Here is a 72,089-nt window from a genome sequence, read left to right on the forward strand (position 1 = left end):
CAGTGTAGGGTCTGTGAGACCGCGTCTACAGCGCCATCTGCTTCCTGTATCGGCTGACGACTCTCGAGTCCGTCGGCCGTCGTAATACACTCCTGGAAATTGAAATAAGAACACCGTGAATTCATTGTCCCAGGAAGGGGAAACTTTATTGACACATTCCTGGGGTCAGATACATCACATGATCACACTGACAGAACCACAGGCACATAGACACAGGCAACAGAGCATGCACAATGTCGGCACTAGTACAGTGTATATCCACCTTTCGCAGCAATGCAGGCTGCTATTCTCCCATGGAGACGATCGTAGAGATGCTGGATGTAGTCCTGTGGAACGGCTTGCCATGCCATTTCCACCTGGCGCCTCAGTTGGACCAGCGTTCGTGCTGGACGTGCAGACTGCGTGAGACGACGCTCCATCCAGTCCCAAACATGCTCAATGGGGGACAGATCCGGAGATCTTGCTGGCCAGGGTAGTTGACTTACACCTTCTAGAGCACGTTGGGTGGCACGGGGTATATGCGGACGTGCATTGTCCTGTTGCAACAGCAAGTTCCCTTGCCGGCCTAGGAATGGTAGAACGATGGGTTCGATGGCGGTTTGGATGTACCGTGCACTATTCAGTGTCCCCTCGACGATCACCAGTGGTGTACGGCCAGTGTAAGAGATCGCTCCCCACACCATGATGCCGGGTGTTGGCCCTGTGTGCCTCGGTCGTATGCAGTCCTGATTGTGGCGCTCACCTGTACGGCGCCAAACACGCATACGACCATCATTGGCACCAAGGCAGAAGCGACTCTCATCGCTGAAGACGTCACGTCTCCATTCGTCCCTCCATTCACGCCTGTCGCGACACCACTGGAGGCGGGCTGCACGATGTTGGGGCGTGAGCGGAAGACGGCCTAACGGTGTGCGGGACCGTAGCCCAGCTTCATGGAGACGGTTGCGAATGGTCCTCGCCGATACCCCAGGAGCAACAGTGTCCCTAATTTGCTGGGAAGTGGCGGTGAGGTCCCCTACGGCACTGCGTAGGATCCTACGGTCTTGGCGTGCATCCGTGCGTCGCTGCGGTCCGGTCCCAGGTCGACGGGCACGTGCACCTTCCGCCGACCACTGGCGACAACATCGATGTACTGTGGAGACCTCACGCCCCACGTGTTGAGCAATTCGGCGGTACGTCCACCCGGCCTCCCGCATGCCCACTATACGCCCTCGCTCAAAGTCCGTCAACTGCACATACGGTTCACGTCCACGCTGTCGCGGCATGCTACCAGTGTTAAAGACTGCGATGGAGCTCCGTATGCCACGGCAAACTGGCTGACACTGACGGCGGCGGTGCACAAATGCTGCGCAGCTAGCGCCATTCGACGGCCAACACCGCGGTTCCTGGTTTGTCCGCTGTGCCGTGCGTGTGATCATTGCTTGTACAGCCCTCTCGCAGTGTCCGGAGCAAGTATGGTGGGTCTGACACACCGGTGTCAATGTGTTCTTTTTTCCATTTCCAGGAGTGTATTAATATATTATTATTATTATTTTGATTGTTGCCGACTTACGTGGTGGGCCTTTATAAAAAGGGTTCTCGTTTTTAACAATATTAATCTTAAATTATTTGTTACGTTAATGAATGTTAGATTCGCTGAATCTTAAGACATGGGCATATAAGTTGAACAATGGAATAAACTTTTCATATTAATTTCCTCGGCTAGTCAGTTCACTTTAAAGCAAAGAATCTTTAGTTATTAATTACAATTGCGGCCCACACACGCGTGAGAGTATTTTTCTTACCTCCGTTAACCATTGCCTCGTAGTCGGAGTCCTGGCTCTGGCTCTCGGCTATGGTACTGAAAATAAGAATCTTAAAGCTACGTATTTTCTGCAACGTCGGGCAGCTGTGGGGAAAAATGTATATTATGTTAATACCGGGCGAGTTTTTCGCTTCCGCTAAATTTTATACGTTAATATCGTCACGTAATGGCGTCGTTGGCTGCATCGGCCGCTGCGATTGTTGAACTGCAAATTACTCGAATGCAGGTTAATTCAAAGGAAGGCGGACATGAAATCGGGATCACCTCTTACAAATTAAAAGTCAACAATAATATTAAATCAATATATTATCTGCTTAATTAGTAAAAATATGCTTACATTTGCCAGCACTCGCAAGACGTCTGTGTACACACATCCAAGACAAGAGAAGAAGTGAAGACGACTAAAAAATTAACAAAACAGCGTATCTTGTCGTCTCTTTAGATCATTTTGTTATATTTCTTTGCACTCGAAACTTACACAGAGAAATTATTACAATACGGAGAAAAATTTATGTTCGCCTGAGCGGCTAGTGTCCACTTATTCAAATTTTAAATGTCTCTTCTTTAAAAATACTGTTTTTTATGTCTTTTATTATTATTATTTCGCCGGGGCGCTATCGACGAATGTCAACACACAGAAACCCAAGTTCCAGACATCGGTATCTGTTTCAAACCCGTAAATATGTCGAGTTTTGTACCTACGAACTACGATTTTCGGACGGCGTTAGTTTCCTGTTATCACTTGAAGAAAACTGCTGCGGAACCGCATCGAATGCTTGTCGAAGCTTTCGAGGAACGCCGGCCGATGTGGCCGAGCGGTTCTAGGCGCTTCAGTCTGGAACCGCGCGACAGCTACGGTCGCAGGTTCGAATCGTGCCTCGGGCATGGATGTGTGTGATGTCCTTAGGTTAGTTAGGTTTAAGTAGTTCTAAGTTCTAGTGGAGTTATGACCTCAGATGTTAAGTCCCATAGTGCTCAGAGCGATTTCGAGGAACAAGCAATGAGGCGTTCAGTTGGGAAATACTAGGGCATGCAGCTTATTCTCCAGACTTGGTTCCTTCCGATTATCAACTATTTGCCTCACTGGGACTCGCTCTCGGTGAACAACGCTTCAATTCGTATGACAATGTACGAAAATGGCTCGCAGACTGCTCCGCTTCAAAAGAAGAACTGTTTTTTTGGCTGTGACATTTGTAGCCTGCCGGAGAGGTGTGAGAAATGTATAAATAGCAATGGAGATTACTTTGAATAAAATATTGTTTATCAGTTTCCAACAACAGACGTGTAATTATTGCAACCAAATTCCGGTTACATACTTCTACACGTGGTAGCTATAAGCATATAAGATACGCCACCCTTCTCGCTTGAACAAATTATTTTTTGAGGTTATAATCTATGGCTAAAATTTGCAATAAAATTTTAGACTGTTTTTTTTTTCGAATAAACCGTCGATTCCATAGATTCCGAGCTATACCTGATTATGATATTTTCATCCTCAGGATGCCACAAACTTACTCTTTCTTGGAGTAAACTTACCAGTTTCTCACGCTCCATATGTCGTGTGCGAGAACGTCGGTCGATTTGACAGATGAAAACAAACTGATGCGAATCTTGCCGATTGTCGTCCGAAGTCTGTACGTTCGGGTGATAAGATCGGCTGTAGTGTGACCGCGCACCTACTGGCGTACTGCTTTCAAAAGATCGGCCGTCTCCGGCCGATGTCGGTCGTTGGCGGAATCCACCGATATCGGAGCCACTGTGACTGCAGCCGTAGGTGGAGCGGCCGATTTGACCTACGCAGAGACTGTGGTCGACTTAGGCGACAAGGAAGACTTCCAGGGGCGGCTGAGTATGATGGAAACACACGCACCACAGCGTTGGCCACAGGTTTAGGCCGATTTATGCACGGGTGGAGATTTCAGTATTTCTCATTTCTTGACCGCTATGACTGTAGAGGTATTCGTTTGCGGTGTTTGCTTATCGACTGACTGGCCTATTTTGGTTCATCAACATCTCTCGTAGCAATTTACGGCTGAAGCAGGAGCTCAGCAGTTACATTCAAGTCCACGAATGAACACTGCTAAGGCAAATTTAAATGCTAAATGTGCAGTTAGTGTTACCGAAGCGTAGTGGATGTTTTCTGTTTCAGTCAGTGCTCTCCAACTCCAGATACCTATCGCTCACCGCAAAAAATTCAGATTTCGAGCCTAAGTGGCTACGAAACTTTTCGCATTAGTTATGTGTCTTCTCCGAGAGCTCTTAAGGGAGCAGATACCTGCACAAATTACATACACGCAAGTTCCTGTCCTACCGTTATAGGAAGCGAAAACTTATTTAGAATTTCATCCTTGGGAAAGTAAGCACTCCGTCTTCATGCCACGAGTGGCCTACCGGGACCATCCGACCGCCGTGTCATCCTCAGAGGAGGATGCGGATAGGAGGGGCGTGGGGTCAGCACACCGCTCTCCCGGTCGTTATGATGGTATTCTTGACCGAAGCCGCTACTATTCGGTCGAGTAGCTACACAATTGGCGTCACGAGGCTGAGTGCACCCCGAAAAATGGCAACAGCGCATTGCGGCTTGGATGGTCACCCATCCAAGTGCCGACCACGCCCGACAGCGCTGAACTTCGGTGATCCCACGGGAACCGGTGTATCCACTGCGGCAAGGCCACACAATTTTATGCCAATGACAACTTTATTATTTATTTCTTTCAGCTTTGCACAGAAGGAAAACTGTAGTTTTGAAGTGTCACTAGGCTGGCGACTAAAACTGAATGTGACATGATCCGCAAAAAGCTCTGCTGGTCGAGACTGATGTAAGTGTACGACTTTTGCGATTAACAGTTATACAATGACAAATTCCCAGTCTGATTCCTTAACCGTTAATATACTGTTGTTCCATGTCCTATATCTCCATACAATAAAAGATACGAAAACGTCGCATATTTTCACAATATGCTATATAAAAAAAGTGAAGAGTGACAAATATTACTTGTAAACTGCATAATGATTGTATGTTACCTGATGTTTGTTTCAGTCAATCAGAGCGGAAAGCAGCATGACAGCACATGAAATGTCACTGTGTAGCCACACATGATTTATTAATGAAGAAAAGATACTCCCTGCGCGTGTCCACCGTCATGACGGGCATAAAATGTAGTTTCTGTCGCATCCGCCTGGTAGTCGTTCTCCCGCACATCTCACGCGCTGTGCGGGCAGCTGCCACACCAGGCGTATGAGCGCAAACGGCCTTCGTTAGCGCCGAGGTGCTGCGCTTCCTGGTATGGCCTGGGCCGTTTACCAGGGAGCTACACGTCTCCTCCGCACAGTCTCCGGGCGACAAACTCGCCGTCAGACAGCGTGCCCGTCGCAGCGGAGCACCTTTTTGCTACTGCAGGTCACGTGTCCTCGCAGCGCCACCCGGATACCCATCCACTGCCGACTATCAGGCCACCGCCGGGCCGTGCGAGGTCAGTTACGCCCTACGCCTCAAGTCGGCAGCACCGACAGTTCCACCTGGTTGCATCAGAAGTACAGACTCAGTCGGCAGTACCAGGATTTTCGTCTCCTCTCCGGGAGACCCGGCTCAGTCCGTCCTGGCCTCCACCAGCGGTTAGTCAGGAGTCATACGCCGGCAGCGCCGAGCCCAGTAACGTCCCAGGTCTTGACGCCGTCATGTACTTCGCGCAGGTACATGACAGACATCACAAGAGAGATATTTCTGTTGTACGTAGTTGTGTGGATATTCATCCAAGGGCATAATAACTAAATATTATTTTAAAAGGGTCTTCAATCACTCCTCAGTAAGAGGACTCTTCACTTTCAATCCGGATTGCAAAATAAACCTCCTCTTGGCAACTCAGTTTGCCTGCATTCCTTCGACGATTAATGACTGAACACTGTGTCTGGTTTGACTCTGAGCTCCACATGACAGTTTAAACATTTGTGTCAGGAGACGACACGAGCAGAAACACGTAAAAATGAATAGCAATGAATCCTTTTGTGACCTAGACGGAAAGTACAGTTAACCACAAACGGCAATATATTTGTGCTGTACGAATCCTGTGAAAGAAAATCGGAACCAGTTCTCTTTCAGATGTGGTCACTTCGACTCGAAAATGTGCTCGTGAATACAGATACCCCCCATCTTCTTTAAAACCATGATATCATCAAAATACAATACGTGTAAAACACATGCAGTAAAAGAAATTACAGTTATTCCCAGGACGTCTTGGTTATAAGCTTCTACAACTCTCAACTGATCAGCAGATTTTGTAAGCTAGACCTGGGGCTATACTAATGATCTGTGTAACCACAACCAAGCTTTCATGTACAGGAGTGGGGACAGTGGCTGTAACACAGTACTCCTTCGTTCTACAGCATGTGTAGAATGTGGTGTCACCGCCAGACACCACACTTGCTAGGTGGTAGCCTTCAAATTGGCTGCGGTCCGTTAGAATACGTCGGACCCGCGTGTCGCCACTATCAGTGATTGCAGACCGAGCGCCGCCACACGGCAGGTCTAGTCTAGAGAGACTCCCTAGCACTCGCCCCAGTTGTACAGCCGACTCTGCTAGCGTTGGTTCACTGTCTACATACGCTCTGATTTGCAGAGACGACAGTTTAGCATAGCCTTCAGCTACGTCATTTGCTACGACCTAGCAAGGCTCGATATTCAATTACTATAAAAACTATCTTCAAGAATGTATTCTGAACAGATAATATTGTGAATCATGTACCGTCAAGAGCGACGTTCATCATTAATGGATTAAAGTTAAGTATCAAACTAATTATGTCCGCTTTCTGAATTCTCATTCCTTGTCATGTTCCAGACCTCACGTCAGTATAGTTCTTCGCTCCTCACGCCAGCCTGCGTGAGCTAAAACGAGTGCATTTCGGCCTCCACTCGTAACACGGTGTTGGCTCGTCTGCTAACACAAAATAGAACAATTTATTTTCCTCTTGTTTCTTACAGTTAAAAAATGGACGTAACTGAAATTACTCTTACCGTATTAAGATCAAACCTTTCACTTTACTTGGCGGGAAATGTTGTGTCGCTAAATGTTTCGAATTACGAACTGAAATACACACCCCAAACAAATAATTGTTTTTTTAATGTTGCTATGTCTGTTCCTATGGACGCTTTTGGTTAGAAGTTCCTTAGTTCTACATTATGTTATAGCTACTTTTCATTCGTTCTCTGTAAAAATGAGCTTCCTGTTTCAAACAATAGCCACCTTTTCAATATAATTAGAACAACAATACATACGAAATTTAGCGTCCTGTTTATCTTACTAGAGAATGTATCGTGAGTACAGCTGGATATCTGACTATGAAGCAGTGTATAGAACCGTGCAGTCAACAAATGGCAGGAATATGTGCATGTATATCTATGAGGTGACCGCTTAGGTATTCAGAAAATAATTTTTGTCGTGAAAATACATTTTCTCCAAATTCATGTAACTTTGATACGGCGTAAGGATTACATGTGAGCGTTCTGCATATCGCCAGTACAGACAACTCCCGATCCAAAGTGCCGTGGTTGTACAGGCGTTTCACAGAACCTTAATAATTTGCGTTCGATATCTGGAATCTGCATGTCTTAGAACTTCAAATGTTAAATGGAAGGAAATTTCGCTCGATAGCAATAAATGTCACAGCTCAGATGTAACTTTTTTGTTATTGGCAAAGAAGGTACAGCCAGCGTTATTTTTTTGTATTTGTATTGCACTTTATTGAATTGCCGAGTCTGTACTTTAATAAATTATGTTGCGTTAACACACCAATTTGCTTTGTACTGCACCAAAGTGAAACTGCCCCCAAAAAAACCTCGAATTATCGTATATATGAAATATTTTTAGGGACGAAATTCTTGTGCATGTTTAATCGCCGTTCCTTCGTAGAGATACTGAAATATTAATTACATATTTCCTTTCTCCGCTTCATGGCTGCTAATACTAAAGTGTCCTATTGTGACTACTTTAAAACAGAATCAAAGGTTTGAAGACTTGTATAATCCGGAGGTAATGGCTAGACTGTCGTACATAAATCTTTATGCAAGTGAAAACTTTCCTCATTTTTCACCATCTTATGTGAGTACTGCTAGTATGATACTATATTTAGATCTTTCTGACATTCATCAACACCAACTTTCCTTCCTTTGCCGAATTTAGATTTCCATTCATAACAGCAACTATTATTCACCACTACTGTTACCAACAACTACATGTGCAGAAAATAGGTGATATAAAAGAAGTATTACAGTTTCAGTGTTAGCACAAAATGTAAACAAACGGATGTATACTGGAGTCATGACAGTTGATGATATACCTAGTCTTTTAAAAATCCATTTAGCTTTCGGCATTACCATATATCTATTTCCTATTCTATGCATGTGCTGTGTATAAAGCAGAAGAAGTACTTTAACAGCGCATCTCCTGTTCAACAATGCTTGTAGCTGTAACTGAACTGTGACATAAGACATTATGCAGGAATTACAGATATTCGGAAAGGGTCGCGTGTTGTAGCACTAAGACCTGTAAGGTCACGCCTACATCTACAAACATGCTCCAGAAAACACCGCACGGTGGCTGGCAATGGGTACCTTGTACCACTGCCAGTCAACCCTTCTCCTGTTCCACCTGGAAATCGAGCAAGGTATAAAGAAATATCTATACACTGAGGTGATATCCTAATATTTTAGTCGTGGGATATCCTAATATTTTAGTCGGACCTCTTTTCGCCCGGCGTAGTGCAGCAATTCGACGTATCATGGTCTCAACAAGTCGTCGGAAGTCCCCAGCAGAAATATTTAGCCATGCTGCCTCTATAGGCGTCCATAATTGTGGAAGTGTTGCCGATGCGGGATTTGGTGCACGAACTGACCTCTCGACTGTGTTCCATTCGCTCGCACTGTCCAGCAGGTTCTTTAAACCTTTGTTGCCTGACGGTACTTAAAAGTACCAGTAAGTTTTGACTCTCATTATTTTTTCATGGTGCAGTTTCGTGATCTGAGAGCCTGTCGGTACGTAACAGTAACTCTGATCTACTGTTTCATAGATGTTATTGTGCAATACATAGACCTCTCTGGCGGTCAGAGCTTGAAATTGTTTTTCGGACGCTGCTGTGAAAACAAAAGATTGTACGTACTTGTTTCCATGGTGTTGCCTGAATTTGTGCGCAATTTATTGAAACTTCCGTTGAGTTTTCCATTGTACGTACTTACCTTCTTTGTTTTTTTTTATAATAGTTTGAAGCATTACGTTACAAGTGAATGAGATAAAGTGGAAAATATAAAGCGGACTTATTAGTACCGTCAGGTTGTGCGAACACTTTATTGTAGCAACAATGCGTTACCTCTCACTAGTTGTTCTGTCCACTTTTTCTCACACAGAAATCGGTAAATACATTTGCCTGTGGAACAATTAGAACAAACAGGAAAGGTTTGCCAGGGAATTTACCTAAACAAAAATGTCTAAATCAAATCACAGAGAGTCCTCTTTAGACCTAACAGTATTTCAATGGAAGGAAAATAAAGTAGTGTATTTTGCGTCAAACTTCCATGGCACTGAATAGAGCACAGTGACAAGAAAACAGAAAGATGGAACTAGTATGACTATACCACGCCCAGTTATTGTATGTGATTACAATAAATGGGTGGTGTGGATCATGCAGACAGATTACGTTCAACTTATGGTCTTGACAAGCGATCAAAGAAATGGTGACACCGTCTCTTCTGGGCAGCAATACAAATTGTTTTTGTCAATGTTTACGTCATTTTCAGTGATCTATATGGGGCACTGCCACTGCTGGAATTCAGGCGTGCTGTGGCACTAGGGCTAATGAATGAACAGCAAGTGCCAAATCTCAAAAAGAGAAACTCTGGTAAAGATGAAATAACTCTCCCAAAGAGAAGGAAGGATAACTTTTCTGTTCCGAAGGATGTACGTCTTGGCAACCGAGGAAACCATTTTGTAGTGTTCAGTTGTAAAAGAGGACGATGCGAAATGTGTGTGAAAAATAAAATTCAGTCGAGACCACATTCACAATGTAGTACATGTAAAGTGTATTTGTGCTGCAATGAGAAAAAGAACTGTTTCCTACAATTTCATGAGGTATCACTAAATATGTGATATGTATATACTGTCAAAAATGTATAGCTAAGTTACTATGTATTGTGAAGTTGCTCTAGAATAAATTTATGCGAAATTTAAAAAAAATTCAGAAATATCATATTTATGTTAATTAATTTTCTAATGTAAAAATATTTAATATTTATGTGGAATAAAGTACAAGTTATAAAAATTGGAGCATTTTTCTGCGCATGTTGTGATTCTGTCCATGGAGTCTGACGGTACTTCTGAGTACCAGGAGAGAAAAACGTTGTGAAAAATAAAATAAAATTTTACAAAAAATCCTACCGTCATTTCAGGCCACAATAGCATAAATTCTGCAAAGAAAATGTTAAAAAGTAAATTTTTTCTTATGTCAGGAAACAAAGGGTTAAGCCAATCGCTAACAACTGTGGCCAGATGACATCGCACATTGTCATCCATAAAAATTCTCTCGTTGTTTGGGAACATGAACTCCACGAATGGCTGCAAATGGCCTCTAAGTAGTCCATTCCAAGTTAACACAGCCGACGCCGTTGTGGAGCGACCACCAGCTTGCACAGTGCCTTGTCGACACACGACGGTCTTTCGGTCGTCTAGGGTCCAACCGGTGTGGTCACGAGTCCAGGTGACGCGCTGCAGGCGACGTCGTGCTGCTGGCAAAGGTGCTCAAGTCGGTGCTCTGCTGCCGTAGCCCATCAACGTCAGATTTCGCCGCGCTGTCCTAACGGAGACGTTCGCCGTACGACCCACATTGATTTCTGCGGTTATTTCAGGTAGTGTTGCTTGTCTACTAGCACTGACAACTCTACACAAACATCGCTGCCCTCGGTCGTTAAATGAAGGCCTTCGGCCACTGTGTAGTCCGTGGTGAGAGTTAATGCCTGAAATTTGGTATTATCGGCACCACCTCGATTCCGTGAATCTCGGAATACTGAATTCTCTAACGATTTCCGATATGGAATGTCCCTTGCATCGCGCTCCAGCTACTATTCCGCGTTCAAAGTCCTTTCATCCGCGTCGTGCGACTATAGTCACGTTGGAAACATTTTCACATGAATCACGTGAGTACAAATGACAGCTCCACCAATACACTGCCCTTTTATACCTCGCGCATTACCGCCATCTGTATGTGTCCATATCACTATCCCATGACTTTCGTTACCTCAGTGTATGCTTACATACGAGCCTTGATTTCTCTGTCTCTGTGGTCCTTACGTTGGTGGCAGCAGAATCGGTCAGAAGTCAGTCACAAATATCGCGTATGTAAATTTTCTCATTAGTGTTTTGCGAAAAGAGTGTCGTCTTCTCTTCAGGGATTCGTCTTTGAGTTCACGGAGCATTTCCATACTATTCAGGTGTTGATTGAACCCATTGATAACTAATGTAGCAGCTTAGGCTTTGAATTGCTTCGATAGCTTTCTGTAATCTGACCTGTTGGGATTCCCAAACACTCGAGCAGAACCCAAGTATAGGTCACATATGTGGTACATGCAGCAGCATTTGTAGATGAGCAACAATTTCCTAAAATTCTCTGAACACAAGAAAATCAACCATTCGCCTGCTGTGCAATCGACCTTATGCGCACATTCCGTTTCATATCGCTCTTGAACGTGCCGCTGTATGTGGCTCTTAGAATGGCACTTCTGTGTGTGGCTTTACGTGACTGAGGGCCCAGCAGCGAACTGTGCGACCATGGAAGGGGCTCTCACTGGTGTGATGTTTGTTAAATAATAAAGGCATAACTGTTCCCATCCTTTTCCAAGATTTAAGATTAGGATAAGGCAGCTTCAGATTTGGGGTGACAACTGTTTAAACTGAAGTTTCAAAGGGGGGGGGGGTGATTGTTTACCACAAGTAGACTGAAATTTAGGGGAAGTGAACTGTAAAGTCATAGAGAAACCAATGATCTTTGAATTTCTGGCCATTTTATACTTAAAACAATATTCTAAACTTAGAACATATGAAGTCTGACAACCATGCAGAGTGCGTCAACATGCCAGGGTCAGCCATCTCGGATCGTCATCTTGATAGGATGGCACCAGTCAGACATCTTGGATCAGTATCTCAAATTCTGATGTCAAAGTACTGCACCGGTATCCCTGGTCTACCAGCTACATGATAGAGCAGCGCCAAAACCCTAGGTCTGCCAACTTGCATCGCCATCTTGAATTCAGATGTCATAGGACTGCACCTGTATACCAGGTCAATCATTTTGGATCGTCATATTTAATTAAGACGTCAAACGTTTCACTACTATCAACAAGGACAACTGTCTTCACTGTTTTCAATTTCATGCCAACAGACCAATGCTCCGTCTTGGATCTTTCAGTTTCCCTCTATTTTATTCTTATGATAACTGCTCTGCTACCTCAGTGATGTCATAGATGACGGGATAACACTGGCTGTTTTGAATTTCCCACCATTTTACACACAGGGCAACTGGCCTGCAACAGAGGGCTGATGGAATTCTGCTATTGATGTATGACATCATCGATGACGTCATAGGAATGACAATGGGGAAAATCTGGCAGCAATTCAGGCTGCACTAGAACGCCCCCCATAGCTATACTACAGATGAAAACCATGTTGCACACATGCACGAGACTTAAATTGACTCACTGCCTGCTGAGACACCTAGACATGTGAATGGTCTCTGCCTCAAGTTGAAGCAGGTGAAGGTGGAAGTCTTAGCATTGCTCACAGGAATTCTGTAATGGACGCGTCTGATGCCATAATGTATATCACGTTTGTTCCTGATAGTTCCTTCAGTGCTAATCCAGAAACAAATCTTTCTGAAAAGTAAATTACCAAGAATTTTATACACGATTATTTCAGGCAAATTTATCGGCATTTACTGGGTTCGCACCACAACAGAGGACGTGCCGAACGGCTGGTTACTATATTTATATAATTATCTGTGTGGTGATGTTTATTTATAAAAAAATTTGCTATTCCGTAATTCTTAATTCATCTAAATTATATTTTTCGTACCGTTTGTGTAATCCTTTGCAGACCAAACTGTATGCAACTGCCGAGCTCGAAATTAGCATTTTCACCACTCATTCCACGTTCTTACTTTTACAACTACCAAGCAGTACTTCAGAATGCATATTTGTCCACCTAGTAATAACTTCTGTATAAGTTATCGAATTACCACATTAAGTTCGTCCTTTCTCACACTGTCGAAAACGACGTCCAAGCAATATGAAACTCCAACCAGTGGCTACACAGTCCTCACTTGTGTCTCGGGTATAAGGGAACACCTCACGCACGAAGCTCATATTGCCGGCAATTTCAACGGCAATTTATGACTCGCAATTGGTCGCTCTCTTCAGCGTTGCCACACACGATGCTGTATAGAGAAATTTCTGCTAGTATTTCGAACGACACCCTTTTTTAAAGTTCTGCTATGTAAAATGAACAACAGTGCTTAGCAGCGATCGCATGTGATCTGCGTGTGTGGACGATTACCCATAAAAACTGGGAGTTGTAGTTTATCAAACATGTTTTGGATTATGCTTGTTGGGAACTATTGTCTATCCACCAACGAAGTGTTCAGACCTAAATTACCCGTATTTGTTGAAAAATAAACTGAAAGTAACTGTATTTTGGAGCTGTCTCTGATCAGTTCATTACTTATATTTCAGAAAATTTCATTATTCTACTTCCTTTTTCCTCTCTCACTGTTTGCAATGTTACTGATAGTTTTTATGCGGTTGGCGGTGAAAATTTTGTTGCTGAAAACATGTATTGTTTGCTCAGAGGATTTGTTAGGACTTTACAACACAATTTGCAGTGTGATTTAGGATTATCATCATCCAAGTTCCTTTATGGGTTGCAAAATCTTATTTACTTGGAATGATAATTTGTTTCTATTTATAATCCATGGTTGAGGAGCATTTAATACACTTGCACTGTTATTCTTTTCGAAATAACAGTATTCATAGGTGTCGGTGACTATGATACGAAACAAATTGTATTTTTCATGTACACCTGATGCGATTCCACTCTGTATTTCGCACTTACATCTTTAAGTTAAAAAATGGCTCTGAGCACTATGCGACTTAACATCTGAGGTCATCAGTCGCCTAGAACTTAGAACTAATTAAACCTAACTAACCTAAGGACATCACACACATCCATGCCCGAGGCAGGACTCGAACCTGCGACTGCAGCGGTCGCTCGGTTCCAGACCATCTTTAAGTTCTCGATTAATTTTTCATTTATTAGTCATGTATTTTAACTGCAAGTATTTAAGCAAGGGCTTTGAAATCTCGATATGAGTATACAAATGTTACTAATAGCATTGCTCATGGTCCTTGTAAGTCTTGTACACACATTACATGTGGAAGAATTACAACATGTGAAATGGCAAGGATCTTAACTATGGGGCTAGAATAGATATACCTATGAGGGTTAAATTATAATCTAATCTTAATTTTTTTAAAGAAATAAATAAATTTGCCACCTGGAGAGCAGTATATTGTGACTGTTACTGTGAAGTATCCCAGAATTACTCGTCCTACAGCATAGGCTATCTAAATGGTGACCACTGTCTGAGAGTACCTTTTTTACACATGGAGTATCCATGTTTCAAACTAGGAATGTCCATGTTTTTATACAGGGTTAAAAAAATGGCTCTGAGCACTATGGGACCCAACATCTATGGTCATCAGTCCCCTAGAACTTAGAACTACTTAAACCTAACTAACCTAAGGACAGCACACAACACCCAGTCATCACGAGGCAGAGAAAATCCCTGACCCCGCCGGGAATCGAACCCGGGAACCCGGGCGTGGGAAGCGAGAACGCTACCGCACGACCACGAGCTGCGGACTTTTATACAGGGAGTATCCACGTTTTTATACAGGGATTCCCCACATTTTTATACAGGCAGTACTCACGTGCGACGCAAACCCTGCCCGTAGGTGTGCAGGAACCAACTCAAGGGAGGCAGGGCAAGCTGAGGGCCGCAGCTCGGAGTTTTTGGCAGGGCGTGTGTCGGTCTCGGTGGAACTTGACGAGACAGGAGCAAGCTCGGAACGAAGTCAGACATGTTACGGTGTAAAGCCAGGCGCCGGGAATCCAGTCGGACACGTTAGAGCAGAGAGGGCTGTGAAGAAGACGTCAGCCAATTGCACGCTGCCCTACCCCTCTCCAGGACGACAACGCAACAGCAGCGGCCTCTTTGCGAAGAGGACGTAAGCGCCGCGGCGAATGGTCGCGGCCCAATTCTGCAGCAGCATCAAGAATAGGCATTTCGCCAGCCGCGGTGGCCGAGCGGTTCTAGGCGCTTCAGTCCGAAACCACGTGACTGCTACGGTCGCAGGTTCAAATCCTTCCTCGGGCATGGATGTGTGTGATGTCCTTAGGTTGGCTAGGTTAAAGTAGTTCTAAGTTGTAGGGGACTGATGACCTCCGATGTTAAGTCCCATAGGCTCAGAGCCTTTTTTCTTTAATAGGCGCTTCAAGACCAGGGGCTTAGGAATTGTATATGCTGAAGAGATTTCTTATTTGCATATCTCCCTTTCGTTGCGACACTTCTGTGTTATTGCCAGAATTAAGTATTGTCATTGTTCATTTTGTAATAAACCTCATTAATACGCCAGAATGAGATTTTCACTCTGCAGCGGAGTGTGCGCTGATATGAAACTACCTGGCAGATTAAAACTGTGTGCCGACTCGAACTCGGGACCTTTGCCTTTCGTGGGCAAGTGCTCTACGAACTGAGCTACCCAAGCACGACTCACGACCCGTCCTCACAGGTACTGGCAGAAGTAAAGCTGTGAGGACGGGTCGTGAATCGTGCTTGGGTAGCTCAGTTGGTAGAGCACTTGCCCGCGAAAGGCACAGGTCCCGAGTTCGAGTCTCGGTCCGGCACACAGTTTTGGTTGGTTGGTTGGTTTGGGGAAGGAGACCAGACAGCGAGGTCATCGGGCTCATCGGATTAGGGAAGGACGAGGAAGGAAGTCGGCCGTGCCCTTTTAAAGGAACCATCCCGGCATTTGCCTGGAGCGATTTAGGGAAATCACGGAAAACCTAAATCAGGATGGCCGGACGCGGGATTGAACCGTCGTCCTCCCGAATGCGAGTCCAGTGTCCAACCACTGCGCCACCTCTCTCGGTCACACAGTTTTAATCTGCCAGGAAGTCTCATTAATACGATTTGCTTGAATTGTTTGTCTAGTGATCCGAGAAAGCAGGTTTGCTAGACACTCTATATTCGACGACTAGGCAGGATCCAACAATAACGGTTTGGGAATTTAGCGCGTGAGGCTGTTGTGCTACTAGTGGCTACGCACAGAGCTCAGGACAAAGTCAAACTGAAGCCTTGTCGGGTACAGCAGTAGTGCACCGGCTCTACAAGTGTACTACTGCTAGATATCGGCCTGGTCACGATGGAGAAGTTGACCCGAAAATGCTTTATCTTTGAACAGTGGGAAAAGTCAACAGCTTTTTGCTCTCCAGAACTAGATGATTTGTTGAAAGCACATTTGGGTAAATGAATAAATGTAGATTACAGACGATCCTGGCACTGCACCTTAAATAGTCAACATGCAGAAAGATGTAGAGGTGTTCACGACCATCGACAAACTGATTACATAAGCCTATTCACGTGGCGTCCTCGTGATTTGAGCCTCTCTCACCTTAAGGTAAACGCTCAGATAAGCGACGAGCTGATATGCGCCACCTGGTTAGATCACACTTGGAGCAAGTGCCGGACGCAGTGCATATAAGCAGCAGAGCAGGTGGTGTGTCTGCCGACACTGCGACTCCAGCAGCTGAGGGAACGGGGCCCACTGCCTGACGTCACTCCTGCCTCACTCTCGGGGTAAGTGCCGGCTCTGTGGCAGTTCAGTCTCTCGGTTTCTTGCTGTGGTGAGGAGGCGTCTGTCGATATGTCCTCCTTCTGCTTTAGATTCGACTAATTATGTATGGGGCAGCTGAGCAATTTTCGAAGTAACACAGTGCGAGGGCGCAAAACGAACAATAGTTTCCACCTGACTGGTGCCTGATTCATTTCTCTTTCCAAAACTGAAAAGTACTTCTCCAGAAAATATCTGCACAATTTCCTGTGCAGAAGCAACACTGGTTGTAGTAGTCAGTGTTTTATTGAGTGTAGGTCAATGATGATGAGACTGAATATTTTTGGTGTAAAGAACATGGTTGCTGTGAAGAGGTATCATTTGTTGGTGACTTCTATACTATCGTAAATAATGTGTTGACCTTCAATAAAAAGACTACACATTGATCTTGCCGAGCCGGCCGTGGTGGCCGAGCGGTTCTAGGCGCTACAGTCTGGAGCCGCGCGACCGCTACGGTCGCAAGTTCGAATCCTGCCTCGGGAATGGATGTGTGTGATGCCCTTAGGTTAGTTAGCTGTAAGTAGTTCTAAGTTCTAGGTGACTGATGACCTCAGATGTTAAGTCCCATAGTGCTCAGAGCCATTTGAACCATTTTTTTTTATTTTCATAAGAGAAAATTATCCTGCCACAGTCTTCTGTCATCCAATCTTTACGCGTGTTTACAAACTAAATTCTGTCTGCGACGTGTTTCCTGACAGTCATTTGTCGAAGTCGAGAACGAAATAATTTTCTTAATGTCTTCTTCAATGATGGATGAACTGTTACGAACTAATTTTGCTTTTTACCTTCGCTGGCATTTTTATTGACCTGCACATTTGGGGGGCTTGCATTTCTCTTACAACTACATTCTGTGTCACAAGCTTAATAATATTCCAGTATCTCTCTGCTATTTTAAAAGGCTTCCTACTCTTTTCTTGTAAATAAAACGTTTGTTTGCAGTTACCGTACTTGAAACTTGTGGATTTTTTTGCGAGTAACATCATTTCTTGCTTCCTCAGGAAAATGTACTTCTTCCTTCCCGTTGCCTAAAACGAAAGTTTTAAGATTACATATTCTGCAGGAATCTTTTATGGATATCTAAAATCATAGTAACGCCGTAAAAATGGCGTTCAACAACAATCAGCTCACAAATATACGACAGAAAATTCTATGACTTGTTTTGACTCTGGACAGGAGGGAAAATACTTTTTCGCAGATTATCAACTATAAGGAGGCATAAAATCTCAGGGGGGGAACATCTTATCCACATAGTGGCACAACATGTTGTTGTTGTGGTCTTCAGTCCTGAGACTAGTTTGATGCAGCTCTCTATGCTACTCTGTCCTGTGCAAGCTTCTTCATCTCCCAGTACCTACTGCAACCTACATCCTTCTGAAACTGCTTAGTGTATTCATCTGTTGGTCTCCCTCTACGATTTTTACCCTCCACGCTGCCCTCCAATACTAAACTGGTGATCCCTTGATGCCTCAGAACATGTCCTGCCAACCGATCCCTTCTTCTAGTCAAGTCGTACCACAAACTTCTCTTCTCCCCAATCCTATTCAATACTTCCTCATTAGTTATGTGATCTACCCATCTAATCTTCAGCATCCTTCTGCAGCACCACATTTCGAAAGCTTCTATTCTCTTCTTGTCCAAACTATTTATCGTCCATGTTTCACTTCCATACATGGCTACACTCCATACAAATACTTTCAGAAACGACTTCCTGACACATAAACCTATACTCGATGTTACCAATTTTTTCTTCTTCAGAAATGTTTTCCTTGCCATTGCCAGTCTACATTTTATATCCTCTCTACTTCGACCATCATCAGTTATTTTGCTCCCCAAATAGCAAAACTCCTTTACTAATTTAAGTGTCTCATTTCCTAATCTAATTCCCTCAGCATCACCCGACTTAATTCGACTACATTCCATTATCCTTGTTTTGCTTTTGTTGTTGTTCATCTTATATCCTCCTTTCAAGACACTATCCATGGCATAACATATTGGTAACATTTGTCAGAGGCATTCTTTTCAAACTGTTCAGGAATTTATAAATTTTAACAGCCTGTCAACAAGATTTTGCAGTCGTGTTGAGTTCACTGTAGATCTATGTTTAAATCGGGAAAATAAAATTCTCCTTGTGAAAATATTATTTTAAATCAGTTCATAAATGGTTTTGATTCATGTAGAATTCTAAACAATTAACACTGGAGCAAAACATTCAGTGAACTGAAGTGAAACGAGAAAATATTGCGATTCAGCTAAGTGTGGATATTGGTCTAGACAGCATAGCATGGAATATGGTAGATATTAGGCAGCTCTGAGGTAATGTTCCGTGATTTGAAATTTGCCGATAGTCTATCAGTGAAAGATTTTCCTTCTCCTAGGCACCAGATCCATTTGGATTCTTGTCGTCCGGGATTGCATGCATAGAACAAATTGCCACGAACGCTATACCTCAGTTACGTAGAGACGAAAAGCTAGGTGCGGTTCTGTGTTCAGCAACCTAGCGCACGTTGTTTGGACTGGATCTGATTTCAATAAAGCTCACTCTACGCACTTGTGAAAAGTATTGGAGACTGCTGTAGAGTGGCCGCACAGGACGGGAGGATTCACGTTAAATAAAAAGGTTAAAGCTGGGGGAAAGAAGATGCACAGTGCTGCTACCTGCTGAGAAGTGGCCTCACTAGTTCTGCTATACAACGGAACTGTTGTCAGTGAGTCTGACAGAGGAAAATTTTTTGGCAAAAACTGTTTTGGTTTTCAGTCATGTCTTGTAGGCCCTGAGGTTGATTTACATGGTACTTTTACCTCACTTAAACGTTGAGTAATAATTGTTTTACGATATCAGTGTTTCAGAAAAACTTCCTTTGTAGTTCACTGATGTTTCTTTCAGTTTGATAGTTTTATCTACACTCCTGGAAATTGAAATAAGAACACCGTGAATTCATTGTCCCAGGAACGGGAAACTTTATTGACACATTCCTGGGGTCAGATACATCACATGATCACACTGACAGAACCACAGGCACATAGACACAGGCAACAGAGCATGCACAATGTCGGCACTAGTACAGTGTATATCCACCTTTCGCAGCAATGCAGGCTGCTATTCTCCCACGGAGACGATCGTAGAGATGCTGGATGTAGTCCTGTGGAATGGCTTGCCATGCCATTTCCACCTGGCGCCTCAGTTGGACCAGCGTTCGTGCTGGACGTGCAGACCGCGTGAGACGACGCTTCATCTAGTCCCAAACATGCTCAATGGGGGACAGATCCGGAGATCTTGCTGGCCAGGGTAGTTGACTTACACCTTCTAGAGCACGTTGGGTGGCACGAGATACATGCGGACGTGCATTGTCCTGTTGGAACAGCAAGTTCCCTTGCCGGTCTAGGAATGGTAGAACGATGGGTTCGATGACGGTTTGGATGTACCGTGCACTATTCAGTGTCCCCTCGACGATCACCAGTGGTATACGGCCAGTGTAGGAGATCGCTCCCCACACCATGATGCCGGGTGTTGGCCCTGTGTGCCTCGGTCGTATGCAGTCCTGATTGTGGCGCTCACCTGCACGGCGCCAAACACGCATACGACCATCATTGGCACCAAGGCAGAAGCGACTCTCATCGCTGAAGACGACACGTCTCCATTCGTCCCTCCATTCACGCCTGTCGCGACACCACTGGAGGCGGGCTGCACGATGTTGGGGCGTGAGCGGAAGACGGCCTAACGGTGTGCGGGACCGTAGCCCAGCTTCATGGAGACGGTTGCGAATGGTCCTCGCCGATACCCCAGGAGCAACAGTGTCCCTAATTTGCTGGGAAGTGGCGGTGCGGTCCCCTACGGCACTGCGTAGGATCCTACGGTCTTGGCGTGCATCCGTGCGTCGCTGCGGTCCGGTCCCAGGTCGACGGGCACGTGCACCTTCCGCCGACCACTGGCGACAACATCGATGTACTGTGGAGACCTCACGCCCCACGTGTTGAGCAATTCGGCGGTACGTCCACCCGGCCTCCCGCATGCCCACTATACGCCCTCGCTCAAAGTCCGTCAACTGAACATACGGTTCACGTCCACGCTGTCGCGGCATGCTACCAGTGTTAAAGACTGCGATGGAGTTCTGTATGCCACGGCAAACTGGCTGACACTGACGGCGGCGGTGCACAAATGCTGCGCAGCTAGCGCCATTCGACGGCCAACACCGCGGTTCCTGGTGTGTCCGCTGTGCCGTGCGTGTGATCATTGCTTGTACAGCCCTCTCGCAGTGTCCGGAGCAAGTATGGTGGGTCTGACACACCGGTGTCAATGTGTTCTTTTTTCCATTTCCAGGAGTGTATGAACTATTAATTCCGACATAGTGTTCAGTCGGGAAAAGTGGCCTCATACTCATAGAGAAAAGCTGATGACCCCAATAAGAGTTACATACACGTATCACACATGATACTACAGATCAGACTGACTTGAAAACCCTTTTATATACAAACCTGTTATCCGTCACTCTATTCCTTTGTGACGACTCTGAATTAATTAAGTTACATTCAGCCTTCTCTGTTCTACTTAGACTATTATAAAAATCCATTCGAAAATGGTCTGGTGCAGCCATTTGGTATTGTTTCTGGGATTGTGGCATCAGGATGTCTAGAAAATATGCCCGGAAATCAAAACAAGAAACATCGGATCCTGGCCACAGTACCCCCTTTAGATATGGAAAAGTAGACACTATGCAAGCCTTCTAACAATGCATATAATTCCCATAAATTATTTTCTTTTGCGCTTAAAAATTTTTCGTGCCATACCTGATGATACGTAGATTCAAAATGTGCATGTGGCATGCTTCTGTCATTATTGGAGCTTTGGTGAAAATTTACACTTAAAGTGGCCACTTTACCCCACCTTACTCTAACAGATGAGTCATAACACGACTTAATACGTCACCGTATGCACAAAGAAGCTTAACAGAGTTTCAAGTATAGAGGCAGCACCTCTTATTGTAAACATAATCCTAGATGGAAGCATAGCTTCTACAACCAAAGAAAGAAAATAATAACTTCTTAAAATTTCTCAATACTGCAACTTCAGTCCCATTAAGAAAATCTACCTGTTCGAATGACAAATTGGTATAAAAGTTACTATTCACGTACCAGAAGCACATTAATTCTTGCAGAATGCATATGTGATGGAACCCTCTGTAACTCTGTGCAGTACAGCATTAAACATAAAGATCTCGTGCTAACAGTGAGGTGTTGTTACTTCCAATACACTCATCCATACATTGCAACACTCGAACAAAGATCCGCTTCGTGCATCACAGGAATTTTTCTCGCGATAAGGCCTCACTGCTCATTGGACTTTGCGTGAGATACCGAAGAAGAAAATTGTCAACATATGCCAGGGCCGTTAATTAGAGATCAAATATACCTATTATCTAGCACTAAGATTGGTTGAAGTCTGTTCCTTTACTATTTTTACCGTGCTGCAAATTAGCCATCAGGATAATGAGTGTGAAACACTATAGAAGATGAGAGCTATATTTATACAGTTCCAATAAAGGCACATACATTTTTATGTTGACATTTTTGATTTCTCTACATCACAGCGGCAGTCACAGGCAAGGATCAACTGGTTCACGCGCTGCTCTTTTTAATATGGATCTTGCAGTATCTATGAAGGAGTTTCTGATTACGAACTTACTGCATTGGTAAGCTTATTTGTTTAACGGAGGCTGGGAATTAGCATAGATTCGTCGAAGTAATGGTAGTGTCTTACAGCAAAGTAAATTTGTCGCTTCTATATTTAATAGAAGAATAAATATTTATTTTACCATAAGTGAGTGATTTAGTGCACATAAAGTGTCGTCCTGGCTCTGAAAGTTTAAAATCTATACGTAGAGAATTCATTATAGCTGGTAACACTAAAAATGCCAATAAGAAGGAAAGTATTAAGGCGCATTACATGGTGATCCACAATATAGAACATTGTAGATGCTCTAAAAACACAGACAATGAATGGTAACGTGACATGACTGAGAAACGTGGAAATGTCAACGTATGATGCACGAAGAAGGTATAGGAAACTTCTGCAGTTAAAATATTGCGATATCGGTTACTTAGTTGCCAGTTCGGGAGCGTATGTAATGACTTCTTCCTCTTCTTCAGTAGCTGGCAGCAGATCTTCAGTCTTCTCGTTTTCCTACCTTCCTCTTCATTTATTTGTAGGATTCACAACCGAAATATGCTACTCTTTGATCCGTGTACTTCTCTCGGTGGCTTTCTGGGATTCTTCTTCCTTGACATATTGGAGTTTTTAGGGGCCCATCATTTGTCAATAAGTAAACAGTAATATGAACTCTTCTTGTTACAATAGTGTTCCATAAAGTTCTCTCCCACTATTTTGTGCTCTTCGTCATTTGTAACTTTCTTAGCCCATTTGAATTTCATGTCCGATTGTGTCCCCACACCTCATAACATTTCTATGTTTTGCTTTACCCAGTAAAGCCCAGGTCTTACAACCATACAGTGCAAAGCTATAAACATATGCTCCCCCAAGCCTTTTACCTGGTTTGCAGACAGTTCTTTTAGAGGTCAATATGTTTTTCTTTCTGTTGTTGGCGCTTTTTGCTTGGATTATTGTGCTTCTTATCTGTTCTCGGTTTCTGTACCTCCAATGAGCTCGTTTGCCAAATAAGTAAATCAGTCCACTCGTTGCAGCAGCTTGTCAACAGACGTAATCTGGCACTCTTTTGTTATCCTCTGTCCCTTTTAATTCGTAATAACTTATTTCCAATTCAAGTTCTTTCCCCCAGATTTAATCATTTTATTTAACGTGACATTGCTATCTTGATCACTCTCAGTTAAGACAGCCGTGCCGTCGGCATATTTAATCTTTTTCCACGTGTTACTGCTCATATCTCTAACGATCCTCTGACTTTCTAAGTATCCCTACCTCCTCTGTTTCAGATTAAAAATAATTGCTGGTAGTGTACATCACTGCTGGACCCTTTCTCAATATTTACCTAGACTGTTTACACTGTTGACAAATAATAGCTGTCTTGTTCTTAGAAAGTTTTACCATCAGTTATCAGTCTCTATGGTTCATTTCTAGTTTCTTCAGTAACTCAGAACCATTTTGCCATTTTACATTATAAAATACGTATGGTGTGCGTCGACAAAGTCCATGTGAGCTACACATTTCCTTTCAATCGTTTTTTATACAACTTATTTTAAATGTGATATTTTTTCTCTGATTCTTTAAGGTTTCTTCTTTTTAAATAAATTATTTTTCTGAGAACGTGGCTTGAGTTTTTTGAAGATGACTGTAGTCTTGACTTTCGTTGAATGCACAACTACGGAAAGCATTCGATAATTTTCACGTATTCAGGGATTCGTCTTTTCAGGTGTGGAAACAGTAAGGTTCCTTCTAAAACCGTTGGGCGACTTTCCTGTAAGAGTGTAGGACTTGTGTTTCATTTCCATACTTCCCGCTTAAAGAATTTACGCAGCGATATTGTCTACATCCAGACCGGTTTCTCTTGTTCAACGTATTCAGAGCTAGTTTGAATTCATGTTTAAATGAGAATTCACCAACAAGTGGTATTGGGTGAAACAGAATTGGAGTAAATGTAAAGTTATTTGCCCTCTCATTTCCAGAACCATTTGACCATGTGAAGTATACTTTTTAGGCATTAATTATGAACTGAAATTGATAATTCGTTGCTCCAGAATGGGATCTTGGAACTGAGAATTAACACTGTGGTGTCCTATCCACCCGTCTAATATGTGGTGCCTAGGAAGCTGTTTCCTCGGGTAGCTAGACAACAGTTAAAGCTATCATATTAATGGTTGGCTCAAAAATGGCTCTGAGCACTATGGGACTTAACTTCTGGAGTCACCAGTCCGCTAGAACTTAGAACTACGTAATCCTAACTAACCTAAGGACATCACACACATCCACGCCCGAGGCAGGATTCGAACCTGCGATCGTAGCGGTCACGCGGTTCCAGACTGAAGCGCCTAGAACCGCACGGCCACACCGGCCGGCTATTAATGTTTGTTTTTACAGTAAAGTAAATTGACAGTACTTAACTTTGCCTTTTAACAAAGAGGTGTCGCAAGCAATCTGCGACGTGAAAACAATGAATGTCCTCCGATATAGACAATTTCCACGGGAGCATTTAATATAGATCATAAGCCACGGCTAAATCGTTTGGATGACGGCTCGTCTTCTAGTGCCCGTCTCCTAGTGCGGCTGTGGCTACCAGGAGGCCTCTAATATTCTCCTCGTACAGAGGCCGCCCCTCTCGTGGTGCCGTCATAGCGTTCTATTGGCTGGCGTCGTCTCACAGCCTTCTCTGTTGCAACGTTTGGGGCCGACGTGCCGGCGCTTCATGTTAACGCCGGAACATACACAATGGTAGCTTGAAATCCGTTACAAAACTGCAACATACATGCTAGTCGAAGGGAATGCGTATTCTCTACAACTCGCTCTGATGTGTGACCCTATGCGTGGCTGGGTTTTTTCCACTTGGAACGTGTCAGAACTGTTGAGGAGCCCCCTGTCTTGCAAATGGTCAGTCCAGTAGGTGAACCAACTGGATTAGATGTTAAGACCAGAGTAATACAGAGTCAATGGCAAATACAACTCTATGCTAAAGTGTTTGGAGAAATTAGGATGATAACTCATGGAATGAAGTATAGCTGTAGCTACATCTAGCGTTGTTAGTATAGTTGTATGTCTCTATTTCGAATTACTTCGTGGTCAATTAATATTTCACTGCAGAAGAAAATTTAAGGAAAGGAGGGCTGCAACCCTACTACACTACTAGCCATTAAAATTCCTACACCACGAAGATGACGTGCTACAGACGCGAAATTTAACCGACAGGAAGAAGATGCTGTGATATGCAAATGATTAGCTTTTCAGAGCATTCACACAAGGTTGGTGCCGCTGGCGACACCTAGAACGTGCTCACATGAGGAAAGTTTCCAACCGATTTCTCATACACAAAGAGCAGTTGACCGACGTTGCCTGGTGAAACGTTGTTGTGATGCCTCGTGTAAGGAGGAGAAATGCGTACCATCATCTTTCCGACTTTGATAAAGGTCGGATTGTAGCCTATCACGATTCAGGTTTATCGTATCGCAACATTGCTGCTCCCGTTGGTCGAGATGCAATGACTGTTAGCAGAATATGGAATACGTGGGTTCAGGAGGGTAATACGGAACGCCCTGCTGGATCCCAACGGCCTCGTATCACTAGCAGTCGAGATGACAGGCATCATATCCGCATGGCTGTAACGGATCATGTAGCCACGTCTCGATCCCTGAGTCAACAGATGGGAACGTTTGCAAGACAAGAACCATCTGCACGAACAGTTCGACGACGTTTGCAGCAGCATGGACTATCAGTTCGGAGACCATGGCTGCGGTTACCCTTGACGCTGCATCACAGACGGGAGCGCCTGCGATGGTGTACTCAACGACGAACCTGGGTGCACGAATGGCAAAACATCATTGTTTCGGATGAATCCAGGTTCCGTTACAGCATCATGATCGTCGCATCCGTGTTTGGCGAAATCGTGCTGAACGCATATTGGAGGTGTGTACTCGTCATCGCCATACTGGCGTATCACCTGGCATGATGGTATGGAGTGCCATCAGTTACACGTCTCGGTCACCTCTTGTTTGCATTGACGGCAGTTTGAACAGTGCACGTTACATTTCCGATGTGTTACGACCCGTGGCTCTACCCTTCATTCGATCCCTCCAAAACCCTACATTTCAGCAGGATAATGCACAACCGCATGTTGCAGGTCCTGTACGGGCCTTTCTGGATACAGAAAATGTTCGACTGCTGCCCTGGCCAGCACATTATCTAGATATCTCACGAATTGAAAACGTCTGGTCAATGGTGGCCGAGCAACTGGCTCGTCACGATACGCCAGTCACTACTCTTCATAAACTGTGGTATCGTGTTGAAGCTGCATGGCCAGCTGTACCTGTACACGCCATCCAAGCTCTGTTTGACTCAGTGCGCAAGCGTATCAAGGCCGTTGTTACGGGCAGAGGTGGTTGTTCTGGGTACTGATTTGTCAGGATCTATGCACCCAAATTGCGTGAAAATGTAATCACATGTCAGTTCTAGTATAATATATTTTTCCAATGAATCATCAGCATTTCTTCTTGGTGTAGCAATTTTAATGGCCAGTAGTGTAGGTCTTGTTGTGCTAGTGAAATGCGTTGAAACAAACGGTAATTCTTAAAACATTATCGTTCAGAATTTGGAGCTGTTGGCCCATTTAATGCATGAAAGAAACCACAGAACTGCACTTGACTCGTGGCAGACAAAATTTGCCAACTGTTGCTTGAGCCAGGTGTGATTGTGTTATCTAAAGTGGTCTGCACGGGCAAAGGGGTGCTGAGTGGGGTATTGTTTCAGAATCGAGCAGCATGGCAGCCGCAAAGGAAGTGGAGGGGCCGTCGGTCGGGGACCTGGCCGGGCTGCTGGACGCGGGGGCCGGCGCCGTCGTCACGCTGGAGGCGGGCGGTACCCGCCTGGCGGCGCACCGGGCCGTGCTGGCCGCCCGCAGCCCCGCGCTCGCCGCCGCGGTGCGACGCGGGCGCGCCGCGCTGCCCGGCGTGGAGGGGGCGGTGCTGCGCCAGCTGGTCGCCTACCTCTACACGCTGCAGGCGCCGCAGCTGCCCAGCCTGGCCCCCCAGCTGCTGGCAGCTGCCGACGAGTACGGCTTGCCGGCGCTGAAGGCTGCCTGCGAGCGGCAGGTGGCCGGGCAGCTCACCGTGGAGAACGCGGCGGCCGCGGCGGTGCTCGCGCTGAAACACTCCTGCGCCAGCCTCCGGCAGGCCGCCGTCGCGTTCCTCAAGGCCAACACCCACAGCGTGATGATGACGCAGGGCTGGGCAGACGCTGTGGTCAGCCACCCGCACTCTGTTGTCGAGTTGACTCGCCTGATTGCAGAGCCACCTGCAGAAACTAGGTATGTATCCGCAAGATGTTCGTCTGTTCTCCGAGATCTGTGTACGTATCTTCCCACGAGCAAACTATCTGCAGTACATTCATTAATAATGATTCTGCAGTGAAACGTTATTGGCAAGGGTTCAAAAATGGTTCAAATGGCTCTGAGCACTATGGGACTTAACATCTGTGGTCATCAGTCCCCTACAACTTAGAACTACTTAAACCTAACTAACCTAAGGACATCACACACATCCATGCCCGAGGCAGGATTCGAACCTGCGAACGTGGCAGTCGTGCGGTTCCGGACTGAGCGCCTGGAACCGCGAGACCACCGCGCCCGGCGTTATTGGCAGACACAGATGCTGTGTATAAGTACACTACTGGCCATTAAAATTGCTACACCAAAAAGAAATGCAGATGATAAACGGGTATTCATTGGACAAAAAACATTATACTATAATTGACACGTGTTCGCATTTTCACCCAATTTGGGTTCATAGATCCTGAGAAATCAGTACCCAGAACAACTACTACTGGCCGTAATACCGGCCTTAATACGCCTCGGCATTGAGTCAAACATAGCTAGGATGGCGTGTACAGGTACAGCTGCCCCTGCAGCTTCAACACGATACCACAGTTCAAATGGTTCAAATGCCTCTGAGTACTATGGGACTTAACTGCTGACGTCATCAGTCCCCTAGATCTTAGAACTACTTAAACCGAACTAACCTAAGGACATCACACACATCCTTGCCCGAGGCAGGATTCGAACCTGCGACCGTAGCGGTCGCGGGGTTCCAGACTGTAGCGCCTAGAACCGCTCGGCCACTCTGGCCGGCCGACAACACAGTTCATCAAGAGTAGTGACTGGCGTATTGTGACGCGCCAGTTGCTCGGCCACCATTGACCAGACGTTTTCAATTGGTGAGAGATCTGGAGAATGTGCCGGCAAGGGCAGCAGTGGAACATTTTCAGCATTCAGAAAGGCCCGTACAGGACCCGCAACATGCGGTCGTGCATTATCCTGCTGAAATGTAGGGTTTCGCAGGGATTGAGTGAAGGGTAGAGCCACGGCTCGTAACACATCTGAAATGTCACGTCCACTGTTCAAAGTGCCGTTAATGCGAACAAGAGGTGACCGAGACGTGTAACCAATGGCACCCCATACCATCACGCCAGGTGATACGCTAGTATGGCGATGACGAATACACGGTTGCAATGTGCGTTCACCGCGGTGTCGCCAAAGACGGATGCGACCATCATGATGCTGTAAACAAAACCTGGATGCACCCTAAAAAATAACGTTTTGCCATTCGTGCACCCAGGTTCGTCGTTGAGTACACCATCGCAGGCGCTCCTCTCTGTGATGCAGCGTCAAGGGTAACCGCAGCCATGGTCTCCGAGCTGATAGTCCATGCTGTTGCATACGTCGTCGAACTGTTCGTGCAGATGGTTGTTGTCTTGGAAACGTTCCCATCTGTTGACTCAGGGATCGAGACGTGGCTGCACGATCCGTTACAGCCAAGCGGATAAGATGCCTGTCATCTCGACTGCTAGTGATACGAGGCCGTTGGGATCCAGCACGGCGTTCCGTATTACCCTCCTTAAGCCACCGATTCCATATTCTGCTAACAATCATTGGATATCGACCAACGGGAGCAGCAATGTTGCGATACGATAAACCGCAATCGCGATAGACTACAATCCGACCTTTATCAAAGTCGTAAACGTGATGGCACGCATTTCTCCTCCTTACAGTAGGCATCACAACAACGTTTCACCAGGCAACGCCGCTCAACTGCTGTTTGTGTAGGAGAAATCGGTTGGAAACTTTCCTCATGTGAGCACGATGTAGGTGTCGCCACCGGCGCCAACCTTGTGTGAATGCTCTGAAAAGTTAATCATTTGCATATCACAGCATCTTCTTCCTGTCGGCCTGTCGGTTAAATTTCGCTTCTGTAGCACGTCAGCTTGGTGGTGCAGCAATTTTAATGGCCAGTAGTGTATTTATCAATATTTGCTTTACCTTCTCATAACTGGGTTATCAAGTCTGTTATCTATATTTATAAACAGATAAATCAGCCAACAAAGTCGTGGAGGATCAGGGTTTTTCGTAACTTCATAAATTGTATTAAAACTTGAGCAGTTCATCCTTATATGCAATGATGTGTCAAACTGCATGTGTACAAGAAGTTGCTGTTTAGGTTTTGGGATGAAATTTCTCAACACAACAAAGGGCACACTCACTGTTGGTCACAATACAAAGATGTGCTGCTCAGTGGAGAATCAAGCACAGTAATGTATGTCTGTTGCATCCAGCGCTGCTTAGTGCTCATCTGCGCGTTGTGTTCTCGCTGTGAAAGTGTTCGGGCGAAGCATAATTTAAAGATATTTGTTGTTTCCGGTGTCAGTGAGATACCTACACAGAAGAGCCAAAGAAACTGGTAGACCCGCCTAACATCGTGCAGGGAACCCTGGAACACGCAGAAGTGCCGCAACGCGACGTGGCATGGACTCGACTAATGTCTGAAGCGGTGCTGGAGGGAACTGACGCCGTGAATCCTGCAGGGCTGTCCATAAATCCGTAAGAGTACGATAGGGTAGACTCTCTTCTGAACAGCAAGTTGCAAGGCAGCCCAGATATGCTCAATAATGTTCATGTCTGCGGGATCTGGTAGCAGCGGAAGTGTTTAAACTCAGAAGAGTGTTCCTGGAGCCACTCCGTAGCAATGCTGGACTTGTGGGGCGTTGCATTATCCTGCTGGAATTGCCGAAGTCCTAGGAGTGTACAATGGACATGAATGGGTGCAGGTGGTCAGTAAGGATGCTTAGGTACGTGTCAACCAACGGAGTCGTATCTAGTCGTATCAGGGGTCCCATATCATTCGAACTGCACACGTCCCACACTGTTATAGAGCGTCCACCACCTTGAACAGTCTCCTGACATGCAGGGTTCATGCATTGATGAGGCTGTCTCCATACCCGTACAGGTCCATCCGCTCATTAGAATTTGAAACGAGACTCGTTCGACCAGACAACATGTTTCCAATCATGGACAGTCCAATGTCGGTGTTGACGCTCCCAGACGAGCCGTAAATCTTTTTGTCATGCAGTCATCAAGTGTACACGAGTGGGCCTTCGGCTCTGAAAGCCCATATCGATGATGTTTCGTTGAATGGGTCCCACGCTGACACTTGTTAATGGTCCTTCATTCAAATCTACAGCAACTTGCAGAAGGGTTGCACTTCTGTCACGTTGAACGATTCTCTTCAGCTGTCGTTGACCCTATTCTTGCAGGATCTTTTCCCGGCCGCAGCGATATCAGAGTTTTGATGTTTTATCGGACTCCTGATATTCACGGTACACTCGCGAAATGGTCGTACGGGAAAATCCCCATTTCATCATTACCTCGGAGAAGCTGTGTCCCATTGCTCGTTCGCCGACTATAACACCACGTTCAAACTCACTTAAATCATCCTACCATTGTAGTAGCAGTAACTGATGTAACAACTGATGCAGGTGTTGCCGACCGCAGCGGGATAGTCTGTCTGTTTACATATCTCTGCATTTGAATACACATGACTATACCAGGTTCTTTGGCACTTCAGTGTATTACCACTTAAGCAGAACATCCTTATGTGCAGTGCTATGTTAAACTGCACGTGTACAAGAAGTTGCTCTTTAGGTTTTGGGATCAAGTGTCTCAGCACAAAGGGCCCACTAACCGCGTGCACAGCATAAGGGATTGTTGCTCACTACACAAAAATCCGCTGCTCAGCGCACAGTCAGACACGCTAATGTGTGTAGGTTGCATCCAGCGCTGCTGAGTGCTCGCTCCTCATTCTGCACACTGTACTGCTCGCTGTAAACATATGCCGGCCGGAGTGGCCGAGCGGTTCTAGGCGCTACAGTCTGGAGCTGCGCGACCGCTACGATCGCAGGTTCGAATCCTGCCTCCGGCTTGGATGTGTGTGATGTCCTTAGGTTAGTTAGGTTTAAGTAGTTCTAAGTTCTAGGGTACTGATGACCTCAGAAGTTAAGTCCCATAGTGCTCAGAACCATTTGAACCATTTTTGTAGACATATTCGAGTGATGTAGAATTTAAAGATATTTGGTATCTGTGACGTCGGTGAGGCACCTATAAAAACCATCCACGTTGCATAAATAGAAGATGAAGATGTGGAGCAAGTGTGTCGGTCATTAGCAGCATCAGGAACACTTTAGTATTGAGCAGTGTGGTTCAAGGAGGGCAGTAATGTGTTTAAAATTTCCCATTTGTCATCTTCTAATGCTGTAAACATTCACTTGTCGAAACCTTGAGTAATTGATATTTTCAGATCCGTACTACAGCTCTGTGTGACGTATATCTCTCTTTCACTTTCTTGGTGCATGTATACAATATCTCTTCAATGTGAGAAACAGATTTTGTTTGAGCTCATCAAGCAGTGCAAGGTCCGTTACATATAATTTTTAAGTTATATATTAGGTTCCTAGAGGAACGGCAAGGTTCTCAGTCAGGACACATATCGAAGATATCCAGTGAACAATGTGACTGAAGCACATTTGCGCGAGGCTGTAGCCGCTTACCTCTCATACACCCAGCGACCATCTTACAAGAAGACAAACGAGTGTCACACGATGCTTGACCTTTGTTTCAGATTTCCTTCTCCTTTCTGTTGAACCATGCCCCAGAATATGGTCTGTGGTTCTGCACACTCTGTTCTATGACACACACAGACAGGCACCTACTGGTCACAACGCTGTGCTAGACTCACCGAGCAGTAGAAGTCAAATTTCCGCCACCAGCCGTGCTTGGAGTTCTTTGTGACGTAGCTATACGACATCCAGTGTATGCTACAGTGCTTCCTTTTCCTACGATGCAGCAAATAACCTTCTGTACGTCATCTGTTGCGGTTATTGGTGTCGTTTCTTTCCCTGAATTTCTTTTCTGCCCAGTTCAAAACGCGCTGTCCCCTGCGTACTGCCTTCGGTCTGACACGCTGGTCCTTGACAAACCGGCAAGGTGCGCTTCAAACAACATTTGATGATCGTTGTACAAGGTCCGGCAGAAAAACCTCCCCTTTAAGGAAAGCTAATAAAAACAAAACCAAATAAGGTAGAAATGGCTCTGAGCACTATGCGACTTAACTTCTAAGGTCATCAGTCGCCTAGAACTTAGAACTAATTAAACCTAACTAACCTAAGGACATCACACACATCCATGCCCAAGGCAGGATTCGAACCTGCGACCGCAGCGGTCACGCGGTTCCAGACTGAAGCGCCTTTAACCGCACAGCCACACCGGCCGGCAATAAGGTAGAACAAGTTTATTTATACTAAATAAAAGTACATATTATGCCATTTTAGAAAATACTCTTATGGTCTTACTTTTTAAATAAAACATCCCTTAAATGGCTTCCTGCACTGTCGACACACTGATTGAGTCTTTCCCTGAAGTTATTCATTACTCTTTGAGTCATTTCAGATGGAATAGCTTCAACCTCTTGTGTAATTGCTTCTTTCAGGGCTCGTAAAGATTGTGGACGTTGTTCATAAACTTTTGCTTTTAAATAGCCCCAAAGAAAGAAATCACAGGGCGTTAAGTCCGGCGATCGTGGGGGCCAGCCAATGTCTCCACGCAACGAGATCACATGTCCAGGAAACATTTCCTTCACCAATGCCAGTGACTGCCGCGCTGTGTGGGCTGTAGCACCATCTTGCTGGAACCACACGTTCTCTATTTCACCAAAAAGCTCCCTTAGTTGCGGTTGGAGAAAGTCGCGGAGCATGGCACAATAGCGTTCACTGTTGACGGTTAAATTCCTGTCATTTTCTTCGAAAAAGTAAGGACCGATCACTCCGGAATTGTAAACAGCACACCATACTGTTACTTTAGGGCTATGAAGTGGTCGTTGATGAAGTTCTTGGGGATTGTGTTCACACCAGTACCTGCAATTTTGGCTGTTCACTGTTCCGGCAAGGTGAAAGTGTGCTTCATCAGAAAAAATCACAATATCGTTGGGACGAATGTTCCGAAGAAGGTCTTGGCACAAACTTACACGGACACCACAGTCTCGTTCACTCAGTTCCTGCGTAGTTACAATTTTGTAAGGATGCATTTTAAGATCTCGATGCAAGATTCTTCTCACACTTCGATCAGATATCCGCAATGCTGCCGCATGCTTTTTAGCGGATCGTCGAGGAGATTGTTGAACTGAAGCTCTAACTGCATCAACATTTCCGGGGCCTGTTGCAGTCCGTGGTCGTCCAGGTGGTTTCCTTTTTAATGCGGAACCTTTCTCACGGAAGTTAGCAACCCAAGAATAAATTGTTTTCTTATCGGGAACAGGGTCCCGTCGTCCGAGCGCAAAGCGAACGCGAAAAGCACGTTGAGTATTAATAGGCGATTCGCCATTTTGAATAAAATCTTCCACTACGAAGGCACGATGTTCACCAGACCACGCCATGGCATACACTGAAAACGGCACGTAGGCAGCTACTTAACGACGCGCCCTCCACCACTCTGCTCCTTCTACTGTCCGCTGCACGTTACTTTGTAATCGGGGAGTTTTTTATGCCGGACCCTGTATAACATTAAGTACATTTAATCGTTATTGCTGTTCAAATTTCCTTGTGATTTATTTTTGTACCGTAATTTTTATGAAACTTCCTTGCAGATTAAAACTGTGTGCCGGACCGAGCCTCGAACTCGGGACCTTTGTCTTTCGCGGCCAAGTACTCTACCAACTGAGCTACCCAAGCACGACTCACGCCCCGTCCTCACAGCATCACTTCTGCCAGTACCTCGTCTCCTACCTTCCAAACTTTACAGAAGGTCTCCTGCGAAACCTTGCAGAACTAGCACTCCTGAAAGAAAGGATATTGCGGAGACATGGCTTAGCCACAGCCTGGGGGATGATTCCAGAATGAGATTTTCACTCTACAGCGGAGTGTGCGCTGATATGAAACTTCCTGGCAGATTAAAACTGTGTGCCGGACCGAGACTCGAACTCGGGACCTTTGCCTACAGACTGGGGCCTGGCAGAAGTGAAGCTGTGAGGACGAGGCGTGAGTCGTGCTTGGGTAGCTCAGTTGGTAGAGCACTCGCCCGCGAAACGCAAAGGTCCCGAGTTCGAGTCTCGGTCCGGCACACAGTTTTAATCTGCCAGGAAGTTTCGTATCAGCGCACACTCCGCTGCAGAGTGAAAATCTCATCCTCGTAATTTTTATGTCCAGCAGTCCAGTAGTGCCTTCAATTTGTGCTGCATTTCAAAAGACCAGTAGTCTGACGTATTGCCACTGTTGTGGGAAACACAGGAGTCCCCGATTAGCGCACTTGTAAGCCATTTATCTTCTGGATCCACTACTGTCGAAGCAGTGTGTGTTATAGTATCTTTGAAGACAGTTCCTCAGAGGGGCTGCCCCCGTGTGGATACGCTCGCAGTGTCTCTCTTTGCAGCGCTCCATCCTCTCCGGAGGGCAGGCCCACCCCCGGCGCCGACTCACAGCCGCGCAGCGACCCCGGCCGGACTGCTGTCGCAACTGCGCCGCCCACCGCTCCCCGACACTCTCCTCCACTTGACGACGCTGTCGTCTCTCGCATGCGGTGAGTTGCGTCACTATACATGCACTTATTCCCCATTCACACCATCACTTATTGGAGTGTTAACCAAGTGTTACAGCAAAAAAATCGAATCTCCCTTTATCATACATTTTGATAGTTGTTGTTGTTGTGGTCTTCAGTCCGGAGACTGGTTTGATGCAGCTCTCCATGCTACTCTATCCTGTGCAAGCTTCTTCATCTCCTAGTACCGACCCCTTCTTCTAGTCAAGTTGTGGCACAAACTCCTCTTCTCCCCAATTCTATTCAATACCTCCTCATTAGTTATGTGATCTACCCATCTAATCTTCAGCATTCCTCTGTAGCACCACATTTCAAAAGCTTCTTTCTCTTCTTGTCTAAACTATTTATCGTCCATGTTTCATTTCCATACATGGCTACACTCCATACAAATACTTTCAGAAACGACTTCCTGACACTTAAATCAATACTCGATGTTAACAAATTTCTATTCTTCAGAAACGCTTTCCTTACCGTTGCCAGTCTACATTTTATATCCTCTCTACTTCGACCATCATCAGTTATTTTGCTCCCCAAATAGCAAAACTCCTTTACTACTTTAAGTGTCTCATTTCCTAATCTAATTCCCGTAGCATCACCCGACTTAATTCGACTATATTCCATTATCCTCGTTTTGCTTTTGTGGTTATAATTTTCAGGAATAGTTACTGCTCTCAACCATTTTGATGTGCTGGACTTTGATGTTCGAGAAGGCATGGATGACAGTGATTCTGTACATCATTTTCCTGGTTCACAATCTGTATTATATTGTGCTTGGGACACTGAAAGGACTTCAGCCAGTTATTTGTAGAAGTGGCTAAAAAACAAAATTCTTTTCTAAAGACACTGAATGTTGTGTGGGATGCTATTTCTGCTTTCATTAATCGTTTTCTTTTTAAATCTTCCAAATAAGGAGTTAGTGGATATACACTCCTGGAAATGGAAAAAAGAACACATTGACACCGGTGTGTCAGACCCACCATACTTGCTCCGGACACTGCGAGAGGGCTGTACAAGCAATGATCACACGCACGGCACAGCGGACACACCAGGAACCGCGGTGTTGGCCGTCGAATGGCGCTAGCTGCGCAGCATTTGTGCACCGTCGCCGCCAGTGTCAGCCAGTTTGCCGTGGCATACGGAGCTCCATCGCAGTCTTTAACACTGGTAGCATGCCGCGACAGCGTGGACGTGAACCATATGTGCAGTTGACGGACTTTGAGCGAGGGCGTATAGTGGGCATGCGGGAGGCCGGGTGGACGTACCGCCGAATTGCTCAACACGTGGGGCGTGAGGTCTCCACAGTACATCGATGTTGTCGCCAGTGGTTGGCGGAAGGTGCACGTGCCCGTCGACCTGGGACCGGACCGCAGCGACGCACGGATGCACGCCAAGACCGTAGGATCCTACGCAGTGCCGTAGGGGACCGCACCGCCACTTCCCAGCAAATTAGGGACACTGTTGCTCCTGGGGTATCGGCGAGGACCATTCGCAACCGTCTCCATGAAGCTGGGCTACGGTCCCGCACACCGTTAGGCCGTCTTCCGCTCACGCCCCAACATCGTGCAGCCCGCCTCCAGTGGTGTCGCGACAGGCGTGAATGGAGGGACGAATGGAGACGTGTCGTCTTCAGCGATGAGAGTCGCTTCTGCCTTGGTGCCAATGATGGTCGTATGCGTGTTTGGCGCCGTGCAGGTGAGCGCCACAATCAGGACTGCATACGACCGAGGCACACAGGGCCAACACCCGGCATCATGGTGTGGGGAGCGATCTCCTACACTGGCCGTACACCACTGGTGATCGTCGAGGGGACACTGAATAGTGCACGGTACATCCAAACCGTCATCGAACCCATCGTTCTACCATTCCTAGACCGGCAAGGGCACCTGCTGTTCCAACAGGACAATGCACGTCCGCATGTATCCCGTGCCACCCAACGTGCTCTAAAAGGTGTAAGTCAACTACCTTGGCCAGCAAGATCTCCGGATCTGTCCCCCATTGAGCATGTTTGGGACTGGATGAAGCGTCGTCTCACGCGGTCTGCACGTCCAGCACGAACGCTGGTCCAACTGAGGCGCCAGGTGGAAATGGCATGGCAAGCCGTTCCACAGGACTACATCCAGCATCTCTACGATCGTCTCCATGGGAGAATAGCAGCCTGCATTGGTGCGAAAGGTGGATATACACTGTACTAGTTCCGACATTGTGCATGCTCTGTTGCCTGTGTCTATGTGCCTGTGGTTCTGTCAGTGTGATCATGTGATGTATCTGACCCCAGGAATGTGTCAATAAAGTTTCCCCTTCCTGGGACAATGAATTCACGGTGTTCTTATTTCAATTTCCAGGAGTGTAGAAAGGGGTTCTGATGTACTGCAACTGCACAAAACTTTTATGTTATGCTAATCTGTAAATGCGAATGGAACGCTTTGTCTATATGTATGTATGAAACCAGGGACCTAGAAACGACGGAGAGGCTTCGTCCCGCCGCAGCCCTCACTGGTTCACAACCTCACGACAGGCCAGAGAGAGCAGTCCACCCACCCCACCGCCGCCCCACGCCGAACTCAGGGTTATTGTGCGGTTCGGTCCCCAGTGGACCACCCCTGGGAACATCTCACACCAGACGAGTGTAACCGCAAATGTTTGTGCGGTAAAATAGTTATGGTGTACATGGCGTACGAGGAAACAGTGTTTGTGCAGCAATCGCCGATACAGTGTAACTGAGATGGAATAACGGGAACCGGCCTGCATTCGCCGAGGTGGATGGGAAACCGGCTTAAAAACCATCCACAGGCTGGACGGCATACAGGCTCTCGGCACTAATCCGCGGGACCGAGCGAGGTAGTGCATTGGTTAGGGCACTGGACTCGCTTTCTGGAGGACGACGGTACAATCCCGCGTCCGGCCACCCTGATTTAGGTTTTCCGTGATTTCTCGCTCCACGCGAATGTCGGGATGGTTCCCTTGAAAGCGCGCGGCCGACTTCCTTCCCTAAACCCATGAGCCCGATGACCTCGCTGTCTGGACTCCTCCCTCAAAACAAACCAAACTCACCCGCCGGGCGGATTCGTGCCGGGGACCGGCATGCCTTCCCGCTCGAGAAGCAGCGCGTTAGACCGTGCGGCTAGCCGGGCGAACATCAAACTCTTTGTTTGTCCTCAAAAAGAAATGGTCAAGTAGTGGTAAGGAGGCATCGAGTGTGTGTTTAAATACATTGTCTGATGAGAATCGCGAAACACCTAGGAATGCAGCAGGAAAACAAATTAAATTTCTTTAGTTGAGAGTGTATGTGAAGTTATTTCGGCAGCCCATGCTTCCTGGTCATGGCACCTCTCCAAATACAGCCTTTTGAGTCGTGGTATTAATGACAGCTTATCCAGCTCTGGGTTAAATTTACAAAGATATATTAGCATAACAAGACATTGCACCCCCTCTGGCCTGGATGCATGTATTGACTCAGCTGGGTGTCATAAAACCCCTGTATCCTCTCTTGATGCAGGTTGGCCGCTAACTGTTGTAACTGGTTCTTGATATCCCAGATATCAGCACTGCAACAGGCTTGATGTCTGAGCTGGTCCAAGACGTGTTCTACTATGAACATATATGGGGATTTTACTGGCTACTGGAGTACCTCACTGTCACACAGACAGTTCATCAAGACACATGCCACATATGAATAAACATTGTCTTGTTGGAAAATGGCACCACAGTACCGTCGCTTGAGAGGGTACACATGAGGATGCAGGACCTAGCATGATGTACCACTGCGCCGTCGGAATTCTCTCAGTAAATACAAGCCGTGTCCCGAAGACATACCTGATGGCTCCCAACACAATGATGTAAGGCGTAACAATGTTGTGCCCCTCAACACCATTGGAATTCGCTTTCATGCTCGCTGATAATGGTCATCTAGAGTAGTGCAGAAGAACGATTCGTCACTGAACACAATGGAACACCATTCACCGGCAGCCCATGCTTCCTGGTCATGCCATCTCTCCAAATACAGCCTTTTGAGTCGTGGTATTAATGACAGCTTATGCATGCAACCGTAATCCTGAAGTCTTGGTGTGCTAATATCTTACCTAAGGTGGGGGACGATGCAGATTGTCTCAGAGCGTCCATTACTTTTTCTCTGATGCCAGGCTCAGATGTGAAGGGCCTTGATGACGTGTTGACCGCTCTCATGTTCCCCTGCAGTCCAATATTGGGCCACTGTCATTCACGGACATGCGCTATCTCCGTATTTTCACAGTGATCACTAAACATCTAACACTGTTTGTGTCCGTTATAGACAGTATCAGATGTGTTAGCAACACTACACGCAAACTTCACTAATGCACTGTGGTGACCATTGTACCAGTAACAGTGAATTTGTACTCTAATCATTTACATACCCACCAATGATATGTAGGTGTGAGAAATTACGTCGACATCTGACCATTTCTTCTGAGTGCTTCCCTTTCCTTTGTCTGGAAGTGTACATCAGTTTTGTGTATTATTCTTTCAAAGACTTTTCGACACTTCCTACGTAGTGACCATTAAAAACTTGTGGCAAGCTGGAACTCTAATGGCGATTTCCTGCTTATCACAACCAGTTGCGTAACCTTTAGACTACCTCACCATGTGTCCAGCCCTGGCTTCAACTTGCTTTGTCGCTGATATTTTCACCTTGCTTTTCCAAAATCTAGAATCAGAGTTAATCGCACATGTAGGAACAGCAAGGCAGTCGAGGACCATGCCTTGTCTTACCACAAAGTATGTACCGTATATGAGAGCCTCTGGTGGCAGTGTCTGTTAGTAATCAGTGAAACCGTCAGCCTCAGTGAAAGTGGGGGTCAGGTCTGCAGGCGTCCTCAGGTGGTCTAATGGTTGAGCCACCTGTTATCGACAAGCAGGAAATCCAGGCGGACTTGGTGGGGGCGTGAAAGAGTGGAGACATTTGCAGGATTGTGCGCCTCGCCATTTGTCAACAATGCCTGCGGCTGACGGAGTCTGACATGTGCCCTGAGTACAGTTTTGCAGCCATCACTTATCAGTTTGCGTAAATCCATCCTAAAGTTCACTTTACTTTTCGTAAATCGATGACTGATGCAGGTGGACGCGAAAAGTTGGCTTAATGAAAAATATCATTATCTGACAGTGAAATGGTATGTTTGCAACATGCTTTAATTGGCAATGAAATTTGTGTGAAAGACAATGGAGATGGTACTTGACTAATACTCACACAAGTCTAGGTCGAACAACAGTGAGAGTATTTAACTTGCGTTTCAACATTGATCATAGGAGAATATAACAAGCTGTTCCATGAAATGGGAGTCTCGTAACTATTCAAGGGGAAATATGGGACTGAACATGCATTTTAGTTTTGTCAATACGGTAACAAGTGTTTTAATGGACTTAAGAAAATATGTTCTCTCGTACTCAATGATTCAAGGATTTTGGGCTTTGATTACTTAGCGTGGTCAGCTGTGGACATCCACAAACTGTGGAGACACTTTACATTCTGAAACCTTATGCAGCATATGCGGACGACAGAAGTACACCTACCTCGAACGGCAATTTTGTAAGACACATAACATTTGTGCTGAGATTATAACAGACACGGAAACATAAGAGAAATTCGCAAAATTTTAGTCATTTGCCACAACAGGTGGTACGTATTAAAGACCAACGAGAAGAAAGTAGCAGGGAACAGATTAAACAGTCAGAACTCTATGAGGATCAACTTGTAAAAACACCAGAAGCCACTCAATATGAGATTATACAGCAAGACACATACCTAAAAATACTATCAATAATGTTAAACAATGTGTAAATAGTGATCAGGATGAGACATTTTACTATGCAGAACGTAATAATATCTAAATTAGTTAACTGTCATAAGAAATAGGAAAGAAAACATAGCAGAGATAAAACTGAGGATTAGGGTGAGATTTATGACTTCAGAACGAAATAAATGTACAGCACAATTACAAAAACATAAAAAGTATAAAACTTGCATGAAGCAAGCATAGCAGAATATCTACCGAACAAAAAGGTAAGGAAAAAATCGGAATCAGAGTTAAAGAAATTAGAGTAATAAATAAAACGAATGAGGACTTAGAACAAGATTTTAAAAAAAAGACGGGAAAAATTTGTTTCTATAGGCAATAAGAAAATCACGTTAACAAACAGAATGTGCGTCGAGATAGAGTACATAGATATTGTCATAATAAGAGACAAAAATCAAGATATAGAGGGTAATAGTGGAGACTTCCATATCTGATGAGCAGTGGACGCTTATGAGGACGAATAAAAGATCTTATATAAAAGTCACAAGTCGTGGAAGACTATAAAATAACAACTTTAAATGTAAACTGTATATGGTCATCAGTTTAAATAAAAGCTCTGGAAGACTATGCAGCATAAACAGGATAACTTCATTAAAAAAAATACGAAGCAACAAAAGAAACTAATCATTCTGTTATGAGTCATAACATAATGTTGGCAATGTGACTCTACTGGTAGATTTATTTAGATATGGAGTATACTGTAGTACATTCACAGGCTTAAAAGATGGAAGCTCCATTGTGGCATGGCTGCAAGGTCTGTTATTAGTGAATATTTTTGCTCTCTCCTGAAGTGAAACTAGGCTAATTGGGGCCAATATCTTTAGAGAGTACGAAGCTGATCGTGTATCTCAGCGTTTTCATTAGAGAGAGATTGTAATTGTGAGATGTGGAAAGAGATCCATAATGGGTTTGACACTCTCATTACACTTATACAAAGGTCCGAGGCAGTAGCATTTTTATTTCATTCAGATTTGACAATACAATATATATATACAGAGTGTTTCAAAAATGACCGGTATATTTGAAATGGCAATAAAAACTAAACGAGCAGCGATAGAAATACACCGTTTGTTGCAATATGCTTGGGACAACAGTACATTTTCAGGCGGACAAACTTTCGAAATTACAGTAGTTACAATTTTCAACAACAGATGGCGCTGCAAGTGATGTGAAAGATATAGAAGACAACGCAATCTGTGGGTGCGCCATTCTGTACGTCGTCTTTCTGCTGTTAGCGTGTGCTGTTCACAACGTGCAAGTGTGCTGTAGACAACATGGTTTATTCCTTAGAACAGAGGATTTTTCTGGTGTTGGAATTCCACCGCCTAGAACACAGTGTTGTTGCAACAAGACGAAGTTTTCAACGGAGGTTTAATGTAACCAAAGGACCGAAAAGTAATACAATAAAGGATCTGTTTGAAAAATTTCAACGGACTGGGAACGTGACGGATGGACGTGCTGGAAAGGTAGGGCGACCGCGTACGGCAACCACAGAGGGCAACGCGCAGCTAGTGCAGCAGGTGATCCAACAGCGGCCTCGGGTTTCCGTTCGCCGTGTTGCAGCTGCGGCCCAAATGACGCCAACGCCCACATATCGTCTCATGCGCCAGAGTTTACACCTCTATCCATACAAAATTCAAACGCGGCTACCCCTCAGCGCCGCTACCATTGCTGCACGAGAGACATTCGCTAACGATATAGTGCACAGGATTGATGACGGCGATATGCATGTGGGCAGCATTTGGTTTACTGACGAAGCTTATTGTTACCTGGACAGCTTCGTCAATAAACAGAACTGGCGCATATGGGGAACCGAAAAGCCCCATGTTGCAGTCCCATCGTCCCTGCATCCTCAAAAAGTACTGGTCTGGGCCGCCATGTCTTCCAAAGGAGTCATTGGCCCATTTTTCAGATCCGAAACGATTACTGCATCACGCTATCTGGACATTCTTCGTGAATTTGTGGCGGTACAAACTGCCTTAGACGACACTGCGAACACCTCGTGGTTTATGCAAGATGGTGCCCGGCCACACCGCACGGCCGACGTCTTTAATTTCCTGAATGAATATTTCGATGATCGTGTGATTGCTTTGGGCTATCCGAAACATACAGGAGGCGGCGTGGATTGGCCTCCCTATTCGCCAGACATGAACCCCTGTGACTTCTTTCTGTGGGGACACTTGAAAGACCAGGTGTACCGCCAGAATCCAGAAACAACTGAACAGCTGAAGCAGTACATCTCATCTGCATGTGAAGCCATTCCGCCAGACACGTTGTCAAAGGTTTCGGGTAATTTCATTCAGAGACTACGCCATATTATTGCTACGCATGGTGGATATGTGGAAAATATCGTACTATAGAGTTTCCCAGACCGCAGCGCCATCTGTTGTTGAAAATTGTAACTACTGTAATTTCGAAAGTTTGTCCGCCTGAAAATGTACTGTTGTCCCAAGCATATTGCAACAAACGGTGTATTTCTATCGCTGCTCGTTTAGTTTTTATTGCCATTTCAAATATACCGGTCATTTTTGAAACACCCTATATATATATATATATATATATATATATATATATATATATATATATATATATATATATATAAAAAATTGGTGTTTTGCCCTTAAAGAGCGGGTTTGGACTAAACTACATGGCCAGTTCCTTTTGCTGCCTTCCTTGCTGCCCAAACTTCCCTCATTCGCTCGCTGTGTTTCTGTTTCCGGTCCTCTGTCCACGCTTTTTGTCGGATTTGTGTCTTCGGTTTCATCTTGATTGCCTTTTTGGTTGCCCATATTTCTTTCATCTTCCGGCTGTGATCTTGCTTGCGTTCTTCGGTCCATTTTACGCCTGTTCGTTTATCACATTGTATCTCATGTAGTTTACTTTTGTTAATGATGTTTCTGAATTGTATTCTGTCGTTTATTGTGTCTGCTGTTATGTTGAGTTGGTTCAGGCCGTTTTTTACCTCTGCCACCAATTTGTTGTTTCTAGTGGTTACCCAGTCAAAGATCTGTTTGGTCAGTCTGTGTAATGGCATTCTGTATAGGTGTCCATGGAATTGTAGTCTGCGTTTTCTAATCTGTCCTGTGATTGTCTCCATATGTTTGTATAGTTCCTCTGTAGGTTTCTTGATCCATATTCCATTGTTGTTAGTTGCGCCAAATATTTTCCTAAGTATTTTCCGTTCTACTTTTTCTAGTTGTCTGATACGTGTATGCCCTAGGATTAGCGTGGTCTCTGTTGCATATAGTGCCTCAGGGAGCACCACCGTGTCGTAGTGGCGTAATTTGGCTTTTTGTGAGAGAGACTTCTTGTTCTAATGATTCCACACTACTTTGTATGCCTTGTCCAGTTTAGTTTTTAAGAATGGCTCTGAGCACCATGCGACTTAACTTCTGAGGTCATCAGTCGCCTAGAACTTAGAACTAATTAAACCTAACAGTTTAGTTTTTCTTTCTTCGTTTGAGTCTCTGTTATGTCCACTCATTTGTAGTGTTTCACCGAGGTATTTGAAGTTTACCGTTTGGTAAATCGTGCCATACTTTGTGTTCAGAGATGAGAGTTTCTTTCTATCATTTGTCACCGAACTCACTTACAATATGATACTTACAGTGACATGTAATGCAATTTGACACCATGATACTTACAGTGACATGTAATGGAATTTGACACCATAAATATATATATGGTGTCAAATTCCATTACATGTCACTGTAAGTATCATATTGTAAGTGGGTTCGGTGACAAGTGATAGATGCAATGTGACAACTATGATGTGCGTTGCACTGTAAACCAACTATTCTGGCCAATGTGCACGACTGCACAAGTTTGGCAATCACCAGTTATGGCTCTGTTACTTAGGTACGCATGTCTACCACGGCAGGGTCATATCACAATAGGTGTGCGTGGGGAGTGGGGGGGGGGGATGGTTTCCGAGTGTAAGAGTGTATCTTTGAGTGGATGCATGTTTATCTGTGGCTCTGTGCTAATTTTAAGGTGACAGCACACACACAGTCTTTGTGGAAGAGTGGCAGGGAGAGTCGACACACTGAAATATTCCACCAAACTTATATTGTGGAAGGCAGTAGCTTCCTCTGGTTAGTGACGGCATGTCACAAAATGTATGAATAACCTGGCTGATATTTATTTGGTACCCTGTGAGGAGACTGTCTGGAGGTGTGAATAGTTTCGTGTGTTAGCTGTACTAACTGTATGTTTTAGTGGAGGTTGACTATTTGTTAACAATACACGTGCCATTCTGAGGTCGAAGGGAACCACAGTGTGGAATGAATTACGATGAAATTTCACAAGTGAGTTAGGTATGAGACGGAATGCAGAAATCTTTAAGGGAAGGTGGATGAAGAGTTTAATGGGCGGATACTGCTATACATAAGTGAGATATCTAGATTTGTAATCTGCGATGTCTGGATTTGTAATTTGACACATGAGAGATGAGTATTCATAAGTGCTTACAGTTTCGCTTTTATAATAGTATTCTTCGTTTGGCATGTGTGTTTATAGTAGAGTGTAAGGATGTCTATGTCTTGTGCAGGAGCATTTCTGAGGAGGAAAGAGGTAGAAGGTTGATCCAGGCTGCTAAGCTGGGGATGGAGGAGGAGCTACAGGTGCTGCTGGCGGCAGGAGCGAACGTGAGGGTGAGAGACGAAAACTGGAGCGGATGGACCGCCCTGCATTGGGCAGCACAGTGGGGACACGTGGAGGCAGTGAGGCGTCTCGTGCAGGGCGGGGCCGAGCTCGACGCCAGGGACAACTGCCAGAGCACGCCCATGCACCTGGCTGCGTTCTCTGGCCACGCCACCGTTGTGAAGATGCTGGCGGCGTCCTCTGCGGATCCCAATGCCAGGAACCAGTGGGGAGCGACGCCCCTGCACTGTGCGGCTTACTGCGGCTACGCAGACGTGGCAGCCGCACTGCTGGAAGTCGGCGCCAACAGGGTGGCGAGAGAGATCATGGGCTGGACGGCCCTGGACCTCGCAAGGCTGAACAAACACGAGCACCTCGAAAAGATGCTAATTTGAAGGTTGCAGCCCTTCACTCATCCTTATTTTCAAAATAAAGAATTAAAAAAACACATCCTGTCAACATTCAATTGTACCCATCCTTAACTAGTATATGTAACTACGCCAGTATACACCACTACAAGAGTGATAACATAAGATATCACAAAACTAGTGTAAGTAATCTTTCTTTTGAGGAAACAGTCTGCATTATACACTACTGGCCATTAAAATTGCTACACAACGAAGATGACGTGTTACAGACGCGAAATTTAACCGACAGGAAGAAGATGCTGTGATATGCAAATGATTAGCTTTTCAGAGCATTCACACAAGGTTGGCGCCGGTGGCTACTCCTAAAACGTGCTGACATGAGGAAAGTTTCCAACCGACTTCTCATACACAAACAGCAGTTGAGCGGCGTTGCCTGGTGAAACGTTGTTGTGATGCCTGCTGTAAGCAGGAGAAATGCGTACCATCACGTTTCCAACGTTGATAAAGGTCGGATTGTAGCCTATCGCGATTCCGGTTTATCGTATCGCGACATTGGTGCTCGCGTTGGTCGAGATCCAATGACTGTTAGCAGAATATGGAATACGTGGGTTCAGGAGGGTAATACGGAACGCCGTGCTGGATCCTAACGGCCTCGTAACACTAGCAGTCGAGATGGCTGTAACGTATCGTGCAGCCACGTCTCGATCCCTGAGTCAACAGATGGGCACGTTTGCAAGACAACAACCATCTGCACGAACAGTTCGACGACGTTTGCAGCAGCATGGACTATCAGCTCGGAGACCGTGGCTGCGGTTACCCCTTACGATGCATCACAGGCGGGAGCGTCTGCGGTGGTGTACTCAACGACGAACCTGGGTGCAGGAACGGCAAAACATCATTGTTTCGGATGAATCCAGGTTCTGTTTACAGCATCATGATGGTCGCATCCGTGTTTGGCGACATGGCGGTGAACGCACATTGTAAGCGTGTATTCGTCATCGCCCTACTGGCATATCACCTGGCGTGATGGTATGGGGTGCCATTGGTTACACGTCTCGGTCATCTCTTGTTCGTATTGACGGCACTTTGAGCAGTGGAAGTTACATTTCAGATGTGTTACGACCCGTGGCTCTACCCTTCATTCGATCCCTACAAAACCCAATATTTCAGCAGGATAATGCACGACCGCATGTTGCAAGTCCTGTACGGGCTTTTCTGGATACAGAAATTGTTCGACTGCTGTCCTTGCCAGCACATTCTCCAGATCTCTCACCAATTGAAAACGTCTGGTCAATGGTGGCCGAGCAACTGGCTCGTCACAATACGCCAGTCACTACTCATGAAGAACTGTGGTATCGTGTTGAAGCTGCACGGCCAGCTGTACCTGTACACGCCATCCAAGCTCTGTTTGACTCAATGCCTAGGCGTATCAAGGCCGTTATTACGGCCCGAGGTGGTTGTTCTGGGTACTGATTTCTCAGGATCTATGCTCTCAAATTGCGTGAAAATGTGAACACATGTCAGTTATAGTATAATGTATTTGTCAAATGAATACCCGTTTATCATCTGCATTTCTTCTCGGTGTAGCAATTTTAATGGCCAGTAGTGTATTTCTCGAAAAATCTTTACGAAACTGAACAACTGAAAAGCACTCAGTTATGTACTGCGCCACCCGAAAGACACAACCATCCTCGTAGGAATAGCAAAACGATTAAACACTACAGAGGCACTGTGACATTTTAGTGTAGAGCAACGTCGCACAACAGAAATCAACACCTTAGCTCAGTAGTACTCAAGAAGCACAATACAAGAATCTGCATTGTTAGCTCTATTGTCAGATGCATATCATTCGACTTCACAGATAAGACTACGGCTAAGATAACCAGGGGGCATACACTTCTGTACTGGAAATATGGTCTATACAGATCACAATGCAGACAATTTTACTTGGATGTTGAAATTATCTAGATACAGCCCACACTTCATACCACTATGATGTTGTGCACTACAGAATTGCCACAGGTACTATTTATAGTTTGATAGTCTAGTGTTAGCTACCACAATATGATAATAGTGATGTTTATAAATTATAGAGCGCGGCAATCACTCTTCCAATTATTTTTTTTTTTTTGCTTTTTTTATTACGGAACTCCAGATTTCGGCTAGTGCCTAGTCATTATCAATGCACTATTTTCTAATCTCGATGCATGTTAGTTTCCTGGTTGTTCCGACATCAGTCACAGTTCTTTGAATACTCTGAAGGACCGTGACTGACGCCCGAACAAGAGGGAAACTAACATGCATCGAGGTTAGAAAATAGTTCACTGATAATGGCTAGGCACTAGCCGAAATATGGACTTGCGTAATAAAACCAACAAAAGAAAAAAAAGAGGACGACTGATTGTTGCTCTCTATAATTTATAAATCACGTAACAGTCGCTGAGTGCACATATTTTCCGAATGGAAGGTAACCTGATAATAGTGATATTAATAAATTATATCAAATAATATTATCAAGACGTACAAGGTTGGTACGAACAACTACCACAAATTACGATCTGAGCTTCAGTGGTAAGTGCTATGAACTGTAGTATATGTTGGATAGAAAATCAGGTATTCGACCTCACCACTCTGAACAGCAAAATAAAATCTTCCAGTTTGTAATTCTGCTACACGAAAACGCACCTCGCTAAGGAAGGGCGTAACAAAATTGTTTAATCCTTTTATAAAAAAAAAAAAAAACGATCTGTCGTGCTCGATAATACCGCATAAATATCTTCCCATTTCAAAACCACAGCCAAATTGTCTATACTTTTAAATAATATTTATTTTATTTCGCACTTTTAGAGCTATAATCTACTCTCTTGGCAGACTGACGTTATTAATTAAAGATAGTCAGTTCCACAGGAAAGAGTACGCCGTTATCCGCACAAAACAAAAGACACTATTATGACACTATTATAAATATATGTTTACATAAAAATAAATGTTTTTACTAATTGCACAATTACCTAATAGTTAAGCCAATAGCCGCCATTATCGATTTTAGCCTGGTCCATTTTCATGTGCTTTTCACGAGATTTTCTGCTTTTTTTTTCTCGGTAACGATCTCCATATCGTCCTGATTTTATATGACAGCTGCTTCAAAGTATATATTGGCTTTCCTTTAAGCTTCATCTTAATATATGACCAAACATTTTGATCGGATTTGCATCCGGAGACATTGCAGGCCAATCCATCGTGGGCAACCCATTGTCTTCTTTCCACGTTGTAAAGAGACGGATGCGATGTTTTGGATCATTATCCTCTAGAAGCACCCACTTTGCCTCGTTCGAACCAAATAGCTTCTTAACGGACCTCAGAAGGCAGTTTTGAGAAATATTTTGCATTATTTCAGCGTTTGAATTGGCTGTAAATAAGTGCAAATAGCCAAAACTGCAACCGACAAAACAAAACATTCGACTCTCACACTGTTTATCAATACACTGTGCAAAAGCGCAATGAGTACAGATTCTAAACCACTAACAGAGATGTCACTGCGGACATTACAGATGAAATTATGGTGTTCACTTTCTTGTGGAACGGACTGTAACCTTCGTACACAGCAACCCACGACTGTAAAAACGGAAGAGAGGTGGTGCTATAAACCTACTCTGTAAATTGTTTTGACGTCAGAGTGGGTGGAGCCTGCCGCCATCTTAAATAGTCAAAAACATCAGGAGACTACTGTTTGCGATTGCTTCTTGTTCATTATTTCTGTCGTGTGCATGCAACAGCTGTTTTATGTACTAAAAATTACAGTGCTTGCATTAATAAGATGGTGTCAGGAAGGCAATTTCGGATGTTCCTCTGTTCTTGAATCCATATTTACTCTAGTAATACGAAACATTTGGTCTCGTTAATGTAACTTGTTTTTGTTGACATTTAGAATAGCCAAGAGGAGAAGGATGCAATGTGTAAAGAATGCCTTCGTAACGCATTTTATTTGTATATTTGTATCGATAGTAAATGAAGCTGGAACTCCGAAGCCAATGCTTGTTTGCTTATTGTTCATCCCATTTTCAGCTTTCAGCTCGTATGCACAATATTTTCATTGTTGACGTTTGTAAAAAAACTTACCTACGTATTCTTTGTTAGCCCATAAACGTGTGCAATGCGGTAGAAGCAATGTTTGCTGTCGCATCTTGTGCATGCCAACAAAGTGAACGATTATTGAAGTGTCAAAGAAACAGAACTGCATAGAGGTACACCTCCATTGGAATGAAATTATTGTTTTATTGGATTGTAAGTGCACTAGTCTCACTGTAGTTTCCATATTTTCTCACTTTGAAATCTTACCTACGATGCGTCATTCAGTATGTGACCAACAAAACAAATGTACAGGGTAAAGCAAACGATAAAACTATTCAAACTTCTTCCAGCATTGTGGAATGCTATAAATGCAATTAAGGGCATGGTTTTAGACGCTTAAAACCTGCAAAATGGATATTTTGCTTTGATACGCATGTAAGAAATTTTTTTTTAGTAATGATAGCCTAACATGTGTAAGATATAGGCGTATCTTTCCAACAGTAACTTATTTGCTTCTTTTTCCGGAATATTTCCCTCCAGTAACTCCGGTAGTTTTCAAAAATAACCAAACATAGCACAATTGGAGCGTATGTCTACTTTGATCATCTGCGCGATTTTACTTTTGAATTTCATTTAGAGGTTTTCGAAGTATATAAGCATATACCATGCTTTGCAATATACAAATAGTTAGTTTGTTACTTAGTTTCATGTTCCATTGCCATCTCCACGATACATCGCAATGCTGTGGAAGGAACCACTGCATATTGACATCAGTTTTCTATTTTTTTTATTTTTTGTGTGAATATGGCTCCATACTATCATTTATTAGTTTTCTTGTTTTTTAATTAAAGACAGACAGAGGCATTCTGTATCAATGTATAAGTGACCAAAACTTTTGGCTGCGGAGTTGTGAACCCCTGTTTGTGCTACAGACAACCTTAACGTTGTATGATGGATGTCATTTTTTTTCTTCTGATACTGCGATTATGTACATCATTGTTCGTGTTGAAGTGCAGTGGATTACTAGCAACGAACTTCAAGAGGAAATACCTATAATGTAAAGCGGTTAGATTGCTACTCACGTGCCGTGCAGCAGGCAGGCGCGACGAAACGAGTATCACATAAGTCTTCAGCCAAAGCCTTCTTCAAAAAGGAAACAAAGTACAAATACACATTCACGCACCCACATGACCGCTGTCTCCGGCTGTTCTAGCCAGAATCTTTTTTACAGGGGGACGACAATGAATAATTATTGGCAGGAGGAAATAAGGAGATGGGATGTTGCCCAGCAATCAGAGCGGTTACGTAGCCGTGTGTTGTGTGGGGACAGGCTCCCACAACCGCACGAGTGGTCGACTGCGAAGAGCGGACAAATTGAATAGCTGGCCGGCGGCCATTGGAGTGGTAAACTGACGCGCGGAGTCCGAATGTTTATACATCGCTTTTGGTTAAAAACACCTTCCCTTGAGTTAGGTCACAAACATAATGCCTCATTTAAATACGTTACTACAATATACTTTATAATTTATGAACAAACAGCAACTAGTCACTGTTTATGAATTTATCTTACGCACTACATGGAATCTGCCGTAGCTAAAAGTTATGTACTGGACCCCTAGCATTTTTCGTAGTTCATTTACGATAGATGTACGCAAAATGCATCAAAATACTCGAAGATTTTCCCACTATATTAATAGATATTTTCTGACTCTACCTTGCTTTAGATTTTACGACGATAAGTGCGTTATATATGGCATAGACCTTTGGCATCTCACGACCAAATTATCAAGTTTCAACCTAACCTAGACCATGAAAACACTACCGATCACCCAACTTTCTTCAAAATGATCAGAACATATAAAATGGTATTCTGTCGTCGGAAATCTTGCCTCCTGACAGCGCGCAACCATTTTTGTAACAGCTGTGGTTTTGAGAAAGGAAACCTGCAAATAGATGCACAGACATTATGCTAATACCGTGTTACAAAGACATTTATGTAGCAAGTGCACTGACATACAAAATAACTTAAAATATCCACATACCTGTGAAATGTAATATTCGTTCCTTTCTCGAATTTATTTGTACAATTAATCGCTGCACAACTCTTCACCATTGTACTTCTTTTGATTGGATCGTACAGACAGTAGAATTACGAGTAACAAATACTGTATGTACGCCCCAACAAATATAAAACGTTGAATCCGGTCTTCATAAACAACAATACTACACAACACATCAGACTACAACCACTATAATGGCGTCCAGGCAAAGGTTCAAATTATCCCGTGACTGCAGCGCCATCAGTGAGTCTAGTTATTTTTTACAAGTCTTTGTGTGGGGGCGAGACCGTTGATACAGCGTGGCTCGGACGTCGGAGCGTTTGTGACTTGGGAGGCAGTGAAGAACACAGGAAAGAAGAGAGAGAACGGACACTGAGCAAAGTAAGGCAAATCTAAAGCCAAATGACAGAAATAAAACTATCACAATAAATGTAAAGAGGGTAACATATATTCAAAAGGAAATATTGCTTGAACGGCTCCACTTACGAACGACTTGTGATTCCTTTAAACTTTATATTACGATCGGATCGATTAGTATACCCGTAAACAAAGAAAGCTGTCATTTTTGATGAAACAATCAAAGCACCCAATACAGTCGAAACTGGGGTCCACTGAAGAATGGGACACAACCCGTTGGCTTTGACCAATGACGTCATTGGTTACTCACAGATATTAATGTCTTTATTTTCGAGCCATAGATAGTAACTCGGTTATCTTATGTGGCGAGGCGTCTTCATTGTAAATTGAAATAAATGAATGTGTTTTTAAAAGACAGGGCTAGACATTGTGTGCGATTTTTGTCTCTTCTATTAATTTAAATAATTTGTTCGTTCCAATTCATTCGGCACCTATTTCCACGCATAATGAGTTTGAGATATTTTGGAATAACTGGTTTTCATTCTGGACAATTTTTAATTTTTGTTTATAGGTATGGATTTCTCTGTTCCTATGAATATGGAACATTTGAAGAAGGATTCGTTAACTGCAGTACGGAATACAAATTTGACAGTTGTAGCTTTTTCTCGCCTTCGCTAGCGCTAGTATTACTACAATATTTTTCACTTGATCGAAGGCGAAAAGACCGATGTACGAAAAATTAGTAGCCTGTACTTCAGTTGACCCATTTAGGTCAGTTAAACTACGAAGGTAGTAGTATCCTGTTCTTCAGTTGACCTCTTAGGTATACTAAAGTACGAGTTGCAAATCTTATGTATGTCGCTGCTTTTCGCTTGCACTAGTGCCAGTATCTTATTCTTCAGCTGACCTATATAGTTCGCATATATATGCTAAGATGGTAGCTGATCTTTCGGACATGTCCGAAGGAACAGCTACCATCTTAGTATATAGTTAAGGCTCACCGACCACTTGACCATCTTCTTCTTCTGTGCGGATGCACAAACAGTGCCCGAACTCTTACGGGAATCGGCAAAAACCCGCGATTAATGAGTATAATGGGCGGGGGCACTACGAATGTAGTGCGGGACAATACGCTGAGAATGTGGGTTTCGCGGGAGGCGTGCCAGACATAAATCCCTGCAGTCGTACTATCCTCTGTATCCTCGGTGGCTCAGATGGATAGAGCGTCTGCCACGTAAGCAGGACATCCCAGGTTCGCGTCTGCCACGTAAACAGGACATCCCAGGTTCGAGTCCCGATCGGGGAACACACTTTCATCTGCCCCCGTTGACGTATGTCAACGCCTGTAAGCAGCTAAGAGCTTTCATTTCATTGTAACTATATAGTTTAATTGAAGTACAGGATACAAACTTCACGTATGTCGAGTTTTTCACCTTCGCTAACACTAGTATCTCTTCTTCATTTGACCAACATAGGTCAACTCAGGCACGGGATACAAATGTTACCGTTGCAGGTTTTTTCGCCGTCCCTAGTACTACTATGACAGTTTTCAATCGACTCTATTAGTAACAAAGACAAAGAAAATATTTGTATCCCATACATCAGTTGGCCTATACAGAGTGTTAGAAAAAGGTATCGCCAAACTTTCAGGAAACATTCCTCACACACAAATAAAGAAAAGATGTTATGTGGACATGTGTCCGGAAACGCTTAATTTCCATGTTGGAGCTCATTTTAGTTCTTTCACCTACGCTCAATGGAGCACATTATCATGATTTCATACGGGATACTCTACCTGTGCTGCTAGAACATGTGCCTTTACAAGTAAGACACAACATGTGGTTCATGCACGATGGAGCTCCTGCACATTTCAGTCGAAGTGTTCGTACGTTTCTCAACAACAGATTCGGTGACCGATGGATTGGTAGAGGCGGACCAATTTCATGGCCTCCACGCTCTCCTGACCTCAACCCTCTTGACTTGCATTGATGGGGGCATTTGAAAGCTCTTGTCTACGCAACCCCGGTACCAATTCTTCGTGCTCGTATTGTGGACGGCTGTGATACAATACGCCATTATCCAGGGCTGCATCAGCGCATCAGGGATTCCATGCGACGGAGGGTGGATGCATGTATCCTCGCTAACGGAGGACGTTTTGAACATTTCCTGTAACAAAGTGTTTGAAGTCACGCTGGTACGTTCTGTTGCTGTGTGTTTCCATTCCATGATTAATGTGATTTCAAGTAATAAAATGAGCTCCAACATCGAAAGTAAGCGTTTCCGGACACATGTCCACATAACATATTTTCTTTCTTTGTGTGTGAGGAATGTTTCCTGAAAGTTTGGCCGTACCTTTTTGTAACACCCTGTACAGGTCAACTGAAATATTGGCTACAAATTTTATGTACGTCGGTTTTATCCGCTTTCGTGTAGCTCAACTAAGGTACAGGATGCCAATGTTTCGTACGTCGGTCTTTTCGCCTTCGCTAGTACTAGTATCAAGTGAAGAATAGGATTCCACCAGTTGCGGAGGTGAAAGAAACAAGACTTGCAAAATTTGTGTCCCGTACTTCAGTTGACCTACGTAGGTCAACCGAAGGGTAGGATACTAGTGCTAGCAAAGGTGAAAAAGTTGACATACATTAAATTTGTATCCCATACTGCAATTTAAGCTAAACAGATCAACTGAAGTTCGGGATCAACTCATACATGTCTACTGAGGTATTCCATGCTAACGTTACTTCTGTCCCAATTTTTTTCTTTTTTGTGCTAGTATCCCAGTCGAGCTATGTAGGTCAACTGAAGAACAAGACACTAGCACTCAAAGAAGCGATATACTTAACATTATGTTCGAAATATGAATGTACGTGTGTAACATTACGAGTCAAGATAGCTGTAACGGAAATTGAATAGCGTAAAGTTATTATTAAAAACGCACGCCGCGCGATTTGTGACGATTTGGTTGGCCATAATAGTAGTAACATGCTTTTGAATACAATTAAAATATAACGGCGATACCTGTTTAGTGTTATTGGAAATAATATGTAGTAAATTAATGAGTAAGGTAGCCGATCCTATAAGAAGAGGTGAAATTGGGCATATTAAGGTGTTTTGCTTTATGTCGACTAAGCCGATGATACGGCGTCTTTTTTTCCGTTTACTCTTAGAAGAAAAAAAAAAACAAGTAACGAAGTGCTAATTGTGCGTTGTGAAAAATATAGGGGCGAATTTTAAATAGCTACAGTGTATAATCAGACTAACAAATGGACATTCAGTTACGCGAAATAGCGGACAGCGAAGTGTGGTCATTAAATTGAGTACACCTACAGGGCGGTCAATTCCGGGATAAGTCTATTCGCATCTCACGAGGGACGCGGTATTGAGACCGGTTTTTTTTTATTATATCACGGAGAGCGGGCTTCAGTTTATAAAAAGGAGAAAAGCTGTATCATTATCATTGACTGTTGGTGTTAAGCAACCAAAACTGTTCATCAAAGGGTTTCGGTGAATGAGTGGTCAATGCGAAATGAAACTGTGAACGAAGTTATGTTAAATAAAGCAGAAGAAACAAGAGTTTGGTCGTATCTGTTATTTTTCCATAAACCGTAACATTTCTTCTCGTTGTACGAAGCCTTTATAGACGATCGTTATGACAATTTGCTTTGAAGGGATCTCGTTACGAGTTAAGTTTTGGGGACCTGGTCAACAGGGGATAGTTCGTAGATCTTAACTACTGCATCTATTTTGGAATCAGGTGCTACCGTGACCATTGTGTGTTGTCAATGGCTTAAGGTCATCATATCTCATGCTCTAAGATCGACGCGCCTTTCCTCTTGGTATAACGGTGTCTCACGGTAACAACGACAACGCCGACGGCGAAGGAAGATACGGTAGAAGTGGCGCCACAACGTGCGGCTCGATCGAGGAGGATTGCTGCATCGAGTCGAGTGTCATCCGGATTCACGAACCCTAGAGTTGGAAAATATTGTAGCAGCCAGAGAGTCCAATGAAAGAGGTATTCTTCAATAATCGCTATAAGTGAGCGATACTACCAGGTATGATTAAAATAACTGTATAATTATAAAAAAAAGGAAGTTGAGACTTGTGATTTCGGTAGATAAATATATATAAATAAATAGTGAAATACTTCCCCCATGTACCATGGACCTTGCCGTTGGTGGGGAGGCTTGCGTGCCTCAGCGATACAGATGGCCGTACCGTATGTGCAACCACAACGGAGTGGTATCTGTTGAGAGGCCAGACAAACATGTGGTTCCTGAAGAGGGGCAGCAGCCTTTTCAGTAGTTGCAGGGGCAACAGTCTGATTGATTGACTGATCTGGTCTTGTAACATTAACCAAAACGGCCTTTCCAGCCGTAATTTTTCCCAAGGACATGCAGCTTTACTGTATGATTAAATGATGATGGCGTCCTCTTGGGTAAAATATTCCGGAGGTAAAATAGTCCCCCATTCGGATCTCCGGGCGGGGACTACTCAAGAGGACGTCGTTATCAGGAGAAAGAAAACTGGCATTCTACGGATCGGTGCGTGGAATTTCAGATCCCTTAATCGGGCAGGTAGGTTAGAAAATTTAAAAAGGGAAATGGATAGGTTAAAGTTAGATATAGTGGGAATTAGTGAAGTTCGGTGGCAGGAGGAACAAGACTTTTGGTCAGGTGATTACAGGGTTATAAATACAAAATCAAATAGGGGTAATGCAGGAGTAGGTTTAATAATGAATAAAAAAATAGGAGTGCGGGTTAGCTACTACAAACAGCATAGTGAACGCATTATTGTGGCCAAGATAGACACAAAGCCCATGCCTACTACAGTAGTACAAGTTTATATGCCAACTAGCTCTGCAGATGATGAAGAAATTGATGAAATGTATGACGAGATAAAAGAAATTATTCAGGTAGTGAAGGCAGACGAAAATTTAATAGTCATGAGTGACTGGAATTCGTCAGTAGGAAAAGGGAGAGAAGGAAACATAGTAGGTGAATATGGATTGGGGGGAAGAAATGAAAGAGGAAGCCGCCTTGTAGAATTTTGCACATAGCATAACTTAATCATAGCTAACACTTGGTTCAAGAATCATAAAAGAAGGTTGTATACCTGGAAGAATCCTGGAGATACTAATAGGTATCAGATAGATTATATAATGGTAAGACAGAGATTTGGGAACCAGGTTTTAAATTGTAAGACATTTCCAGGGCCAGATGTGGATTCTGACCACAATCTATTGGTTATGAACTGCAGATTGAAACTGAAGAAACTTCAAAAAGGTGGGAATTTAAGTAGATGGGACCTGGATAAACTGAAAGAACCAGAGGTTGTAGAGAGTTTCAGGGAGAGCATAAGGGCACAATTGACAGGAATGAGGGAAAGAAATACAGTAGAAGAAGAATGGGTAGCTCTGAGGGATAAAGTAGTGAAGGCAGCAGAGGATCAACTAGGTAAAAAGACGAGGGCTAATAGAAATCCTTGGGTAACAGAAGAAATATTGAATTTAATTGATGAAAGGAGAAAATATAAAAATGCAGTAAATGAAGCAGGCAAAAGGGAATACAAACGTCTCAAAAATGAGATCGACAGAAAGTGCAAAATGGCTAAGCAGGGATGGCTAGAGGACAAATGTAAGGATGTAGAGGCTTGTCTCACTAGGGGTAAGATAGATACTGCCTACAGGAAAATTAAAGAGACCTTTGGAGAGAAGAGAACTACTTGTATGAATATCAAGAGCTCAGATGGCAACCCAGTTCTAAGCAAAGAAGGGAAGGCAGAAAGGTGGAAGGAGTATATAGAGGGTTTATACAAGGGCGATGTACTTGAGGACAATATTATGGAAATGGAAGAGGAGGTAGATGAAGACGAAATGGGAGATAAGATACTGCGTGAAGAGTTTGACAGAGCACTGAAAGACCTGGGGTCGAAACAAGGCCCCGGGAGTAGACAACATTCCATTAGAACTACTGATGGCCTTGGGAGAGCCAGTCATGACAAAACTCTACCATCTGGTGAGCAAGATGTATGAGACAGGCGACATACCCTCAGACTTGAAGAAGAATATAATAATTCCAATACCAAAGAAAGCAGGTGTTGACAGATGTGAAAATTACCGAACTATCAGTTTAATAAGTCACGGCTGCAAAATACTAACGCGAATTCTTTACAGACGAATGGAAAAACTGGTAGAAGTGGACCTCGGAGAAGATCAGTTTGGATTCCGTAGAAATGTTGGAACACGTGAGGCAATACTAACCTTACGACTTATCTTAGAAGAAAGATTAAGAAAAGGCAAACCTACGTTTCTAGCATTTGTAGACTTAGAGAAAGCTTTTGACAACATTAACTGGAATACTCTCTTTCAAATTCTGAATGTGGCAGGGGTAAAATACAGGGAGCGAAAGGCTATTTACAATTTGTACAGAAACCAGATGGCAGTTATAAGAGTCGAGGGGCATGAAAGGGAAGTAGTGGTTGGGAAAGGAGTGAGACAGGGTTGTAGCCTCTCCCCTATGTTATTCAATCTGTATATTGAGCAAGCAGTAAAGGAAACAAAAGAAAAATTCGGAGTAGGTATTAAAATTCATGGAGAAGAAGTAAAAACTTTGAGGTTCGCCCATGACATTGTAATTCTGTCAGAGATAGCGAAGGAATGGACAGTGTCTTGAAAGGAGGATATAAGATGAACATCAACAAAAGCAAAACGAGGATAATGGAATGTAGTCAAATTAAATCGGGTGATGCAGAGGGGATTAGATTAGGAAATGAGACACTTAAAGTAGTAAAGGAGTTTTGCTATTTAGGGAGTAAAATAACTGATGATGGTCGAAGTAGAGAGGATATAAAATGTAGACTGGCAATGGCAAGGAAATCGTTTCTGAAGAAGAGAAATTTGTTAACATCGAGTATAGATTTAAGTGTCAGGAAGTCGTTTCTGAAAGTATTTGTATGGAGTGTAGCCATGTATGGAAGTGAAAGACAAGAAGAGAATAGAAGCTTTCAAAATGTGGTGCTACAGAAGAATGCTGAAGATAAGGTGGGTAGATCACGTAACTAATGAGGAGGTATTGAATAGGATTTGGGAGAAGAGGAGTTTGTGGCACAACTTGACTAGAAGAAGGGATCGGTTGGTAGGACATGTTTTGAGGCATCAAGGGATCACAAATTTAGCATTGGAGGGCAGCGTGGAGGTTAAAATCGTAGAGGGAGACCAAGAGATCAATACACTAACAGATTCAGAAGGATGTAGGTTGCAGTAGGTACTGGGAGATGAAGAAGCTTGCACAGGATAGAGTAGCATGGAGAGCTGCATCAAACCAGTCTCAGGACTGAAGACCACAACAACAACAGTGAAAATAAATGTATGTCTTGGTAGTGAATAATCATGTCAAAACGAACGAAAAGAATACATGATAATGTGCAGTTGAGTAGAGTAATGAGTAGAGAGAGAGAGGAAAGTGAAGAGGATAGGGATGATTCATCCCATGAGCTCAATGTGGGACAGGAGACATGTACAGATAATAATACAGTTATTGATTTAGAGCCGTTAGGAGATTCAAATACAATGATAAGTAAGGTAAGCAGCGTGGGAGAACATAAAGATCTTGAGGTTTCGGAAGTAGATCAGCAAGTTGATCCTCAAAATGGAAATATTAATCAAAAAATGTTTGATATGCTGGTATCAATAAATACTCAAATGGGTGTAATGAATGGAAGACTTGGTTCACTAGAAAAAGATAATAAGCAATTAAAAGAGGACAATCAAAAGTTAAATGAAAAAATTGAGGCCAAATTTGGTTCATTAGAAGTTAAAATGGATTCTTTGGAAAGCAAACTCAGCACCTTTGATTATAAACTTTAAAATACTAAGAAAGAATTAAAGGCGGACTGGGAGACTCAATTAAATGCGAAATTTGGAGAACTAGATGTAGAGTTTTCTAACACCTTAGAAAGGTAATATAATAATTTAATGGGAAATCTTCATGACGTAGAAAAGAAATATGAGGTAGTTTCGAAGAGTTATGATGGCCTGTCCAATAGGATGGTTAAGTGTGAAAGCAGCTGTTTCAATGCTAGCGCACAGATAGAAGAGCTTTCGAAACAAATAGTCGAGTTTGAGTCCGATGCTCGTAAGGAGATTGACAAGTATTTAGTAGATCAAACTAAAAGACTTGACGAAGATCTATCTGAATGGATAGAAATAAAAGGAAATGAAATTGTAGACAAGGTTAAGACTACTATTGGATCCGAGCCAAATGAAAATATCAATGAGCACCTAAGTAGAAATGATGAATTAATTAAGCCCCTCACTAGCGAAATTCAGAAAATAAAAGAGAAAATAGTTGATGAGTTACCTAAATGGCAAAAGGAAACCAATCACAAATTGGCGGAGTTAGAACGAAAGTCATCACAAAATTTGTTGACCGAGGACGAACGTTCGGAGAATAGGTCGAAAAACAACCGAACATGTGATAATACGAAGTACAATTGTGGTGAAAATTTGCATTGGGAAGTTGATGATTCGGTTGGTAAAGATGATGATTCTTTTGGTCAGCGAGGATATTTGTCTTCTTTAAAGGTGGAGAACAGCATTTTTAAAAGTAGACAATTCCCAACATTCTCCACTGAAAAGAACAACCTGCATCCGAAAATCTTTATCAATAATTTCAAAAGAATATTTCCACGTAGCTGGTCAGAACACGACCGACTTCAATTTATAGTATCCAAAATTACCGGAGAAGCCCCATTATGGGCCGCCGAAGTAAGTGAAAGTTGCCATACTTGCGCTGAGTTTGAACAACTTTTTTTGGCTAAAGACTGGTCGTCGAGTAAACAAGAGAAATTAAGAAAAGAGGTTTACCAACCTGAGTATTTTAACAGTAAAAGGAGTACTTTAAGGCAATATTTTGAAAAGTACATAAATAAGACACGTTATTGGAGTGATCCAATTTCTCACAAGGAAGTGATCAGAATTTTGAAGTCAAGGTTGCCCATAAACATACGTGAAAAGTTAATAAATGTTCCTGACCTCGATGTAGAACAGTTCTTGTCGGTGATTGACTCTATAGATATGGTTATGGAAGACGCAAGACAAATGAGTAGTAATCAAATGTCGACTCACACTCATAGTAATACGAATAATTATAATAATAATTTAACGTATGATAATAATAATACCGAAAACCAGGTCAAACCCGCATCACAGGAGCGTGGACAATCTTCATCCTATAGTTGCAATAAAAACAATGATTATAATAAATATAGAAGAGATACTTACTGTGCTAGAGGTAAACCTCGATATGGTGACGCGAATGTGCATAGTAGTGATATTAATAAGAGTAACAGTTACCCAAGTGATGAACCCACTTGTATTCGTCCTTGGGAAGATAATTCGAAGCATAATGTTCATCGGCAGGATGGAACAAATGCCTCGAGTCCTCATCCAGCACAAGGAGTTATACCAACGGGCGAAGGAGCCTCCAATGTGCGACGGGGTGAATACCATAACTCGGATCATACTGTATGGATTGTGGAAGTTCATGAACCCCCACCGATGACTCAACGAGATAGATTAAACTAATACCAATCACCAAATGCCTTCCTAGGATGATTGGAAAGGAGAAGGAAGGCAGGCATCAATTTGAACTGGGAGTATTAAGGTACAACAATGATCAGGATATAAGGAATGAATTAATTGAAGAAAAACCTGAAGTTCCTAATAAATGTGGACAAATTTTACAGGCAATAATTCCAACAAGTATAAATAATGTTGATGTTGAAATATTAATTGATACTGGAGCAACTATTAGTGTCATGACGCTGGACTGTTTAAAACAGATAAGCCGAGGGGTACAAATACCCACTTTTCCTATCACAGGATGTACCGTGTCTGGCGCGTTCAGCGCAAAAATGCAAAAAGTTGTGAAACAGGTACGTGTCGACGTTACAATACGGGGGGCTCAAATAGAAAGTACATTCCTGGTTGTTCCTAAAATGACAGTACAATGTATCTGGGGCTTGGATTTTTTATGTGAGACCGGTGCAATCATTAATTTAGAGAAAGGTGAATGTATATTTAATTCCAATGGTAATGTTTTGACAGCCACCATGTGAAAGGGCCGAGTAATTCCAAATCAGTTGTGTATGAATCTAATGGTAAAATATGTCAGTATTGATGATGAAAATGTGTGTGATATATGCCTTATTGAATGTTCTGAAGAAATGATTGATAAAATGTCATTGCAGGAAAAGGTGTTAGAATCAGAATATTTATCTGTTATCCAAAGGGACAAACTGTACTACTTGTTGGAAACATATCAGTCGATTTTAGTAAATGTCCGGGTATAATAAAAGACTTTGAATTCCATATAAAGACGTATGCACATAAACCCTTTTGTCGTACTTCCTATTCTATCCCATGGACAAAGAAAGAAGTAGTCAGAAAGGAAATCAATAAAATGTTAGAATGGGGTATTATTGAGCCCTCAGATTCCGAATATTGTAACCCTCTTGTGGCGGTAATTAAACCCAATGGTGACATCAGATTGGTGTTGGATGCCAGAGAGATCAATAAGATCATTATACCTGTACAAACGCGACCAGAGAACCTAGAAGAGTTAGTACAAAAGTTTTATGGTGCCCGCTTCTTAACTTCTTTGGATATGCGTAGTTCATATTGGCAAACTAGAATATCGAAAGAATCTAGAAAATATACTGCATTCGTTTTTCTGGGCCGAAGTTACCAGTTTACCGTCATGCCATTTGGGTTGAAAATAAGCGGTGGTGTTTTCATATCGGCATTAGAATGAAGTTACTTTATATGTGGATGATTTGCTAATTGCTTCTGAAACTTGGGAGGAACATTTGGACTTATTAAGAAGAGCTTTTGCGAAATTTTTGGAATACGGAGTTACGGTAAATTTGAGAAAATCCATGTTTGCTCATAACCAATTGAAATTTCTTGGACATATAATCACTCCTGAAGGGATAAAACCAAATCCTAAAAAGATGGATGCGATTAACAGATGTGCTTATCCAAAAAATAGGACGGAATTAAAGTCATTTATCGGCTTAGTTTCATTTTTTCGACGATTTTTACCCAATTAGTTAGGAAGCCAAGACTGTTTGTTACGGCTGTTAAGAAAAGATGTCATGTGGGAGTGGAATTCCGAATGCACGCAAGCTTTTGGTAACATCCGCAATGCTTTGACTAATGCTCCACTGTTACATCATCCGAGACTTCATCAAGATTTTTATATTGCTGCGGATGCTTCTGAAACAGGATTGGGTGCCACTCTTTTCCAGATGGACAATCCAGAAGATATCAGCACCATCAAAATAATTGGGTTTGCCAGCAGAACACTCTCTAGCTGTGAACGTGCATATTGTACTACTGAATTGGAAGTACTGGCCGTGGTCTGGTCCCTTAGAAAGTTTCGCTATTTTGTATATGGAAAGAAGATCATTGTATTCTGCGACCACAAAGCTTTATCTTTTATTTTAACAGGAAGGATGTTCCATTCACGTTTAACCCGGTGAGCCTTGCTACTACTGCAAGAATATGATATTACGCTCAAATACATCAGAGGGAAAGACAACATTATAGCCGATGCTCTTTCAAGACTACCGAAAAGAAAGAATGACGACGAGTCTGAAGAATGGACTATTGACTTTAAAGTCATGAATTTATCAAGGCAATATTGTGAGAGGCAGATTTCACAGCTATGTCGAAGTTCTTGCAGTCTACAACTGCAAGAAGATGATAAGTTGTGGAAAGCCATTAGGCATGCTGTTGAATGCAAAACGCTAAGTCACTCTCAAGAACAGTATCAATTAAAATCCGGAATATTGTATCGGAGGAAGGATGAAGAAGATGTTTGGAAAGTTTGTGTTCCAAATAAATATTTAGAATCACTAGTATGGTACACTCACTTCAATTGGGGTCTTTTGGTGCCGCTAAATGTACAGCCAAAATAGCACAATACTGCTATCATCCAAATTTGGGACATATAGCTACAAATATTCTTAAGAAGTGCAAAATATGTCAGAAGGCGAAACCCATAAACTATTGTCGGAAGATTGAATTACATCCTATCATCCCACAACAACCTTTAATGTTGGTGTCATGTGATGTCTGTGGGCCATGTCCCATGACACGTGGACGGTTCAAATATGTATTGGCTTTCTATGATCTCTTTTCAAAATATGTGAAATTATATCCTTTGAAAAATCTCCACGTTCGACCCATGTTACGCAAATTTATCAACAACTATATAACTGAGCTTGGCAAACCTATAATGGTCTTGACAGTCAACGCTGCTTATTATACAAGCAAAGTATGGAGAGACACTATGAAAGAACAAGGAATCCAGCACATTTACATCTCAAGATTTTACCCTTGTGGAAATCCGGTTGAGAGAATCTTCCGAGAGTTGAACCGATTTTTACGGACGTACATACCCAAACAACATTATAAATGGATCGATTGGATTTATGAATTTGAGAAAGTGTATAATGACTTACCACACTTATCGACAGGTTATTCACCTAACCAAATAGTATTTGGTGAAAGTATTGTGCCAGAATGGATGAAGAAATTACCTGTGATAGAACAAAAGATTACCAAGAAAGAAGATATGGTGAAGAAGGTCTACGAAAACCTGAAGCATCAAGCACAATTGAGAAAAACCCGTTTTGATAAAAATGTGAAGAAAGTAGTCACATATGATGTAGGGGAAGAAATTTTATTGAGAAATCACCCAAAAGCATCAACCAGGGAAAGACTGAATAAGAAATGGCAATATTTATATACAGGTCTATACAAAATAATGAAAATACCTCATGAAGGGAGCTACCACCTGACAGATTGTGATACTGATGTAATTAAAGGCTTGTTCCCTCACATAGACCTGAAGAAGTATTATCAATAATGAGCAAAATATAGATTCAAGAAACACTGAATGATACCAAGACTACACTCAGTGGACTAAATGAAAGCACCAGTGGATAAATACGTACTTATACTAACTTACAAAGAAAATTAAAGAATGTACCGACGATTTCCATGAGATACCTTCTTGGTATCAGCAACAATGTCGACGCTGAAATACGATTTATCCTCTCACCGAACAGCGAGGATGGATGATTTAAAAGTGGAATTAAGAGGAAAAGAAAAGGACCAAATCCTCTCTGGTTAAACAAGTGGCCTAATAAGGGTTTTGGCCTAGAATGCCAATCGTCGAACCCGGCTGTGATCCCTGCCTTGCACAGTCGGTTGAAGAACTGAGGGCTTCATCCAAGAAAAAAAAAATGTGGTGTGAATATGAAGTGATTAGTGCGAAGTGTTTCTAAGACAACCTATAAACAAATGTGGAATTTAGTTAAGGGCATTTTGTCTAGGCCCATTAACTCAACTTAAATATTGCAGAATGTATGTACTGAGTTGTTGAGTGAATCTGAGAGTGAGTGTATTCGCCGAAACAAATACCCTCTCATGTCACTGTACAAAAAAAAAAAAAAAAAAAAAAAAAAAAAAAAAAAAAAAAAAAAAAAGGCTGTTCTGTCTGGAACCCTCTTCAAGACATCACAGTCTGGGGGGCCGTGTCACATTACGAGTCAAGATAGCTGTAACGGAAATTGAATAGCGTAAAGTTATCATTAAAAGCGCACCCCGCGCGATTTGTGACGATTTGGTTGGTCATAATAGTAGTAACATGCTTTTGAATACAATTAAAATATAACGGCGATACCTGTTCAGTGTTATTGGAAATAATATGTAGTAAATTAATGAGTAAGGTAGCCGATCCTATAAGAAGAGGTGAAATTGGGCATATTAAGGTGTTTTGCTTTATGTCGACTAAGCCGATGATACGGCGTCTTTTTTTCCGTTTACTCTTAGAAGAAAAAAAAAAACAAGTAACGTAGTGCTAATTGTGCGTTGTGAAAAATATAGGGGCGAATTTTAAATAGCTACAGTGTATAATCAGACTAACAAATGGACATTCAGTTACGCGAAAAAGCGGACAGCGAAGTGTGGTCATTAAATTGAGTACACCTACAGGGCGGTCAATTCCGGGATAAGTCTATTCGCATCTCACGAGGGACGCGGTATTGAGACCGGTTTTTTTTTTATTATATCACGGAGAGCGGGCTTCAGTTTATAAAAAGGAGAAAAGCTGTATCATTATCATTGACTGTTGGTGTTAAGCAACCAAAACTGTTCATCAAAGGGTTTCGGTGAATGAGTGGTCAATGCGAAATGAAACTGTGAACGAAGTTATGTTAAATAAAGCAGAAGAGACAAGACAGTTTGGTCGTGTCTGTTATTTTTCCATAAATCGTAACATTTCTTCTCGTTGTACGAAGCCTTTATAGACGATCGTTATGACAATTTGCTTTGAAGGGATCTCGTTACGAGTTAAGTTTTGGGGACCTGGTCAACAGGGGATAGTTCGTAGATCTTAAATACTGCAGCTATTCTGGAATCAGGTGCTACCGTGACCGTTGTGTGTTGTCAATGGCTTAAGGTCATCATATCTCATGCTCTAAGATCGACGCGCCTTTCCTCTTGGTATAACGGTGTCTCACGGTAACAACGACAACGCCGACGGCGAAGGAAGATACGGTAGACGTGTACCATCTGTTTTCTCAACATTCGTCTTTACTGTTAAATCTGTGTAATACATCACCTCTTGTAACTTATGACGTTGCATGGGGGCTTAATTAAAATAGAATGCAAATAATTTTAATTTTTTGCTTCAGTAGCTGTCTGTTCGGTTACGAAGTCTCGTAACGGTTGACCCTGACTAGTATTATTACGCTATCTGACTGCAAAGAACAACAACAAAGAATGAAATGGAAATTTTCATTAACACAATTAATTAATTAAGTCCCCAGCAACTATAAAACCTACGAAACCAAAGCACAAGTGTAACTGTTCTGTGTGTGGAAGTATGACTCAACGTACGCATCTGGCACGGTTCTTCTTCAACAACACAAGAAATTTTAAATATCATTTATACTGAATTAATTAAAGAAAATAGAAATACCATAATTACTCAAGAAAACCAGAATTACACTCTAATACAAGAACACAAGCCAGATGCTTTGTTGACTGAACCTGTAATGACGCATTATTCAGGACATTGAAATAATGAGAAAGAAAAGAAAAGTAGTTTGTTACCTTAATTTATATTGATGAAAAGCACTCTAGACATTACAATCTCTCCACACCGACTCGCTACTATCACATCTCAACAAGAACTTTTCAGTATCACATCTCAGCAAGCACTGCCTACTAGCTCATCTCAACAAACACTCCTCACTACGACATCTCAGCACTGACTACCACGAGTTCTCCCAAAGCACTGCCCACTACGAGTTCTCAATAATCACTGCCAGTGGAGGCGGCGGAACAATACTCTCTAGCGCGATCTCTGGCGCTGTGGCTCAGTGTAGCCACCTTTCATATGCCCTTGCTCCACAGGCTAGAATTTGATGGTATTTTTGCCAGCATTGGTGGTGAAAATACCACCAAATTCGTCAAAAAAATAGAGACAAAAATAAAAGATAATATTCATGTGTAAATATCATATAACTAGATAAAATTTTGGCTTTGCACTGAACTTTCAATAACCTAATATATAAAATACAGTAAGCAATACAAATTCTTTCATACATGTGACTTTACATAACAGTTTACACAAGTATTATGTGGTTAAACAGTTCAATCAATAGCGTCAGCAATGACGAATATGTGCAGGTAAGAGTCTCATAACTTTTCACAAACAGTAATACACAAAAAAATCAGTTTATACAAATATTCACATAAACGCTTTCCATAGCTCAAGAATAAGCAGTTGACAGTTCCAGCAGTAGCACCCAGCAATGGTCAACAGGTGCAAATACGAACAAGTGACATTTTTTCAGTAGAAACAGTCCATCAGTGGCACACAGTAATGTTGAATAGGTGGAGACAGCAACAAGTAACACCATTTCAGTATAAGCAGTTCCATTAGTGGCACCAGCAATGTTGAGCAGGTGCACACAGCAACAGGTGACATCTTTTCAGTAGAAGCAGTCCATCAGTGGCACCCAGCAATGTTGAATAGGTGCAGACACCAACAAGTAACACCATTTCGGTAGAAGCAGTCCATCAGTGGCACCCAGCAATGTTGAGCAGGTGCAGACACCAACAGGTGACATCTTTTCAGTAGAAGCAGTCCATCAGTGGCACCCAGCAATGTTGAGCAGGTGCAGACATCAACAGGTGACATCTTTTCAGTAGAAGCAGTCGATCAGTGGCACCCAGCAATGTTGAGCAGGTGCAGACATCAACAAGTAACACCATTTCAGTATAAGCAGTTCCATTAGTGGCACCAGCAATGTTGAGCGGGTGCAGACACCAACAAGTAACACCATTTCAGTAGAAGCAGTCCATCAGTGGCACCCAGTAATGTTGACCAGGTGCTGACCGCAGTCCATAAAATTCACTTTCACTAATCACACTGTTCATCAGCAGAAATTAAACATGACTAAATGTCACACATCATGTTGAAAAGTGCAGCACCATCACTAATCAGACAGTTCAGGCATGAACAATAGTTTGAATACACATACAATGCTTTTACACTAAACATACAAATCATAACAAACACACAAATGATATCAGATAATTGTCCTATTAACTATTACAATACACAAATACCAGTAAACCTATAATATTTATGGGTGTCAGTGCAAGCCACAATAAACAAGTAAAATAATATTTAGGAGATAGGTTGGGATCACTTCTCTGGGATTATAAAAGGAAAACACACAAAACACACTCACTCATCTTTCATCCACATTAGTGCTACTGTGTAATTGAATAGTGTTAACTGTGTAAATGCAATTCTGTCAAAATTTTATGTTCATCATGTGTATCAAGTAGTAGTGGCAGCAATGTATAACAGTCAATAACAGTTAGTCAACGTCATAGTCATCATGTCAAGACCAATGTTTGCCAAGCCAGATCAAAATGTATGGTTGCTGAACAACTGTCAGTGACCCAAGATATGCAACTGCTTCCTCTCTCCAAAAAAAAAGTATATACTGCTTAGTGATTTAACAAAGTGTGTGTGTAGACAATCTTCCTTCTACTTGAGTGTTCTAGTCTGCCATCTTTATCCTCCTTGTTCCATATAGACCAACAAAAAAAAATATGCTCCTCACTTACTTCACCTCTTATCCACCAAAACTCCAATAATCATCAGCATCACAATATCTCAATACTTCAATAATACCTCTTCAATACGTCGATCATCAATATCATTTACCTTACCTCTTGTCCACGAAAACTCCAATAATCAACAACTTCACATAATCTCAATACCTCAATCATACCTCTTCAATACGTCGATATATATAACCTCATTGCCAATATCATTTCACTTCCATAACAACTCTTTCCTCTAGTCAGTCTCCTCGAACAAGTGCAGACAAAATCCTAATGCAAACCTCAATTCATCATCTCATACAATCCGAAGACACAATGTCAACACACAACCTCTCGTGTAATCCATCTGATCCAAATCTGCTACTCATTATAAATTATAAGATACATTTTGGTTCCTTGTCCATCATTAAATAAAAGAAATGCATACATGACCTCTAACAGACTTAGTTCGAATAACTCTCAGTAATTAAGTACGATTACGAAGTGTTAATGATCGTGATATATTAGTGTGTACACCACTTCAAAAATTATGGCAAACAGAAGCAAACATGTGGAGTATTTCTCGTGTCAAGTGTCACTTCCTATTTCAATTGCTCACGAAGAATGCAGTGTAATAACTGTCAATGGTCTAAACCTAGTGTTGGTATGTCATGTCGTTAGCTTCCTTCCTATTAGCATAAACTTATACAGCTTCCATAAAACCTCCAGCTCATGTGACTTCTAAGCAGTTTCTTGTACCAATGTCGTTCGTAGAATTATAGCAGTTCATTTTCTTATCTTAAAAATATCAGGCACTGAGCGTAAGCAATACATGCAATATCGCGACAATATACCAGTAGCGAACAGAATGTCAACAAGTGGATGCAGCACAATCCCTATAACGAGGCTCTGCCAAGCGAACAAACTACAATTAATACAATAGTGTAACCTAATCTTCATGTTTGTACACTGTACATCAGCATTGCTATATTCTAAATTGAAGAGTAGTTATGACAACAAAACAGAAATGTGTAAATATGCAATCCATATGCACAGCAGCAAACATATATCTTACGTAATAAACAAGTCATTAGCATCATTCAGCATAAGCAAATAAATGTTCATATGTAATCTTAATAAGTAAACATGAAGGCGCAAGTAGATAAATCACAAAGTGTAACCTACATACCTAACTACAGTCAGCACAATTAATCAGGTGACAATTATAATTTAAATAAATAAGCACAGCAGGCACATAATAGAAAAATGTGACATCAGTGAAAAAGCAGTGCAGCCAAGCGATGCGTAATATATACAAATAACAAGCCTGTTCATTAATCAATCATCGTCAAAATCAGTTAATGTGCGTAAGCACGTCGCTTCACAAGTAAATTCATAGAACACGAAATTTAGCACAAAGTATGAGTCACGAAATCGCGAGCAGCAAATTACGTCTAAAGTACGTACCTAAGTGGAAATATGTTACCTGAAAAATAAACTCAATTAATCGTTACCTTTTTTGTTTATTACTTTCGTCTTCGAAATGACATTCTTCCTGAAATTTTCTCAGTAGCAAGTCGTCTTAACGTCGGACACGCACAGAATTTACCTAAAGGTCTTAAATATTTTACACAACCGTATCCTGAAAAATACTGAACGTTAATAACATAATTTATAAAGTCACCATAGCTTTATACAGAATTTAGTCGGAAAAATTAGACTGTGTATTTGTTTACGGCTGTCAGTGCATTCACACTGTGCGCTCGATCAGCTGTAGGCGCGTGACGTATGAAGTAATTGTTTGCGGTCAACGACTGCCTTTTGCGGCGCGCAGACTTCACTGTTGCTTTGAGTATCTGCCGCCGCCGGAACACGGCGCGGTATCCTTGCATTCTCCACCTGTTTACGTATAACTGTTGGTTTCTCAAAAGTATGTCATTCCACAAAAATTTTTACGTTCGATATATGATGTATTCCCTTAGAGCGCCGAGATTTAAGAGTTTCTACTTCCACAGTATTATCATGTATAATTTTGCGAATCCTATATGGACCGTTATAAAACAGAAAAAATTTGCGACACAAGCCTTTTCCTTTATGAGACAAACGATGAGACTTAATTAACACCTTCTGACCAACTGACAAGATTTTTAAACGACCAGGACGTTTAGCTGATTTCTCTCTTCTAGCAGCCGC

General features: G+C 43.1%; 1 protein-coding gene across 1 annotated transcript; it reads left to right on the forward strand.

The window, feature by feature from the left end:
- The first annotated feature begins 27,422 nt into the window (after window positions 1-27,422).
- Window positions 27,423-46,288, forward strand: LOC126203395 (poly [ADP-ribose] polymerase tankyrase-1-like). The gene is made up of 3 exons (XM_049937701.1): window positions 27,423-27,766; window positions 35,207-35,353; window positions 45,749-46,288. Exons 1-3 carry the CDS (start codon window positions 27,672-27,674, stop codon window positions 46,233-46,235), a joined length of 729 nt encoding a protein of 242 aa, XP_049793658.1. The 5' UTR covers window positions 27,423-27,671; the 3' UTR covers window positions 46,236-46,288.
- Window positions 46,289-72,089: the final 25,801 nt, after the last annotated feature.

Source organism: Schistocerca nitens, chromosome 9 (genome assembly GCF_023898315.1).
Source record: "Schistocerca nitens isolate TAMUIC-IGC-003100 chromosome 9, iqSchNite1.1, whole genome shotgun sequence".
NCBI classification, from domain to species: domain Eukaryota; kingdom Metazoa; phylum Arthropoda; class Insecta; order Orthoptera; family Acrididae; genus Schistocerca; species Schistocerca nitens.

Bases quoted from the DNA above. Each gene is read 5' to 3' on its own strand.
- LOC126203395 (XM_049937701.1), top strand. From the start codon at position 27,672: ATGATGACGCAGGGCTGGGCAGACGCTGTGGTCAGCCACCCGCACTCT. The intron at 27,767-35,206 runs GTATGTATCCGC...CTCTCTTTGCAG, and splicing joins GAGCCACCTGCAGAAACTAG to CGCTCCATCCTCTCCGGAGG. The intron at 35,354-45,748 runs GTGAGTTGCGTC...TGTCTTGTGCAG, and splicing joins GCTGTCGTCTCTCGCATGCG to GAGCATTTCTGAGGAGGAAA.